At 53.6% G+C, this 67,638-nt stretch overlaps 5 protein-coding genes and 1 long non-coding RNA gene across 6 annotated transcripts in view; 3 read left to right on the top strand and 3 right to left on the bottom strand.

The window, feature by feature from the left end:
- GINS2 (GINS complex subunit 2) overlaps positions 1-423 on the bottom strand; it is a 4,118-nt gene extending 3,695 nt beyond the window's left edge. Inside the window, exon 1 of the mRNA XM_041458757.1 lies at positions 262-423. Coding sequence (XP_041314691.1) covers positions 262-351 — 90 coding nt within the window. The 5' untranslated portion in view covers positions 352-423. The remainder of the gene's footprint in view (positions 1-261) is intronic.
- A 1,421-nt stretch (positions 424-1,844) lies between these two features.
- LOC121348836 lies at positions 1,845-10,342 on the bottom strand. Its single transcript, XR_005954421.1, has 3 exons — positions 10,119-10,342; positions 3,571-3,659; positions 1,845-2,207 (listed from the first exon to the last, which is right to left on the bottom strand). It is a non-coding gene; the product is annotated as an uncharacterized LOC121348836 (long non-coding RNA).
- A 1,464-nt stretch (positions 10,343-11,806) lies between these two features.
- EMC8 (ER membrane protein complex subunit 8) lies at positions 11,807-19,369 on the bottom strand. The gene is made up of 5 exons (XM_041458992.1): positions 19,077-19,369; positions 15,264-15,340; positions 13,758-13,827; positions 13,195-13,289; positions 11,807-12,488 (listed from the first exon to the last, which is right to left on the bottom strand). The coding sequence occupies exons 1-5, from the start codon at positions 19,272-19,274 to the stop codon at positions 12,329-12,331; spliced, it is 600 nt and encodes a 199-aa protein (XP_041314926.1). The 5' UTR covers positions 19,275-19,369; the 3' UTR covers positions 11,807-12,328.
- Positions 19,370-21,527: 2,158 nt separating this feature from the next.
- Positions 21,528-25,390, top strand: LOC121348945. The gene is made up of 4 exons (XM_041458968.1): positions 21,528-21,566; positions 22,040-22,119; positions 24,167-24,324; positions 25,125-25,390. The coding sequence occupies exons 1-4, from the start codon at positions 21,528-21,530 to the stop codon at positions 25,259-25,261; spliced, it is 414 nt and encodes a 137-aa protein (XP_041314902.1). The 3' UTR covers positions 25,262-25,390.
- Positions 25,391-26,266: 876 nt separating this feature from the next.
- Positions 26,267-38,369, top strand: LOC121348946 (dual specificity protein phosphatase 22-A-like). Its single transcript, XM_041458969.1, has 8 exons — positions 26,267-26,304; positions 26,424-26,499; positions 27,814-27,847; positions 28,338-28,420; positions 30,176-30,225; positions 32,106-32,239; positions 33,107-33,291; positions 36,935-38,369. Exons 2-8 carry the CDS (start codon positions 26,479-26,481, stop codon positions 37,118-37,120), a joined length of 693 nt encoding a protein of 230 aa, XP_041314903.1. The 5' UTR covers positions 26,267-26,304; positions 26,424-26,478; the 3' UTR covers positions 37,121-38,369.
- Positions 38,370-42,838: 4,469 nt separating this feature from the next.
- On the top strand, positions 42,839-48,987 carry IRF8 (interferon regulatory factor 8). Its single transcript, XM_041458839.1, has 8 exons — positions 42,839-43,018; positions 44,101-44,284; positions 45,226-45,314; positions 45,714-45,825; positions 46,093-46,140; positions 46,818-47,204; positions 47,745-47,860; positions 48,754-48,987. The coding sequence occupies exons 1-8, from the start codon at positions 42,845-42,847 to the stop codon at positions 48,922-48,924; spliced, it is 1,281 nt and encodes a 426-aa protein (XP_041314773.1). The 5' UTR covers positions 42,839-42,844; the 3' UTR covers positions 48,925-48,987.
- Positions 48,988-67,638: the final 18,651 nt, after the last annotated feature.

The raw sequence follows: 67,638 nt of genomic DNA on the forward strand, positions 1-67,638 counted from the left end.
TGCCTTGTCATTCCCTCATCCCAAATCCATCTCCCATCTCCTCCCCTGCTCCCAAACACCCCAGACCCATCCCAACGCCCCCAGCTCCCGCACCTCAATCCCAATCCTTTAAACCCAATTCCCCAGACCTAATCCCTGCCCCCAACACCCCCGCAGCCCCTGCCCTGCCCCAGGCTCCTTCTCGGCCACCCCCGGCCGTGTCCCCAAGGCCTCAGGCCGGTCCCAGCCCCCTCAGCCCAGCCCGGCCCCGGCCCCGCCGACCCCGATGAGGTGAATCCGGTCGAGGCTGAAGTTGGGCACGATCGTCACCAGCTCCTTCTCGGCCAGGAACTCCACCTCGGTCGGCTCCATGGACCCGGGGCAGCCGAACCGGGATCGGGCCGGGATCGAACCGGGATCGGGCCGGGATCGAACCGGGACCGGGCCGGGATCGAACCGGGATTGAACCGGGGCCGCACCGGGGCCCAGCCCGCCCTCGCTCCCTATTGGCTGCGCAGCCGCCAGGCCCCGCCCACCGCTTCCCGCTCCGGCCGCCCGGCGCGTTTTCGCGGTCTTCAGGGGAGGCGGGGCCTGGCGCGGCGCGGCGCACGCTGATTGGCTGTCCCCTACTGTTGCCGTAGCGCACGCCTCTCTGATTGGGTGGCCTGCGCGCGGCGCGCTCGGGCCGCTGCCCCGCCGGGGGAGGTCCGGATGGGGGTACGGGGACCAATCGCGACGCTCCCCAAGGGCTCTCGGCCAATCAGCGCTCGCACTTGTTGCCGGGGCGCCGAGGGAGTGGCGGTGCCAGCTACTGCCGCCCCCTGGCGGCCGAGAGCGGCAGCGCCCTGCGGGAACGCGCGCGGGTCCCCGCGGCCCCCGGGCTGTGAGGGGTGACACCGACCGTGATGGGTGACACCGACCGTGATGGGTGACACTGGCTGTGATGGGTGACACCGACCGTGAGGGGTGACACGGAGTGTGTGTGTCCCTGTCCCTGGGCGGTGCCCAGGCCCCAGCAACCACCCTCCTGTGCACACACCAGCAGCAGTGTCCGTCTGTCTGTCTGTTCAGTGGCCCCTGTGCAGACACCCATGCTCAGGCAGCTGCCATCATGCACCTGTCCTTTTCCTCTGTTCCCCATCCATGCATCCATCATCCATCCCTCCGTCCATCCATCCATCCATCCGTCCATCCGTCCATCCGTCCATCCACCCATCATCTATCCTTTATCCATCCATTGATTTGGGAGTCTCCATGGAACGCTCCCCACCAGACAAATCCACCTCTCCCCAGTCCTTCTCCCAAACCACCTCGGGCTCAGCCCTGGGACCACCCACAGATCATCCACGACCCTTGGGATGAGCGTTACCCCCAGCCTGGGGTGGGAGCCAACCCTTGGGGACCCCCCACCCACCCCCACCACGGGTGGCACCAGGAGGGTCCCCGAGCCCCCGTTCCCGGAGCAGCCCCCGGTGCCGCCGGCGCGTGCTGGGCGCTCCAGGAGCGTCTCCCCCACGCTGCGCCTCCCCTCGCGTGTCTTTTGCCATCTGCTGCTGTCATTAAAAAATTAAATTTCCATCTGCTTTCACACTCCCGCCTCTCCCGCCGGCTCCGGGTGCCGCCGCTCCCCGGGAAGCATCGCCCCCGGCTCCCTGCCGGGATGCGGCCGATCCGGCGGGATGCAGGTGACGGCGCCGAGTTCATTTTCCCGCTGCTGTTTGCTGAAATGGATCCTTCAATCCCTCCTGGAGGGATGGGGATCCCACTTTTGGCGCCCCACAGGCACGGACGGGGTGATGCTGGCGTGTTTTGGGGTGCACAACCCACCCCCCTGTGCTGACACAGCCAAGTTTGGGGTGCAGAGCCCCAGGGTTTTATTCACCGTGGGGGGATCCCCTCCCCGGCGCTGTCAGGAAAAGGGACAAAATCCAATCCCTGGTGTCCAAACCCACCCGTGTGGGTGCCCCGCGTGTCCCTGGCAGCTGCAGCAGCGCCCTGGGGGCTGTGGCTCCATCCCGAGGGAGCAGGGACAGGTCCTGGCGGGCTGGGTGTCCCCCGTGTCCCCTCTCAGCACGGGCTGCAGGGCGAGGGGCTCTCCCCACGCCGGGACAGCGTGGTGCCCGTGGGCGTGGGAGGCGTGACGATGATGGAGGGCACGTGCAGGTGCTTCTGTCCCGGGGTCGGGGTCCCGTCGCTGCCGTTCCCGCTGCTCACACACATCTTCAAGCCTGGGGAAATTTGGGGGGATGAAAGGGGGATAAAAGGAGATCAGGCACAGGGCTGCAGCATCTCCCAGCTCCCCGCCCCTCCTCCGTGTCAACCCTTTGTGAGCCACCGGAGAATCCACAGCATCCTCACATCTCCTCCCCTGCATCCACCTTGGATTTTGGGGGGGTTTCAGAGGTGGATCCCCTCCTCCCTCGACCACCTGCCCAGCCCACCCCCCCTGAGGGGAGCAGATCGCTTTAATCTGCTTTTTTTAATCAGGAGAAAAGCCCCGTGCGACACAGGCGGCATCCAGGGAGGTTTCAGCTCTTCCCAAGCAAGAAAATGCCCGGAGGGGACAGACACTGATATTTTTAATCTCTTTTTAATTAAGGATAAAGCCCTGCCTTATGTAAGGGAGCTGGAAAAGGGGGAGGGTCTTTTGTTTTATTCCAGGCTCCAAGCTCATCAGAGGGGTCTGGAAGCATGGGGGAATATTTTGGGGCTTTGTCCTGGATTTGGGGCAGGATTGGGATTCCCTGGCTGCTTGCTTCCCCTCTTCAGTTATCCCTTGTTGGACAGGGGGGGTTGTGAGACCCCAAACCCCCCTGATCACTCCCTCCCAACATCCCTGACGTGGAGAGGAGGCAGAGCTCATTTTTGGGTGATGCATCCAACTCTGTACCCATCACAGTGAGAATCCCACAGAATCTGGGCTTGGGAAAAGCCAGGGAAGAGGCAGCCCTGCATCCTGCAGAGGGATCCTCATTAAGCCCCATCCCTAACGACCCCAAGGACGATTAGCAGGAGTCAGAGGGATGCAGAGCTAATGGGCAATGCCATATCCAGCCCTCGCCCTGCGAGGCCAGCAGCACTAAAAGCTTTGCCCCTGTGCAGACATCCCTGACGCCATTCCCAGCCTAAATCCATTAAGAAAATTCAAGTTGGGGAAGAAGCTCCTGGTTGGAGTATCCCTGGGGAGAGTGGAGCAGTGAGGGATGCTTGGGGCCAGCCTGGAGGCCGGGAGCTGGGAGCCAGGCTCTGGGCTGAGCCCTGCATCCCACCCACGTGTCCCTGAGCAGCCCTTTCCTGCCTCCGAGGAAACCCACCTGATTTATGGAGGGCTGCCCTTAACCCATGGATTCTCCAGAGCAAAGGGTGCAGGACAAGCACAGGACTGGGAAAATAAAGCTGGGAAAAATAAAGCTGGGAAAATCCTCTTTGGGGTGATCCAGGCGCAACAGGTCACCCGTGGGACTCCAGAAATCCCACCACATTCCCAAACTCCACCCAACCCGCCCACACCTAAACCTCCTCCCAGGGTACAACCATCCCTCAGGTGCCTTCAGGGAGCAGCAGCACCCCAAACCCCCACCCCAAGCTCACCTTTCAGGCAGGATAACTTGAGCCCCATGTTTTCATCCTCTCAGCGGGATCCAGCTCTCCAGCTCCGCCGCCGGCCCACGCCGCTGGCGCTGGGGAAGAGAGGAGAGGGCTGAGGGAAGCGATCCTGGGGGGAGGAAGGAGCAGGAGCTGAAAGCTCACATATCTCCCTGCGTGTCTGTGCCTACAGGAGCCACAGGAAACGCGGCTGCTCGCTCACAAAACCACCAGTGATGTCACGGCACTCGGGTGACTCAATCTGGCCCGGTGAGGTCCAGGAAGAACTTTTTGGGAGGGTGGAGAAGGAGCCTGGTGCTGGGTGCTGGTCCCATCCCAGCTTCTTCACCCCTGGGCTCTGGGCTGAAAATATTTCGGGATGAGAAGGTTGGGAGCAGGAGGAACTGGGTTGGTTTTAGGTTGGTTCTTGGAGAGAAAACCCCGAGCCCACCCAGGGGAAACAGAGGGATGATCCCAGAGCTGCCTCCCTCGGCTGAGCCAGAGCAGCTGCTGGGATGCACTGCTGGAATTCACATCATCCTGCTCCTCTTGGGCACCCCTGATGTCCCCAGTGCTTTTGGATGGATAATTCCCACTGTGGGACACCATTTTTTTTCAAGATGCTGACAATTTTTCTGCAAAAAAGTCCTTTTATTGGGAAATTCTCCCCCTCCTCCCACAGCTGCTGGGAAAAGCTTATTGGGATGAGGGTCAGTGACTCATTTTGGCTCTTCCAAGCTCTGGGCCACACAGAGAGCCAAGGAGAGCCTCTGCCCCCCCTGCCTGACCTCTGCCTTTCCAAGAAGCCCTGAGGTGGGTCGGCAGCAGCCAGCAAGAGGAAGTGAAAATTTGCTATCTCTGCTTTTAATTTTGTATTTTTATCAGTTCCCCAGGTGCAGCCTGAGCTGTGACCTCACCCAGGGCTGGGGAGTGGAGTCCTCCCCAGGACCTCGCTTTGCAGCTCTCCTGGAGGCTGCCCAAATATCAAGAAATCTGTTTTGAGGCAAATCCTGTGGGTTTTGGCACCTGCTCGTGGCTCACACCACTCAGGGACAGAGCAGGGTCATGCTGGGGACGCCCAGCTCTGGGCACAGGGGTCTCCTCTGGGATCTGATCCTCTGGGATCTCATCCTCTGGAATTTCATCCTCTGGGATCTGATCCTCTGGAATCTCATCTTCTGGCATCTCCCCCTGTGGCCAAACCCTTGCAGAGGACACAGCAGCCCCCTCCCCATGGATAAGGGTCTTATTCCAGCTGAATTTGGCTGAATTCCCCCTGCCAGCATTCCAGCGCGATTCCTGCTGCTGGGGCTCCAACTTCGCTCCCGTGTGCCAGCAGCAGGCCAAAGAAATGTTCGCATCCCGACGAGTTCACGCTCCAAAAAGCCTCAGACACTCATGGCAGGCGTCACTGGAGCTGCCCGGCCAGGGGGGACACTCAGAGGCTGCACTGGGAAGGGGCAAAAGGGACAAAGCCGGGGCGCCGAGGGGGTGGCACTTACCCGGTGCCCGGAGGGGCGATGCCCGCCGTCGCATCCCACCCTCCCCGCGCCGCCGGCCGCTCCCGGGTGCCGGAGGCTGGCACGGGCGATCCCTCAGGAGGAGGGCGGCAGGAGGTGGCAGCCGGCCGGCTTTGGGTTTGGCGGGGTTGGTTGGGAACCTGGTTAATGAGGTGAGCGGCTCCTCCCATCCAGCCCCCGCTCCGAGCCCGTCCGTGCCCGGCAAAGCCCGCGGGTGATGAGGAAAAGCTGCTTTACTCTCGCCCCGCTGCACAAGGCGGTCCAGAGCCCAGAGAGAGGGAGAGGAAGGAGTGCCCTGGGCTGCCGGCAAAGCCCCCGGGCATCCAACATCCCCACAAGCAGCCTGAGGGCTACCAAGTGCCCCAAAGGGCCAGTGAGTGCCCACACCCAGCCGCCGGCATCCCTGAGGTCCTGATGTCAACAGACACCGACCTCTGGGAGCAGCTCCAGCTTGCAGGAAGGATCTTTTCCCCTTCCCAGCCCCACAGGCAGCCTGGCAGCGGGAAGGGCACCAGCGGCTTCCTCACCGTTCCCAGGATGAGCGCTCCGGCTCGGCTCCCACCCCGCCGGGAGGATGCCCGGGAGGAGGCTGTGCCTCCGGAGCAGCCGCTTTCTCCTGCATTAGCAGCAGCAGGAGGCTTTTCCATGTTCCCCCTCCTCCGCAATTAAGAGGCGAGGCCCCTTTCAGGCTCCTTTTCAGGCTCGGTGAAAAGCAGCGGCTCAAACGCGGGGCGCCGGCCGCACATTAAACACCCCCGGCTGCGGGAGGCAGGGGGGAAGGGAAGGGAAGCTTGGAACTTCACCCCGGGATCAGCAGAGAGCCGATGCCAGCGCTTTGGGAGGGCTCCGGTGGGATCAGAGCCCGGCTGGGATGGGCACGAAGGGCAGCAGGGAGAGCAAACGGGTGGGTTTGCTCCGCTTTCTGCTGGTTTGGTCCTGCCATGTCTGATGAAAATCAGAAACCTGGGAAGAGCTGATTTCCTTCCCGATCTGACTCCTCTGATTTGTCAAATAACTGAGTTATGCAGAGCTCCAGGAGTGGGGAGGGTGGCACACGGGCAAGGCTGCAGCTCCAGCTGCGGGCACAGTCCTGAGCAGAAACGTTTGCAACCCACAGCTCTCTTTATTCCCCCAGAAAACTGACAAATTAATCGGTTTATGTGGATTTTTTCCCTGTTCAGCTGCAAAGTCTAAGACTTAGAGACAAGTCCTGAAGCAGAGCCTGGCAAACCTGATCTTTCAAGATCCCATCCCAAACTCAGAGCAGCAGCATCCCATGGAGCCAGGGGTTGCTCCCTGGCAGCACAAATCCAGTCAGAGCAGCACAAATCCCACCTCCACATTGAGCTGTTTTACTGCCTGTCTCCAAAACTACCTGTTTGCTGCTGCTGGGTGAGAACAAACAGCCCCAAACCCACGAGGGCTGGAATTAGCCTGGCCTGGAGCAGCAGTTGTTGCTACAACAGTGACAAAAAGCGATTGTCTTGCTGCAGCAGGGATGGGAAACATAAACACCAGGCTGCTGAAATACCTGTGGTTAGTTCTGCGGGTGCAGCACAGCTCCAGCTGCTCTGCTGACACCTGATAGGCACAAACACAGCGTCAAACACCCCTTCCTGTCCTCCCCAGGGCTGGTGAACAAAGCAAAAACCTTTGTGAAGGTTTAAAAAGCGGGGGTTGTCACCTTGAGGTGACTGGGAATGGCCTGGAGCCCCTCTGGCGTGGGGCCCTGGTCACTGCTGGGTGAGCTGAGTGCCAGGAGCAGGAGCAGCCCAGTGGGCTCAACACCCCCTTTCCAGGGTCACAGCCCTTCCAGGAGTTCCTGGCTCCTGTCACAAGGCTCTGGGCTGTGGCTTGCTGAGCATCTTGGTGGTCAAAGCCCACCAAGAGGCAGCTGGCCAGGGGAGGAAGAGGATGGGCTCAGGGGGTGGGTGAGTTTTGTCCTTGCAGAGCTGGCCAGAGCCCGGCTGTCCCCTGAGGTGGTCACTGGCTGGTTTCCAGTCCTGCCTGTGCCCCTTTGGTACTGGGCTGCTCCTCTCCTGCTGCTTCCCAACCCTCCTGCTCCATCCTGGCCTGGGGCTGAAGCCCTGCTGGGGGGTGAGGATGGAGGGCAGCCTCCCAGATTCCCTCTGGGGGAAGGGCAGGGAGAGCTGCTGCTTCCCAGGCGCCAGAGGAACCGCAGGGACAAGGGACGCGTTGTGCAAACACTGGCCACAAGAAAAGCTTTGGCTGGAGAGCCCGGAGCAGCTCTGCTGGCTGCCTTCAGGAGCTGCTCCTGCAAACACCAGCTGGGCTCCCCTTTCAGCAGGGAGGGGGAGGAAGCAGCTTTCTGGGTCACAGAGTGCCAGGGTCTGCTAACGCAGGTGACACGTCACCCTGGCTCCGTGCTAACTGAGCAACGAGGCCACCTGTCCCCTCCTGCCCCCGGCCCTTCTGGCCCGAGCAGGGGAAAGGGCTGCTCCCAGCCTGGCTCTGGAGCTGCCCCAGAAAGGGGCTTGCTGGAGCTGGAAGTGGCAACCAGTGCTGGGAGCGGAGAAGAAACTCCCTCCCGGAGATCCAGAGTCACCAGGGCTGGCGAGCGGCACCCGGAGGGGATGCCAGGCATGGGGAGGGAGGGAGGGAGGAGGATGTCACGAGGAGGCAGCTGAAGATGCAGGCTCCGGGGGAACTGGAGCAGCTCCAGCATTCCCCAAATACGGGCTCTTGGCAGGAGCGGCAGAGCGAGACAGCGGCAGGAACCGCGTGGGCTGGAAGCACCCCCGGAGAAAATCCAGCGGGATGGGGCAGGAGCTGCTGCAGAGGGGTCGGGAGGGAAGCGGGGAGCGAGCACGTACCTGAGGCACAGAGCTCCCGAGGCACAGAGCTCCTGCATCCAGAACAAGGCACCTCTCCCACGGCATGGATTCAGCCGGGAGGCCACGGCCGGGAATTGGCTCAGGGACCTGGCCACGGCCGCCGCGCTTCCCGGCTCGCTGAGCTCCAGGTTAATCTGGGCCCAGCTTTCCCTTTTATCCCCTGCTGCTACAACCTCGATAGAGTTTTTCAATTAGGTCCATCTTTTAAGCTCCAGGGTGCATTTCTAGGAAGGGCGGCGGCGTTTCGCGCGGCCTTGGCGGGCTGGGCTGGCTGTGCGCAGAGCGGGCCATGGCTGGCACGGATCCTGCCCGCATCCCGCCGGAGTGCTGCAGCCAGAGCAGCCTGGAAGCACTCCTGGAGTGAGCCCTGACCCCCAGCACACCTACCGGGTGTTCTTAAGAGCAGAATTCCCTGCTTCCCTCATCCCAGCTCCGGCAGGCTGGAAGTGCCACACGCAGGAGTGCTGTCCCCCCTGCCAGCCCCCCGTGTGCGTCCTCTCCGAATCTGCCTCTGGAAACCAAGAGGAAGGGATGCAGCTGGGGTGGACTTTCGAAGGAGAAGGCTGGGTGAAAATGTGGTCTAAAAGCGACAGTGAAAAAAATAAAAAAGGGAAATCGATAAAGCCCTCAGCGGCTCCTTGGGCACACAGAAAGCGCTGCCGGCTGCGGGAGGGCTGGCTCAGGGTGCACAGAAAGTGAGGAGGGGGTTGTGCTGCTGGACTGGGATGTGTGGAGGTGTTCGAGCCCAGCTGGGAATAGCACAGCCCAGGCAGGATGGGAGGGGAGCAGCCCAATAGGGACCAGCTCGTGTGGGTGCCCCAGCTCGGCTCCAGCAGATGAATTCCTCCCAAACGAGAAGCAGAGCTCACAGACCGAGCACATTTCCCCTCGAGGCCATTTTCCAGGCTGCACTCAGCCGCAAGCCCACCCCACTAACAGCCTCCTCCATTAGCATCGGCCCAGCTCCCCCTGGCAGTGCCCTCCTCCTCCGGCATCTCCAGCTCGGAGTGCAGCGATTAGGCCGGGAGCCAGGGAGCAGAGAGACCGGGCACTGCTTCCTGCATCTGTCACTGTCACCTCTCCTCCTCTGCCACTCGCTGGAGGAATTCTTGGGGGCAGGGGGCCGCCCCTCACGGCTGGGGTGGGCTCTGCACATCTGTCTGCTCCTGGCTCCAGCTGTGCCAGGTGATCTCTGAACCGCTCACCTGCTCCCGCGTCAGCTCCAAGAGCTGGAGCTGGTACATCTCTGCTCGCTTTCCTCGGGGAGGGAACATCCCAGGAGCAGATGGGAAGAGGGAAAATGTCAGCAGCAGGCTGCTTTGCTTGTTGGATGGGGAAAAAACTTCCCCAAATCCTCGTATGGACACACAGAGTGAGGAGCTCAGGGAGAATGTGGGAGCTGGCATTCCCTGGGAGCAGGGATCTCACTTGTGAGTGCCCCAGGAACAGCTGGTCAGGGATTCCGTGGCTCCTGTCACCCATCTGCTTGTGGGGATGTTTGTCACTGTTCTGGAAAATCGGGTTGAACGGGGAAAAGATAATCCCACAGGCTGGGAGAGCTGGGGGTGCTCACCTGGAGAGGAGAGGGCTACAGAGAGAGCTCAGAGCCCTTCCAGGACCTGAAGGGGCTCCAGGAGAGCTGGAGAGGGACTGGGGACAAGGGATGGAGGGACAGGACACAGGGAATGGCTTCCACTGCTAGGGAGGAGATTTAGATGGGATTTTGGGAAGGAATTGTTCCCTGTGAGGGTGCTAATGCCCTGGCACAGGTGCCCAGAGAAGCTGTGGCTGCTTCTGGATCCCTGGAAGTGTCCAAGGCCAGGCTGGATGGGGTTTGGAGCAACCTGGGATAGTGGAAGGTGTCCCTGTCCATGGCAGAGGGTGCAATGGGATGATTTTAAGATCTTTTCCCACCCAAACCATTCAGGGAGTCTTTCTTCCAAATGCTTCAGGTTGTGTGGATGAGGTAAAAAGTTGGGAGTGAAAAAAACATCTGGGCAGGCAAATGCCAAATCTCCAAATTTTGGTGGATAGGGAGAAAAAAGTTAATCCTGGAAGTCATTAATTGCTAACAAACCGAAAAAGAGTAGGACACACATTCCCAGTGCTGCCTTCCCAGCTCTCAGCAAGAGATGCCTTCCCCAAGATTTCCTCCCCCTGACATTTTAAAAGGAATTACCTGGAATTCCTGCCCTGAATCCAGTAGATCAACCAGCCAGGAAAGCAGCATTTGCTCGGGGCACATCAGCAGGAAAGGGAACGCAGCCTTCCCTGAGCCCTGCAGCTTCCTCATTCTTCCAGGAGAGCCTGGATTTATGGAATTGCTGCTTTTGTCCAGCCTTCAATGCAAATAGGCCAGGGGAGATAAGATCTGCAGGTTTGTCCTCTTTGCTCAAAGCCAGCCTGAGCTTCTGCTGGTGGCAAAAAATCCCCATTTGAAAGCAAAGAGAAGAGTAAAAAAGGGGAAGACAAAGCACTAAAAGCTGCTCCCCTTCCAGCAGTGTGTCCCAGGTTAGTCACAGGGAATATTCCAGCAGGTTACACACTGAGGAGACAAACTGCCTAACAGGGGGAGCAGGATTAGCCTGAATTTGCATATTTATGATCAAAGCTTGATTAGGAGAAGCTGTTACAAAGAACAAGAAACACATTTCCTGTGGCTCAGGAGACTCAGCAGCTCCCTCTGACAACCCCAGAAGGGGAATCTGGCTAAGATAACGATCTGCCTCTGGAACAATACCTTGGATTTCACTGGGTGTTTGTACAAAGTCCTCTTCCTGCAGCCTGGGTGCTTTGCATTCTGCTCCGGGGATATCTTTTCCTACAGATATGGAGTGGAGCAGCCACTGGAATGTGTTATCTGGCTGGTTTGGGGAGCTAAATACATGTTTTCAGTCAACAAGTGAAAACATTTCCCTCTCCTGCAAGGCTGACTCAGCCTAGGGAAGGTTCTTGACTCGGTGCCAACCTCTTTGGTAATCACACCTCACCCGTGCACAGCAGGGAGATAAAAAACAAAGTGCCCAAAGCTTCCTCTCCTCCCTCCCACCTCACCCCGTGGAATCTCACCTGGAGGGAACTCCACGGCCTGGGGGCATCCAGGGTCTATTCCCTGCTGCAAATGGGATTTTAGCCTTGCCCCATCCCTCTCCAAGACCAGGAGTAAAACTTGGGCTTACTGACTCAAAATCGAGAGGTTCTGATAATTCCATTTTGAAATAAGCCCGGGTTGGATGGGGCTTGGAGCAACCTGGTCTTGGGGAGGGTGTCACTGCCCATGGAATGAGATGATCTCTAAGACCTTCCAACCCAAATTTTGCTATGATTTTAACACTGAGATTGGAGACAGGCAGACGTTTTGTGGAGATTTGGATCTTCCTTGTAACAACATTTCTGGACAGGAAGAGAAGGAAATCTGGAGGAATTGTTGCAGGCTGAGGCTGTGTTTAACTACAGTTAGGAGAGAGGCAACAAAGAGCTCTTCTAGGCTGGTATAAAGCTGCATTGTCCAGGAAACTTCTCCTTGGAAATAAATATTAATGGGAAATGAACTAGGCTGTTCCCAGACTCCCTGATTCCATGTACCTGGATCACGAGGAAAATGAGATCTGCTGATTAATACCCCCAAAAATGCACGAAATTAATACAGTATTTCACTACTGTAGACTCCATCTGCAGATTCAAACTCAGTAGTGTTCTTTCAGTCCTTTTTATAAATCATTTACTTTGGGTTTAACACATTCAAGCAGTAACTGTGCTTGCCAAGCCCACAGAGAGCAGGAATCACCAGATTATTTGGGAATACTGCTTTAAAACTCTCTGTCATGCTAAAGCACTGCAAAACAGGTGACACATGAGCATGGAACATCCTCAGCAGCTTGCATTTTACTGTGCCAAGAGAGTTACAATTGCAACCCAGGCCAGAAGAAACCATTCACCTCCCATTTGATCTATTTGCCCTTAAAATCTCTCACCTGAGGACAGGATTGATTTTTTTTTTTTTTTTTTTGGAAAGGTATTTCCAGAAATCATTAAAAAGTAACCTCTCTAAAGATTAGAAAAGCTGAAGTCAAAACTTTGGAATAGGAACAGTGAGGGCCAAGCAGAAGCAGTTCTGGTTTCCAAGGAATAGCAACATTCACTACAAGTGGGATGGCGTCCACGAGGACAGCTGGAAGTGACAGCTGGCAGCTCTTCCAGGGAATGTCACCACCAACATTCCGTGGCTTTACGGACACAGCACCGCGCCACAGGAGAGGCCACTCCTCTTTAATCAGTCAGCTTTCCACACAAGGTACTGAATATGAATTCTATTTACATTCAAAAATAGCATTTTTCTCTCTTCAGTACAGAGTGGGAATGCCCGTGGATTAGTCAGGAGGATCCCTCCTAGCACAGGTGCAGCACAGCTTTGTTGATCTCCGGGTTTGTCCAGTCGTTGCGGATGTCATCCAGGTGATTATCAAAATCCACCAGTGTCTCGTAGGACTTGCTGTCCAGCAGGGAGGCAGCGATTCGCTGGGCTTCCGTCCAGTCTTCACAGAAGTCACTAGGATGGAAAAGAGCCAGGAATCAGTTGGAATCTGCTGGAATCCTGGATGCTGAGAATTTTAAACTTTCTGTGCCGAAAGGCACAGACCCACAAGAGAATGCTGCAATGGACCTGAGGCCGTGGAACAGGATTCCAAAATTAATTGATAGTACTGGGATTACGGGTGTGGAGTTGGTAGAAAACTTAAAGTTTGGGATTTTAGAATATAAAAATAAATATGAAGAAAGATGGAGGTTTTAGGGTTTCTTCTTCTTTACCTTCTTCCTTCTTCTCCGTGGGTTTGGGTGATGTTTTGTAATTGGACAGGAAAGTCCACATTGTGGGCCCTTTGGGATCAGTTATTGGGTTAAAAGGGAAAATAATCTAGGTGTCCTTTCTTAATTGGATAGTTTAGTCTTAAAAGACCTTGTAACAAGAGATAGTTGGCCATTTTGTGGCTTCTAATGAAAGGCTGCTGAACTCATGGTTGTGAGACTGTTTCACTGATAAGAAATAATAAACTCCTGAGTCCAAATGTGAACTACTGTCTCAAGTGCCTCCAATCCAGACCCAGAGAAACTGACAGGAATCACCACAGAAAAACTTTAAATGAAGCCAGGCTGCAGAGACCTCACAAGGACAGCCTGGTTTTCCCCAAAGCCCATGGAGTTCCAAGAACAGCCTGTTTTTCCCCAAATTCCCGTGGAATTCCTGGTTCACTCACACGTGGGGGTCCTTGCACCTCCACTTGTTCTCGTGCAGCTCGTACACGTGGATGGCAGGCTCCACACACTCCATGGTGAACTTGGTGTTGTCAACCTGGGGTGGGACATAAACACCACCTCAGTCTCCTCCTCAGCATCCCAAGAGAAGAAATAAATCCCAAATCAGTTTGTAGAAACAGGGTATTCTACACCCACCCACTGTTTTACCCTCAAACTGACACATGTAAGCTGCCAGTGTCCTTTGTCACAGCAGTGAGGAGGCAAAGCCCAGTTTGTGACATTAAATATAAGAATTTAAGTTGCAGGAGGTGGGCTGGAGCAAGAAATTGCTGCCTGAACATGCAGAGAAAGCCCCCAGTTCTTCTGAGGTGGCAGAGAGCTCACCACAGTCTCTCTGTGAATTTACACAGTATTTCACTGCTTGTTTCATCTCCTCCCCAGAGCATTTAGGAGGGGAAGAGAAACTGAACTCCTCACGAAAGCAGCCAGAGAACAGCATTTCCCTGGTCCAGCAGCAGGCTCAGAACACACAGGGGGGTGTGAGGGGAAGGAAGTTCTTTACCATGATGAGCGCAGTGTCCGTGAAACCCTCGGCAATCCGGGAGGCCACTTTCTCTGCAACCTGGTTTGGGCTGGAGCAGAAAGGAAAAGGAACTGAGTGATGGGAGCCACAAGTTTCAGCTGAAAGCAGCAGGAAATGAGCTCAGAGAGATGTGAGAGTGACTCTGCGTGCTTGCAAACAGGAACAAGATAAAGGAGCTGATGCCACAGCTGATAGAAGGCTCTGCAGCACCTGAACTGGAGCTCAGCTGGGTTTAGGAATGGCTTTGGAATGACATGGAATCAACATTTGGTGGCCTCCTGTCTTCTTCCCCCAGATCAAAGACTCTGCCCTGGCAGGCATTTAAAAAAGAAATTGAGTTTTCTCCCCAGCCTGCACTGAAAACTTGTCCAAAATCAGATAACCTGTGACAACCTTTACCACGTTTCAAAGGTGACAATCTCTATGTGGTGCCACTTAATGTGGTGCCATTGACAATCTCTGTGTGGTGCCAGTTATCTTCAGAACTCAAACTGAACTTTCAAAAAACCATCAAGCCTGTGATATTCTTTCAAACCTCAAAGAGAAAAAACTGTAACTTCTCCTTAAAAATGTGTTCAGCAGATTTATAAGGAAAGGACAAATAATGCTTTTATCCTTAGAAGTCACAAGTGTTCCTTAAAAAACCTAATTGAGTCTGAATAGACATTAACAAATAACTGGAATCAGAGCATTGTGGAATGGTTTGGGTTGGGAGAGACCTTAAAGATCCTCTCATCCCATCCCCTGCCATGGGTGGGACACCTTCCACTACCCCAGGTTGCTCCAAGCCTCATCCAGCCTTGGACACTTCCAGGGATGGGGCATAACACTTTAAACAAGTTGCTCTTATTCTAATTAGTCCCAGTCCTGGATTTGTCCAACAGATAGAGGGGAAAACATGGAATACACAGATCTAAAATTAAAATGTGGCTCCACAGGAAGGTTCCTTATTGTTTAGTGAGTAATCTGAGTCAGCCAGCAGGGAAAAAAATGACTAATCCTGAGGAAGAGAAGTGATAAATAAGAGATATCACTGCCTGACTGACATCATCTTCCACTTCTTCACCACGTAAAAAACTGCTCTGAAAAAACTCAGTGACAATGAGGAAATTTAGAAAGAATCAGGTCACTCCTGACTTTCCATAAGATCCTGGGAGTCGCCAGACTTTCCAAGATCCATACTGCACGAGCAAACACTCTGCAGATTTTGGCTTTTTCCCTGACAACTGCAATTCAAGAAGCTGGCACTGGTTCAAAGAGTGGCCTTTTATAGCAGCCACGGGAGGAGAGCAGGGATTCTGCAAAGCCAGGACTTTCTGCACCTGACCAAAGGCCACATCCCGCAGCCCCACGGAGACAATGTGGAAGCAGCTGACAGTTGTCAGAGGGAATCACACACGCCTGATTTATGGGGATGATTGCTGCTGGCAGAGTCCAAGGTACGAGATAAAAGAGCAAACAGAAGGAAATATTGGCCCAACACACCTGGCATCTTTCACGCGTTCGTTCGCCTGGTAATATCCAGCTATCACGTAGCTGTTCTCCTTGCACCAGGAATCAATCTGGAAAAGCAATGGGAACAATAAATCCTAGGGGAAAAACCCACCAGGATCAAGAAAAAAAAAATAAAACAAGCCAGGATGAAGGAAATCTCATGGCTGTCCTGTAAATAAAGCGGTTGCTCCATTGCTGCCACGGGGTTCTTGAAATAAATCCATATTTCTGTCTGGTTGTGGGAGTGCTCGCAGTTGGGCTGATTGAGCTGGGATGGAGAAACCCAGCAGAGCATTTGGAGGATGATGGGAAGCATTAACCAAATGGAGCAAAAGAGCAAGGAGCTGTCTCAGTCAAAGCCTGGCCTAAATCCCAGTGACAGGACAATTCAACTCAGCCTGGAGAGGGGTTGGGTCTCACCCACCAATGCCCGGGACAATTTTCTGTCAGTGCTTACCTGCCAAGGCACTTCAGAGAATGCTGCCCTGTCCTTGCAGCAAGGTTTTACTGCTAATGTCCCATTTCTAGGGGAAAATGCCACCATTTGGGGCCTTCTTTAGAAAATAAAAGCTTGAGGTGAAAGGTGAATGTGAGGCAGAAGTTTGTCCCACTTAGCAGCTTCTCAACTGAGATAAAATTGTTTTCATTTGAGAGTTCTTCCTTATTTAACATCTCCGTGTAAATGCTTTACCAGATATACTTTTGGCATATAATTTACAAATTTTTGATTTGAACTTAGGTAGTTTTGTTGGTTGCTGCTTTTTAATTAAATGAATTGAAACACTGCTGCTCTTGCTGCTTTAAACTGGAGCTGAATTCCTCCTGCTGAGTCTGACTTTGAAAATATCTATCTATATATATACATGGTATCTATATATATATATATGATGTTTTTTATTAGAATTGAGGATATCCAGTCAGCAAAACACAAAGACAGAAGGGGAGGAAGCAGCTCGAATTTTCCTTTGCAGTCCCTAGAGAGCACGGCCTCAAAAAACCTTCCCCAGCTCTATTAAAAAGGCCTCCAAAAATACATCTGGTGCTGACCTGTGGCATCCTGGGAGTCAAATCAATCTCATTTTCAGCAATAATTATTGTATTAGACTGCAGAACCAACCAAACAAAGCAGCCATGTGAATAATCCAAGGGATGACAAGGATTTAAGTGATAAAAAAAAAAAGCTGTGCAGCCCTGCAAGAGCTGCTGTTTCAATTCCAAACCCATTTTGAGGGCTTAGGACTCTGGTTTTAATTGTTAGTGGTTTGAAAGCTTGGCATTAGAGCCAGCAGCCCAGGCAGTAAAATTAATAATAATTATTAAAAAAATCCCCAACTCCATCCATTTAAAAATTAAAAACCGCAGTCCTAAATCCATTTTTGTTCCCTACCAAAAATTGTCTTGAAAAGATTGAAGAGAATGATTTTAAGTTCTCACTTTCCTAACTGGTAATTAAAAATTGCTTCTGCATAAAACAAAGGGTGGAAAAAAATCCCATTTTGGAACGAAAGCTGTTTCCAGCTGTAATTTCCAAGCTCAGCACTGTTCCCACAGGTATCCTACAGCAATTAGCTCCTGTTAGAAATATCAGAAATATTTTTAATGTTAGAAATATTTTTAATGGTAGAAATATTCTCAATGTTAGAAATATTTTTAGCATTAGAAATATTTCTAATGGTAGAAATATTTTTAATATTAGAAATATTTTTAGTCACATCCAGTCCTGCCAAGGAAAAATCCAAAGTGGCTTTGGTTTGCTGCAGCCACCAGGGCTGGAAAACCCTGGGAGGAGGAGGAGGAGGAGGAGGAAAAGGAGGAGGAGGAGCCGTTCCAGGAGAGGGAAGTGCTCCTCGGTTTCTCCTTTTTGGAGCTGTGGTTGTAAAACCACATCAATTAGCAGAGAAATTCAGAGGCTCGAGTGCAACTTAATTCACTTTTTCTTCATGACTCTGGCTTGGGGAAGGATTTCAGAGTGCAAATTAAACACAGGAGCTGCTGCTCTGCCCTCTGGAGCTGCCAGCCTCGGGAAATCAGAGGGTCCTGGAATGTCCTGAGCTGGGAGGGACCCTCAATCCAACACCCCAAAATCCCTCCCCGTGCCTGGCAGCGCTGTCCAAACGCTCCTGGAGCTCTGGGACTTTAGGAATGTGAACATTCCCTGGGGAATTCAGTGCCCAACCACCCTCCGGAGGTGCTGTTTGGGGTATCTTGGGTTTTTTCATTCCTTGTACTCCCTAAAAGTTTTAGGAGGCAAAGCCACAAAGTCTGGAAGTCCCTCCTCCATTTTGTACCTTTTTGCTGCCATCCCATTCTGGGATGACTCAGGGCAGGGAAGAGGAGGTGGAACTTGGGGGGTTGGCTCCAAAACCCCTCCCACAGGGCCACCTCCACCAAGAATCAGCAATAATTGAGCTTGGGAAGGAGCAGATCCCACTAAATCCTGACACAGCTGTGAAACCCTTCAGGAATGGAGCTGCTTTGCTACAAAAATGGAGTTTAAGCACCCTGATCTCCCTGATTTATTCTGGATCCACACTCCAGCTCGTACAGAAGATGCGGGATCACCTCCTTCCAACCTTTTCCGTGAGAAAATCCAATTTTCACAGCTGCTCTGACAGGATTTACTGACACCTTTGCCTTTGTTTAAACCCAGAACAGCAGCAAAAGGCCCTGGGCTCTTGTAAAATTCTGGTTTTTAAAGGGTCACAGCAGTGGCTCTGAACCACACAGAGCCCTAATTATTGTGGGAAACACCAGGAGTTTCCAATCTTTACCTTTCTGTACCAAAACCTGGGAGTAAATAAGTAAAGTCCTGCCATTGCTTTGGCTCTGGGAAAATTTTCTTGCTGCAGATGTTGCAAGAAACAGGATTTATTTCCTAATAATCTGATCCTGCTGCAAGAGTTGCACTAAAAAGCTGCACTGAAGGCCTAAATTACCAAAATTCAGTGTCACAAACCCTGTGGAAAGACATTTAATTCTGATTTAATGAAAACACTGTGCTCAGTGCTACTCCCACACTGGTGTAAATATATTTAAAATGATACATTTGGGGTGTTTAATGGTAAAAGTAACTGGTCAGGGCTCAGGCTCAGCTCCTGTCCTGTGCCTCTGGCTGCATTTCATCATTTTAGGCTCCACAAAGATGTCAACATTGCCATGGCATCATCTCAGCTGCAGAAAACTGGAATTCATTTAGGAGTAACTGGAATTTGTTTCCAAATAAAATCTTTACTGGGATGAAAAACACTGAGGGAAACATTAAAGACGAGTCTGGAGGAACCAGAAATTTGTTCTTTTTAATGGCATCAAGAAGGGATGGATCTTGTTTTGCTCACAGTCATGTAATAATGGGATGGTTTGGGTTGGAGGGGCTCATCCCGTTCCATCTTCCACCATCCCAGGCTGCTCCAAACCCCATCCAGCCTGGCCTTGGGCACTGCCAGGGATCCAGGGGCAGCCACAGCTGCTCTGGGCACTCTGTGCCAGGGCCTCATCACCCTCCAGGGAATAATTCCTTCCCAAAATCCCACCTTAGTCATCCTCTGGCAGTGGGAAGCCATTCCCCGTGTCCTGTCCCTCCATCCCTTGTCCCCAGTCTCTCTCCAGCTCTCCTGGAGCCCCTCCAGGCCGTGGCAGGGCTCTGAGCTCTCCCTGGATCCTTCTCCTCCCCATGTGAGCATCCCCACCTCTCCCACCAGAATTCCCCCAGTTTTTGGAGCATTTCCACACCGCGCCCTCCCCGGGCACCCCCAGCACGGCCCCAACACCTCCCTGGACCCCCGCACCCCTGCGGGAACGCCTCACCAGGGTCAGGGCCACCTCCAGCATGGGGGCGAGCGCCAGCGTGCCGTGGAAGAGCGGGATGCAATCCACGAACAGCGCGGGCTGCGGCGGCCGCGGGGCCGGCGGCCGCTCGGCCACCAGCAGCCCGTTGACGGCGCAGTGCGGGTACTTGGCGCCGTGCAGCACCATCTTGCAGTAAGCCTGCGTGGTCAGCTTCATGGTGCCGAGCCCCGGCCGCGGTCCGGCCCGGTCCGGCCCGGTGCGGCCCCGCTCCCCGCCCAGCGCCGCTCCCCGCCCGCCGCCGAGCGCCGCCGGCTGTCGGGAAGCGCCGCCAAGCGCGGCCGGCTTTGCGACAGCGATTTGGGGTGGATTTGGGGTGGATTTGGGGTGGATTTGGGGTGTGGGAGGATCCCGAAAGTGCGGGAGGATCCCGAAAATCTGTGGGGTGGGGGTGCGGGGTGAGCGGGGAGGGCTGGGGGAGTTCGGAACCACAGGGGGGAAAAAGCTCTGGGATGGTGGGGTGGGAAATGATGTCTGGGATAATCGTGTGGGAAAAACCTGTGGGAAAAGATCTCTGGGAAAAGATCTCTGGGATCCTGAGGTGGGAAGTGATGTCTGGGATAATCGTGTGGGAAAAGAGCTCTGGGAAAAGATCTCTGGGAGCATGGGGTGGGAAAAACTCTGGGAAACAATGTCTGGGAAAAGATCTCTGGGATCTTAATGTGGGAAAAACATCTGGGATAATGGGGTTGGAAAAGATCTCTAGGAAAAGATCTCTGGGACCATTGTGTGGGAAAAACCTCTGGGATCATGGGGTTGGAAAAGATCTCTGGGATCATCGTGTGGGAAAAACCTCTGGGATAATGGGGTTGGAAAAGATCTCTAGGAAAAGATCTCTGGGACCATTGTGTGGGAAAAACCTCTGGGATCATGGGGTTGGAAAAGATCTCTGGGATCATCGTGTGGGAAAAACCTCTGGGATAATGGGGTTGGAAAAGATCTCTAGGAAAAGATCTCTGGGATCTTAATGTGGGAAAAACATCTGGGATAATGGGGTTGGAAAAGATCTCTGGGAAAAGATCTCTGGGATCATCGTGTGGGAAAAATCTTCTGGGATTGTCAGGTTGGAAAAGATCTTTGGGATCATTGTGTGGGAAAAACCTCTGAGATCATTGGATTGGAAATGATCTCTGGGATCATCGTGTGGGAAAAACCTCTGAGATCGTTGGATTGGAAATGATCTCTGGGATTGTCGGGTTGGAAATGATCTCTGGGATCATCGTGTGGGAAAAATCTTCTGGGATTGTCAGGTTGGAAAAGATCTTTGGGATCATTGTGTGGGAAAAACCTGTGGCATCATCGTGCGGGAAAAGATTTCTGGGATCATCAGGTTGGGAAGGATCTCCGGGATCGTTGGGTTGGAAAGGATCTCCGGGATCATTGGGTTGGGAAGGATCTCCGGGATCATCGGGTTGGGAAGGATCTCCGGGATCGTTGGGTTGGGAAGGATCTCCGGGATCGTTGGGTTGGGAAGGATCTCCGGGATCGTTGGGTTGGGAAGGATCTCCGGGATCGTTGGGTTGGAAAGGATCTCTGGGATCATCGGGTTGGAAAGGATCTCTGGGATCGTCGGGTTGGAAAGGATCTCCGGGATGCTGCCGTCCAGCCTGCGGCCCGTCCCCTCCGTGTCCCTGTGAATCGCAGATGGCTCGGCTTGGAAAGGCCCTAAAGATCCTCCATTCCCACCCCTGACACCTTTCCCTGGCCCAGGCCGCTCCGAGCCTGCCCCTGGGCACTTCCAGGGATGCGGCATCCCAAACAATAAAGGAAAAAGGGTTTTTGAATAAAGTGAGTCCGGTGACGCCTCGGCCGCGTTTGCCCCGGCTGGCGCTGGTGTTTTCCATCCCCTCGGTGTTTTCCATCCTGCTCTGGCCGCTCTGGGCTCCAGACCTGGAACCTCCGGGCCCTCACAGGACACTGAGGGGCTGGAGCGTGGCCAGGGAAGGGAACGGGGCTGGGAATGGGCTGGGGAAAGGTGGGGATGGGGCACAGGTGGGACTCGATGATCCCGGAGCTCTTTCCCACCCTCAGACATCCCGGGATTTTGGGAATGCGGGATAAACCTCCAGCGGCGGTCCGCCCGCATCCCATCAGCCCCCGCGCGGGGCCGCTCCGGCCCGGCCCGCTCGCTGCCCCGCGCTCCCGGCGTGCCCCGCGCTTCCGGCCGCGGCTCCTTCCGGTCCCGCCAGCCGTAGAGGACGGTCGCCAGGTCGTGGGGCCGGGCCGGGCCCGGAGGAGCCCGGGGCCGGGCTGGGAGGGGGCTGGGAGGGGGCTGGGAGGGAGAACGGAGCCCCCCCGCCATCCCTATCCACGGCCGGGCTGGCGCGGCAGCGCGGGTTGGGGGTTGCGGGGAGGGCTGTGATGGGGCAGCGCTGCGACCCCTCCCGCGGGGTCTGTCAGCGGTGTCGCGACATGTCGGGCGGGACTGAGGTGACAGGCAGGGAGGGCAAGGTCAGGGGCAGACAGAGGGTCCTGGCGGGAGCTTGCGCGGCTTTGGGCCGGGCTGGGGTCAGCGGAGGATCCGGGATCCCGTGTGGGTGGGAATCCCTTGTCGGGATCCCGCCCTTCCCGGGGATGCTCCCTGCTCGGGGGTCGCTGCAGTGACCCTGGGATGTGCTTGGTGCTCCAGGAACGGTTTATTTTGGAATTTCAGCGTCCTAGAAGGGTGGTTTAAATAAGCCAATGTCCTTTGCCTCCAGTGCAGGAGGCTCGGGTTAAAAACAGGGAGAGAAAGGCTCATCCAGATCGGTTTAGTGGGAGAACATCCTCCTAAATCTCCTCTCCAGCATGGAGTGGTGTGCTGCCCCCTGGAGAAGGAGCAGGAAATCTTTAGGCTGTATTTTTTTTTTTTTTTAATATATAAACTCGTGGGGAAATGTTCTTATTTCACCCCGGGCCCTGACTGTTGCTGCCTGCCCCTGCAGGATGTTGGCTTCCAGAGTGTTCAGCCTGGTCGGGAGGAGATCCATCTCCACCTCCCTGTGCCTCAGGGCACATGGACACGGTGGGTCGGGGGGAGTAAAACACAGCCTGGAGGGGGGAGTTCAGAAATCTGCCCTGGGTGGGCTGTGGGTGAGGGCAGGGTTGGGATGGAGGGAGGTGGCAGGAATGACAGCCATGGGATCATCCAGGTGGGAGGAAGCTGCAAGGTCACCAAGTCCCAGCTGTGCCCAATCCCCACCTTGTCCCCAGCCCAGAGCTCTGAGTGCCACCTCAGGAATTCCTGGGACACCTCCAGGGATGGGCACTCCAAACTTCAATCCCTGAGCCCCCCTTTCCACGGGGAAATTCCTGCTGCTGTCCACCCTGAGCCTGTCCTGGCCCAGCCTGAGGCCGTTCCCTCTGCTCCTGTCCCTGTTCCCTCCTGGCAGGAGCTGTGCAGAGCCAGCAGGGCCCCCCTGAGCTCCTTTTGTCCCCCCAGCTGCCCCTGGATCCCTGGGAGAGTGGGAGGTGTCCCTCCATGGGATGGGATGATCTTTAAGGCCCTTCCCAATCCATCCCAAACCCTTCTGCAATTCCATTTTCATGCTGGCAGCGCAGCATTTCTCCTGAGCCCTTCCACCCCTTCCTGCAGTGCTGCACCTTTGCACTGCTGGCTTCTGGCTTGGGACCAGGCAGAGCTCTGTGTAACCACTGTCCCTGTGTCCCTGTGTGTCACTATCCCTGTCCCTGTATGTGTGTGTGTCCCTGTGTCTGTCCCTTTGTCTGTCCCTGCATCTGTCCATGTGTGTCCCCCCCGTGTCTGTTCCCGTGTCCCCATATGTGTCTCCCTCTGTGTGTCCCTGTGTGTGTCCCTGCATCTGTCTCTGTGTGTGTCCCCGTGTCTGTCCCTGTGTCCCTGCATCTGTCCCTGTGCGTGTCCCTGCGTCTGTCCCTGTGTCTGTCCCCATGTCTATCCCCATGCATGTCCCTGTGTCTGTCCCTGCATCTGTCTCTGTGTGTGTCCCCGTTCCACCAGCCCCTGTCCAGCCTGGCCCTGGGCACTGCCAGGGATCCAGGGCACCTGTGCCAGGGCCTGCCCACCCTCACAGGGAGCAACTCCTTCCCAAAATCCCACCTAAACCCACTCAGCTCAAAGCCATTCCCTTTGTTTTGGCACTCCACGCCCTTGTCAGAAGTCTTGACAGATTTTTGTTGCAGGCCATGCTTGGAACAGCTCTTAATCCTTGTTTTTCCCTCTGTCTGTGAGCAGAGCTGATCCATGTAGGAATGTTCTTAATTATGATGGAGCTCTTTGTGTGCACACATGTGGACATCCATGATTTTTATTCCCAAGATCTTGGGTGCTGTTACAAAGCATGCAGGGCCCTGCTGCGGCTTCTGTTCCATATCTGAGGTCACATTCAGCCATTCCTTCCTCTTCCAGAAACCAAGTAATAATAATAATAATAATTAATAATCAGATTTATTTCTTGATTCCCATCTGCTTTCAGCCAGCCAGGAAAAAAAAAAAAATCTCTTCAGTACAACACCGTGCCATTGTCAGTCCTGCTGGGTGAAGTGAGCCCCAAACACAAACGTGGATCTGAATGTTAATAACCACTGACCTTGGCATGAACCAAATTCCACCCTGTGAAGGCTCCCTGTGGGTGTTTTGACTTGCAAATAAAATTGCCTCATCTTTTCTAACTGCTGTTATGTTATGAAGGGAGAACCTGATCTGGGAAAGGTTTAAAACAGGAATTGTTCCAAATTTTCTGTTGCTTTGGATTTTGAATTCCTGCGGATTTCAGTGGCAGCTGAGCTCGAAACATTCCTGTTGGAATTATTTGTGCTATGAAGCTTTGGGGTCAATAACCACACTGGGAATTGGAGGGGAGGAAGGAGAACTCCCAGTTTTCCTTCTTTCAGGTCTATACTGTAATCTGTGCCCAATTTAGGATAATCTGTAAAATGGAGACTAAAATTGATGTGGGGGTGAAACAACTGATTGGCTTTGGTGTGTGCCACACCTAATTTAACATCCATCCCCTTTTGGGCAGCCTCAGGCTTTGTTCACCTCCCTCTGCAGACTTCTGGTCACCTGAAAATCCCAGGAAAAGATAAAAGAGGGGATTTGATACTTTTTTTTCCCCAGTGTATCGGATAAAATTCAACGAGACCTACGCAGAGATGAAAAAAGGGACAAACGAGTGGAAAACCATCCTGGGGGGAGTTCTGTTCTTCCTTGGTCTCACTGGACTCGTCCTCATCTGGCAGAAGCACTTCAGTAAGTAACTCTTCCATGGAGAGTGGGATCAGGAGATGCCTGATGGGAATTCTGTGGGGCCAGGATGGTTTATGGAACAGCCAGAACAGGGGATTCCATTGTCTGTTAGTCCCTGAAAACTCCATCCTGGAGCTGTAACTCGTGGGGATGTAGCAGAAATACTCAGGAAGCTGACTCAGAGAAATTTGGGAGGACAGGAAATGGAAGGGAATGAGTGGTGAGATTCCTGATCCCAGAGCTTCCCCTCTTTTGCTGCCTTGGGTAGTGAACATTTGGGTTTCTGCCACGTTTGGCTGCCTTCCCAGCTAAGGATTCAGCCTCCAGGGAGCCTCCAGCTGCCGGGAGGCAGAGCAGCAGTTAAAGGAGCTGCTCCCTGCCTTGAGGCTCCCAAAAATAGGAAAGCAGGAAGCTGTGATCTTGGTGATGGAGGAAACCACTGGAGAATCCATGTGGGAGTGTGGTTTGAGCTGGATGCTGCAGATGCTGCGTGCAGGGAGTGGAGATTGGAACAGATGACAGAATCACGGGCTGGTTTGGGTTGGAAGGGATCTTGAAGATGATCCCATTCCACCTCCATCCATGGCCAGGGACACTTCCCACTGTCCCAGGTTTCTCCAAACCCCATCCAGCCTTGCCTTGGACACTTGTAGGGGCAGCCACAGCTTCTCTGGGGCAACCTGCTCCATTGGGATAACTTCAGCGGGGGGAAAATCCCTTTTATTAGCAAAACTTAGCCCAAAATTCCCAACTTGCTGAGGTGGCATGAGGACATAATTCCCTAATTCCCTCCCATCCTGCAGTGTACGGCCCTGTCCCGCACACCTTCTCCGACGAGTGGCTGTCAGCTCAGACCAAGAGGATGTTGGACATGAGGGTTAACCCCGTGCAGGGCATCACAGCCCAGTGGGATTTTGACAAGAACGAATGGAAGAAATAAAGCAACTCAGTGGAACCTGCTCTGCTTGAATATGAAATGATTCCATCACCCGTGTGTGACCTCGTTGCTTGTTGTACTGGAACACCCTCTGCACCTCCAGAAATGCTAATAAATGTCTGGTTAACTTGAGAGCTGCCTGTTGCTGGTCTCTGGGTGGGTTTCTTGGGGTGGAACGTTGGGTACCTGATCAAGATTTGCTGCCTGCCTTAATGTTTTCAGGGCTAAGAAAGCTGCTGCCAAATTTCTCCCTTAGCTGAGCTGGTGTCTCCTGGACCCTGCAGGTTTTTAACAGCTCTTACTCCCTGTTTTTCCCAGTGTCTGTGAGCAGAGCTGATCCCCGAAGGAATTTTCTGAATTATGATGGAGCTCCTTGTGTGCCCACACATGGGCATCCATGATTTTTATTCCCAAGATCTTTGGTCCCTCTGATCCCTGCCCCTCTAAAGCCTAAACCAAGTTTGGACTTAAGTTTGCCTGATGGGACAGGAAACCATCAGGAAATGGATGTTGTGGTTTAGGAGCTGTGGTGGGCTGTTGCTGGCCCCTTTCCCTTCCACTCAAAAAATTTGGGAAGGTTTATAAGGTGAGGTAATCTGGTGGGAATTAAGCAGTGAGCTCCCCTTCCTACAGCTGAAAAATCCCTTCAGTGGTAAATCTATCTTGGGTGCTGAGGAGGATGAGGGTGACAATCCCAGCCTGGTGGTGATGGCTGGAATTCTGCTTTTCCCTGCTTTTTGCACAGCTCCTGCCTCTGGCAGCCTGGTGGCACCGACCTGGGTGAGGGACACAGATGCCAGGGGATTGTGCCTGGAAAATCGATTTGTTTTGGAGCAAATGCTGGAATTTCAGTGCTTCTGGGATAAGTGAGTTGTTCCTCCCAGGACTGTCCTTCCAAAAAGCTGTGGAACCCCAGGGAGGCCAGGACAGAAACCTGAGCCTTGCCGTGATCCCAGATCCTTATTTCATCCTCCCCTTCCTGGCACCAGCCACTCTCTGCTCCTTTCCCTCCGGAGCAGCAGCGGGACCTGCTGGAGCAGCCTCAGGTGAGCTGAGTTTGCCAGGGCTCTGCTTGCTCCCCTCCTGGTGTGTTTCCCTTCCTCCTGCCCTGGGAAGGGGTCAGAGCTCACCATCCTCCCTGGGAATTTGGGATGTTTGTTTGCAGGTAGCCTTGGAGACTGAGAAACCACCCGAATCCTGATCCTGGGGAGAGAAAATCCATGGGGACTGGAATGAGCAAGGTACAGGGGGACAGTGGGATGGTGGCCAGCACATTCTCTTCTTCTGCAGCTCATGGACGCACTTCCCAGGTCCCTAAACACAGCTATCTGCACCTTCCCCTTTCCCACAGCCCTTTGGAATTCCAAGCACTTCAAGAGAATTAGGAAAACAAACACGGATTTAAATCCAAGCTTTATATCCACGTGAAGAGCTCGGTGTCTGCAGGTGTCAGAAAAGTGACAGCTGGCATTAAGTGCTCATCCCCGGGGTGGTAAAACCTTGGCATTTTCATCCTCAGGGATAACAGGGGTCCCTGCAGGGAAATTCCCCCCTTCCCACCCTCAGGGCGTGCCCCAGCAATGGGGGAAGTGTGGTTTCAGTGCTGCTCTTTCCTCCAGGGCTGGAGGAGGGGATCAATTTCTGTTGGTGTCCTTAAATAACCACTTGGAATGTGAGTCCTCCAGTTTAAAATTAGACTCTAGGACAACAACAGAGAGATGAGATCAGGGCAAACTCCCTCTGCATGGCTCTGATGTGGTTTAACACCGGGGATTCACCCCCTGTGAACTCAGCCTGACAGGCACAGTGCCTTTTACAGCCCCCGTGCCACCAAACCCTTTTGGGGAGCCCAGGCTGTTGTTGCCCAGGGCTGGATTGGTGCAGACCCTTTTGTAGGATCCAGTTTTGCACTCCATAAGATGCAGGGCTCTGCATTTCCCTTCACAGTTCATGCTGTGCTGAATCCAGGTGTTTGCACCCAGGAATGGGCTGGGGTTCAGCTGGATGTGACCCCGTGCTGTTGAAAACCCTAAAACTCCTCAAACCAGGGCTCTTCTGCCAGATGGGCACAGCAAGTCCAGCTGATGATCAGCTCTTGTCTTTCTGTGCCTCTGGAAATGCTCTGGCAGGTTCTCACACCCCTTAAACACCCTCAGCTGTCCCTTTTCTCCTTCATAACCCTGCAGCAGCGAGTTGGAGACCAAATTTGCAGCCTTGACATCTCTTAACTGCAATAAATATAAATCCTGCTATAAATAGCATCCATCCATCCATCCCCAGCTGGCAGATGCAACCTTTGAAACTCCAGAGGATCACATCCAAACTCCTCCCATTTCTGTGCTGAGCTGTTCCTGAGCTCTGCTCTCCTGAGGGGTTTGGGCTCAGCTTTCCTGGCTGTTTGTGAAGATGATCCATGGATTTGGGTGCTTGGTTTGGCATGGCCTGGGGAGTTTGGTGCCAGGTGTCCTGGTCCTGCTGGAGCTCATTCCCACCACATCAGATGTACCTTGTTCCTGGTGCCATCTGAATTCTCTCTCCTTTTTGTCACCTCCCAGATTGTCACCGGCCTCTACCTGGGGAATATTCATGGTGAGTGTCTTTCCCTGCCCCTCCGTGGTGCTGTGGGATCCTTGGGCAGCTGGCAGGGCTGGAGGATTCCTCTCCTTGGCAACTCCATGTGCCCCCAACTGGGAATCTCAGCATCTCCCAGAGCTGGCCCAAATCCCCTTCCCAATTTCCAGTGATCCCAGTCCAGCCCAGGAAAGGGATGTCCACTGGGAGCTGTGCTCACCAGCCATGCTGGAACCCCAGGAAATTCACAGCACATCTGGAAACCTCCCCACCAGCAAGGACACAACAGCCTTGTCTGAGTTCTCAGGGTAATTTCTGATGTTGGGATGGCTTTAGGAACCTGCTGAGCACCCAGGGCATCCCAGGGGGGTTTTGCCTGGAAGGAGGTGTCCAATCTCCTCCCTGCACCGTGTGGGATGAGAGGCAGGGCTGGAATGGGGGTCAGGGGGAGGGGGTGGCCGGTGGGTCCCAGCAGGGCAGGTAATTCCCACGTGGCTCCCATTTCCAGACTCTGAGGACCATGAGAACCTGCTGAGCAAGGGGGTGACCCACATCCTGTCCGTGCACAACCGCGCCAAGCCCGTGCTGGAGGTGTGTGCCTGGCTGGGGGGGCTGGGGACCACCCGGGGCAGCAGGACCAGGGAGGGGACACCCAGGAGCTTCTCCTGGCCTGGGGAGAAGCAATGCTGGATTTGCACCGATTTGCACCGATTTGCACCAATTTACACCGATTTGCACCAATTGGCACCAGGCGATGCTGCCCAGAGGGGCTCGGTGATGGATTTGGGGAGGGGGCAGCGGGGTGCTTGGGTGGTTTTTGGGGGGCAGGCGGGACCCGCAGCGCTGCCGGGGGGTCCCCACGAGAGGGCGGCGGCGCCCCGCGAATGGAGCCCCGGCGGGGAGGGGACACGGCGGGACCGCAACCGGGGCTGGCACCGCCTGCTCGGTGTCCCCGCTCCCCCGGCCTCGCTGATCCCCGGAGCGCTGCGGGACCCTGGCTGGGGAAACTGAGGCAGGAGGGAGCTGCCCCTGGGGTGGCGGCAGAGGGGTGCGACAGGTCGCTGGGGCACAAATCCTGCCCGGATGGACCAAGCTGCAGGTTCAGCTCCTGGGATGTGCCAGGAGCAAAGGGCACGGCCGTGGGGTGCTGGGACCTGCTGGGGGACAGGGACACCTTCCACCATCCCTGGCTGCTCCAAGCCCCAATGTCCAGCCTGGCTCCAGAGCAGAGTTTTCCCAGCTTTTGGAGCATTTCCCCAGCTCCTTTGGACTCTCTCCAGTGGCTCCACGTCCTCCTGGTGCTGGGGGTGCTTCACCCCAATGCTGAGGTGCTGCAGAAAGGGAATGTGACCACCAGGACCCCTCATCCTTTTGGGGCCACCATGGGGGGGAACCCCAATAAAACTCCAGCTGGGGCTGCTGAGGCGCTGAGAACCGGGAGTGGGACAGAGCCACAGGAAAGGACAGAGCCACAGGGAGGGACAGAGCCACAGGGAGGGACAGACGGGCCGGGGCCGGGGCCAGGGCAGCAGCCTTGGCTGGGCCAGACGGGGAGCAAAGCGCACGGAGCGCTTACAACGGGGAGCAAAGTGCTCAGAGCACTGACACCACAGAGCAAAGCACACACAGCACTTACACCATGGAGCAAAGTGCCTGCAGCACTTACACCATGGAACAAAGCACATGGAGCGCTTACACCACGGAGCAAAGCGCTCAGAATGCTTACACCATGGAGCAAAGCGCACGCAGCGCTTACACCATGGAGCAAAGCACACACAGCACTTACACCATGGAGCAAAGCGCACGCAAGGCTTACACCATGGAGCAAAGCACACACAGCACTTACACCATGGAGCAAAGCGCACGCAACGCTTACACCACGGAGCACAGCCCGCAGAGGGGAAGCGGAAGGGCCCGGGGGGTTTTGCAATGTGTCAATCACGGCCCCAGCGGTGACCGCAAACCCCAGCGCCGCTGCCTTGGTGGCCCCGGGATGGGGACACCCGGCCCCGTGAGGAGCTGCTGGGCTCATCCCGGGCTGGGGGGTGGGTCGGGCTTTGGGGTGGGTCAGGGTCATTTTGGCTTCTCCATGGTGGGTTTGGTAACTCTTTCCAGCTTGGGAGATTTTGGGATGGCACCAGGCATGGAGCTGTGGGTGAGGTGATGCACGGAAAGCCTGTGGGTCATCCCAGCACAGAATTATCCCTGTGCCCACCCTGAACAGTTTGGCTTTTGTCCCCCCCAAAAGTAAACTGAGAAAAAAAAAAAAAAAAAAAAAAAAAGAGAGAAATTGAGGATTTTGTGATTCTTGGTGGTATTTTGTGACTGTTTTATTTTGTATTGCAGGACATGACCTATCTGTGTATCTCGGCCTCGGATTCATCCAGTCAAAACCTGTAAGTGATTTCCCATCCTTTTTCCTGTTGGCAGCTGTTGGTCAATAAAAGCTCAGGTTCTGTGGGATGAAGCTTTAGTCTATTCATGTTGTGAAATTTCACATAATCCCTGAGCTTCCCAGAAGCTGGGGTTCATTTTTGTGTGGTAAATAACATTTTAGGCCTTAAAATCTATTTTTAATGTGTGTTTGCAGTCAGGAAATGTGATTTTTTTGGTCAAGTTTCAGAGTTATTCCACTGGCAGGATTGAAAATTGGAGTGTTAGAAAGATGATTTGTGTCAGTCTTCAAGGCTTTTTTTTTTTTTTTAAGAGAAATTTATTAAAATATAATTTTTTTTTGCCATATAAAGCACTGATGCTCATAACTCTTGGAATGCTGTTTTTGGAGATGAAGCTGCTGAGAGGAGCTGGGAGGAATTCCCAGGATTTTGTGGGATGCTGCTGCTTTGGGTGATGAGCACCCATAAATCATCAATTTACACCAGCAAATTGGCAAATCCACGGGATTTTTCCCTCCAATCAAACCCTAAAAAGCATCAAAAATTAATTTCCGAGTCCCTGCCTGTGGAGCTGCTGGCTTTTCCAGCATCCTTGGGAGCAGCCATGCCCAGGGGTGGAATCCTGCTTGCTCATGTTCTGGCTGAGCGGAAAGAGAAGCTTTACAAGAAAACCCTGCCTCAGCAAGAACTGGGATTTTTGGTTGTTATTTTTTGCCCCTTCGCTCATTTCTTTGCGCTTGTGGCGTGTAAAAAAAAAAGAAGATAAGGCTGCCTGCAGGAAGGAAGAGTTATTCAAGAAACTATTTTCTGCTTGTCAGTTTATGCCTTGGATTTCACAATCCTGGTGAACTTTGTGTCCTGCTTGTGATTTTGGAGCTTAGTGCTAATTCCACTCCCCGATCCCACGCTTGGAGGCTGGAAAAGCACAGGCAGAGCTTTCCCTGTGGGGAAAACACCCGTGGGTGAGGATGGATGGGGAGCCAAATTCCTTTGGGAGGTTGGGACAGGGATGCAGGCTGGAGGCATGAGCGTTGTGTCCTTGCAAGCAGAGAACATTCCTGCTGGTCCTGCCGAGGGGCTGAAGGGCAGGACTGGGATCTGCAGAGTTTGGAGCTGTGTGGGCAGCACCTGCAGGCCCTGGGGGGATGTTGTGTGCTCTGTGAAGATCAGCAGGATAAGCAGGGAAATCCTCTGGGACCAGCTTTGGATGACTTGGGAAGGCTGGACAGAGCTAAAGAATAAAGCAGGAAATTATTAAAAGGATCTCCTCAGTGGATCCACCTTGGGCAGCACAAGAGCCCAGCCAGGGCTGCACCCAAGATGAACCAAAATGGTCCCAAAATGAACCTAGGTTGAACCCAAATGGTCCCAAAATGCACGAGCGCTCACGGGGTCTCTCCCTGGGATCAGCTCTGCTCCATGTGCACATTGCAGTTCAGTGTCCAATTCCAGCTCAGCCCCTGCACTCCCATCCTGCTTGTTTTTCTCTCTCCAGCCCACGGGGTTTGTGCTCTTGGGCTGAGATTTGGATCATTTGTCCTTGGTGCCCAGCTGGAGCAGGAATTGTTTTGTGTCCCTGCTCTGTGCAGATAGTTCACCATCCCCTGATGTGAAGCTCAGACCCACACACTAAAGCAGCACAGAATCTGAAAAATATAAAAGCTAAACCTGAGGCATCACTTTGGGCAGGGAAAATCCTCCCAAATGGTGATGCTCCATTTGCTGGAGGATCCTTGGATTGACATCTCCTTCTAGGAATGAGAGGCTCAGTATTTTTAGCCTGCTCATGATGTGAGAACCTCCCTCGTCTCTCCTCCTGTTCCTGGGAAGCAGAACGCCCTGCAATTCCTGAATAAATTCATCTTTGGCTCCTCTGACAGCGCCGAGCCCAGCACTCCAGGGCAGGGTGAAGAACAAACACCCTTCTCCATGGGCCAGGAGGAGCTTCTGGAGAGTTCCCAGAGGGAGAGCAGCTCCCTTGGCAATGGGAATGACTGCGGGAGGTCAAGCCTTGGCTTCTGAGAAATCAGGAAGGCAGCGTGGGCTCACGCCCACCCCGTCACGCGGAGCAGAGGAAGTCCGGCGCCGCAGCAGAAGTTATATAAAATTTGGATCATTTATCCTTGGTCCCCAGCTAGAGAAGGAATTGTTTTGTGTCCCTGCTCTGTGCGGAGAGCTCACCATCCCCTGATATGAAGCTCAAACCCACACGCTAAAGCAGCCCAGAATGTGAAAAGTATGAAACCACCTTGGGCAGCACAAGAGCCCAGCCAGGGCTGCACCCAGGATGAACCCAAATGGTCCCAAAATGCACGAGCGCTCCCGGGGTCTCTCCCTGGGATCAGCTCTGCTCCATGTGCACATTGCAGTTCAGTGTCCAATTCCAGCTCAGCCCCTGCACTCCCATCCTGCTTGTTTTTCTCTCTCCAGCCCACGGGGTTTGTGCTCTTGGGCTGAGATTTGGATCATTTGTCCTTGGTGCCCAGCTGGAGCAGGAATTGTTTTGTGTCCCTGCTCTGTGCACAGAGCTCACCATCCCCTGACGTGAAGCTCAGACCCACACACTAAAGCAGCACAGAATGTGAAAAATATAAAATATAAACCCTGAGGCATCAGGCATGGGCCCCAAAAAGAGTCCTTGGTGTTGACCGTCCCTGGGGAGGGGGGAGGAAGGCGAGGAGGAGGAGGAGGCGCAGAACAGCAAGGGATGTGTGCTCCCTGCACTGACCACCTGAGCATCCAAGACGTGGGACGGGCTTGAGGAGGGGACAGGGAGGTGACAACAGCACTGAGGGTGTGAGAGCGCTCCTCATCCCCTCCAGCCCACGAGGGGCTCTGCACCCCAGGGTGATTCCTGCGGGATCCCCTCCCTGACTGGCTCCTCGGCCGCCCAGCCTGGCCGGGGTGTCCCGCAGCAGCACGGTGCTGGTGGCATACCTGATGACAGTGACAGAGCTGGGCTGGCAGAGCTGCCTGGCTGCCACCAGGGCCGTGCGTTCCTACGCCAGCCCCAACCCCGGCTTCCAGCAGCAGCTGCAGGAGTACGAGAGCACCCTGCTCCACGAGGTAAGCCCTCCTTGCGTGCATTTTTGGGGGGGTTGCAACCAGGCACGGCTCCTTTGCATGCAGATGTGTGCTCCAGCTGGATTTGGGAATGTCATTTATCACCTAAGGATTTGGGGGTTTGCGTGCATAAACAAAAAGAAATTAAAAAAAAAAAATTGCCTTGATGTTGTGTGAGTGCACTTTAAAAAACTCTTAAAAACCCTAAAGCCTAAACTTGTTTTCTGGAGTTGGGATGCAGCGGGAAGGATGGGAGAGCAGTTTGTCCCTTGGGAACCTCAGGAAGGAGCTGGGCCAGTTCCCGGGAATGCAGAGTGGAGAGGGGGAGTGCAGAGGGAGGAAGGCTCTGGTGAGGATGTCTGGGCACGCTGGGGTCTGCCAGGGCTCCCTCTGCCAGCAAGTGCCCTGCTCCCAGGGGCAGGTGGCAGGCAGGAGTGGAGAAATCTCCTATTTCCTCCCCAAAACGAGGTGGGGCAGCAGGTCTGGGAGAGCAGGAGCTGAGGCTGGCCGGGTGCAGGGGAGGGAGGATGGAGCAGAGCCCAGCTGCATTCCAGGGAGAGCACTTAGTGCAGAGGTCAGAGCTGCACTTTTGACCTGGAAAGCCTTCGAAAGCAGAGGGACAGGCCTTGAAAGGCAAAGGGAAAGACCTTAAAAAGCAAAGGGAAAAAAACCTTAAAAAGCAAAGGGAAAAAAAAACCTTAAAAAGCCAATGAAAAGGCTTTTAAAAGCACAGCTCCCACCTGGCTCTCCAGCTGCCTCCCACTCTGGACTCTGCCCCTTCCCCCATCCCTGGGGTCCCAAACTTCCCATGGGACACAGACACCTCTGCAAGGAAAGGGAGACTCTGGAAAAGATGTGTGCAAGGGATGTCACAGCTCCTGTCACCCCTGGAGGCAGAGGGCACTGCAGCCACCGTGCAATGGCCCCGTGGCAAACAGGGGTCCCTGTGCTCCCTCTGAGCCCTTGGGGGGATTCCTGTGCTGGCAGGAGGGAGCAGGGACAGCCCGTGACACTGTCCCCAAGGCCAGCACTGTCCCCAAGGCCAAGTTCCTTTCCCCGGTGCTGTCACACAGGGATGCGGCCCTGCCCCGTTAGCACCAGCTGGCAGGAACGCCCCTGCAGGAGGGTGGAAAATGTTCCTGGGGATTACAAAACACCCGCGGGGCTGGAGATTCCCTGGGGGCTTCCCCTGGCTGGGCCAGCTCTCCCCAGCCCTTCCCACAGACCCTGGTGTGGGCTTTGCTGTGCCCTCCCTCTCTCCATCCCAGTAATTCCCCTGCTCCCCAAATCCCTGCACACAGCCTGGTGTGGGCTTTGCTGTGCCCTCCCTCCATCCCAGTTATTCCTCCTGCTCCCAAAATCCCTTCCCACAGATCCTGGTGTGGGCTTTGCTGTGCCCTCCCTCCATCCCAGTTATTCCTCCTGCTCCCAAAAATCCACACTGGGCTCAATGGACACCACAACTTCCTCCTTTTCCCTTCAAATCTGCTTTTTCCATCAGCTCACGGTTCTGCCAGTGGCTTTGCAACCCTTTCCCTGAAACAGCCAAGGCACAGCTGGGGGTGGAGGTGCTGGGATGTGTTTTCCTGTCCGTGGGATTTAGCAAGAGCTGCCTTTTCCTTGAAACTCCCACCCGTGTTCCCTGTGATGTCAGCCCTGGGCAGGGAATGGCTCTCGTGGGTGGGAAACCTCAATCCTTGCTGGTTCAAACCTCTGAGGAACAGCTTGGACCTCCTGGAGCTGTGGTGACTCAGTTTCCTTCACCTCAGGGAGCTCAGATGGGAGGAAGGGATGGGGAAGATGCTCCAGCCTCGTGCTGGAGTGTGCAGCTGTGGTTTCAAGCTGGCAAATGGGGCTTCTCCAGGCTGGAGGGATGAAGAAGGAAGGAAAGGACCAAGAGCAGCAGCAGGATGATGGCTAGGGTTAGAAAAGGAAGCCAGTGTGGATGTCACAGAGGGCACAGATGGGCATTCTGGTGACAGACCTGTCCCCCGTGGTGCTGGCACAGCGTGGCCAGGCTGTCTTTTCCCCCAGATGGGCTGGCTGCTCCTGGCCTAGGAGGAGGGGAGGAAGAGGAGGAGGAGGAGGAGGAGGGCAGTGGCTTGGTGCTGAGCACTGCAGGAAATGGGCTGGAACCACTTCTTGCTCTGGCTTTAAGAGGAAATGCCTGGCAGCTTCCCCCATCTCCCTCCCACTCCCTCCCTCCTCCCTGGAGGGTGGGAGGCAGCCCCCAGCCTGGCTGTGAGCCCTGCTGGGTGCCAGGCAGCCCTTCCCACAGAGCTCCAAACCTCTGGATGGTTGGCACAGAGGGGATGTGCCCCCCATGAGATCCTGGCGTGGGTCTTGCCCCAGATCCTGCCCCAAACCCTCTGGTCTCCCTTCCCAGGGGGTGTTTTCTCTCAAGGAACACAGGTCTGGCTCTCAGGGCCACCCGGGGCAGGGATGTCCCTGCTTGCAGGTGGCAATTGTGTGACAGCCCTGGTGAGTCCTGCTGTGGGAGGGAGTGGATTTGGGAAATCCAGACATTCCCAGTGGAAATCCCCCCTGCCCCAGCTGATTTTCCCTGGCTGCAGGAGAGGGGGATACCACCAGGGTCACTCTAAAACTTTTTTTTCCCTTGTGGCTGGTGCAGTGCTGAGCTGCCAGTCCTGCTGCCCTGCCTCCCAACCTTTTTCTGGGAACTTGGTGGCTCCTGCCCATTCAGGATCCCAAATCCACAGCGAGGGCACCTCACCCTGGGGGTGCCAAGGCTGGGCAGCTCACGGCAGCTGCTTCCCTCTCCCCCTGGCTCCCCTGGCTGCATCCCATCCCTGTCCCTGTCCCCATCCCAGGGCTCCAATGCTTGGTCCCTCTCTGCACCCTTTGCACCTACAGGCTCCCTCCATCCTTTCCTCGAGGTGTTTGGTGTTGCTGGGTGTGCTCCTACCACTAATTCCTTGCTGGAGCAGCTGGATCTCTCCTCAGGGGGATGGCAGAGCCCCAGTGAGCCCTGGAGTGGTGAATCCTGGCAGAGCTGCCCCTTCCTGCCCACGCTCCTGCGTGCTGCAGTTTGGGGCTGTCTGGCTGTTTCCTCATCCCAGCACTAACGGGAACAGTTTCTCTGGATCATCCCTTGCTTCCAGGCCTCAGCCTGCTGCCAGCTGGCCACCAGGATGCTCCTGCCTCTGGAATAATCAGGATCAGTGGGGTGAGAGGCTCCCCACAACCTCCTGAGGTGCTCTGACATCAAACCTGCCCCACCTTGCAAGGACCAACTCGACCCTGCTGCCTGTGGAAAAAATAAAAAAAAAACCCCAAAAAACCTTTGGGAAGCATTCCTTACGGGAATTCAGGCACACGAGGAAGCAGCAGCTTCTTGGCAAGGAGGAATAAATAAAGCTGCTGTCCCAGCTGCAGGCAGTGTGGGAAGCTGGGGGTGCTGCCAGCTCTGTGCTGGGGATGTGGGGATCCCCTGCATCTCTGGGGTGCTGGGGGTGAGCTCCTGTGGGACTGGCACCTTCCTGCGTGCTGGCTGTGCTGGGCATGCAGCAGGGATGGCTTTGCTCGCTGCTTTCCCCCGGATCTACCGCAGCCCTGCTCTGTCTCTGCGCTCTCTCAGCTTTTCAGGTCACCCTGACAACCTCTCCTGCCTTTTTTTTCCTGCCAGTACCGCGCTTGGATCCGCCGGGAATACGGCAGGAACCCCTTCCAGGACCAGGAGGAGCTGCAGCGCCTGCTGGAGCAGCAGCAGGGCAGCAGGGATTGCTCCTGGCCCCGCTCCCCGGCTCCCTCCTTGTCCCCTCCCTGCCACACCGCTGGCACCGCCGCTGGCAGCAGATGCACGAGCAGATAAGCAGCCAGGCTGTCCCCGGGCTTGGAAAACTCAGTTTTCCCTTTGCCAAGCACCTCCAGGGATTCGTGGCTAGGGCACAAAGCTGCCAGCACCAGCCTGGGCTCCAGGGGGGACAGGAGCCACAGATCCCCGTGGCAGCTGCCAGCTCCAGGGAAAGGGTGACAGTGCCCTGCTCTGTCCCATGCCCCATTCCCAATGGATTACAGCCCCCTCTCCACCCTCAGAGCAGCAGCCAGCCCCGTCCCTCTCTCCTCATGACAATATCTGGGCTGGCAGGGCATGGGAAAGGTGGTGCAGGCCTTGGGAATGAATCCAAGGTGGGCGGAGATGGAGAGGGGCCACCTTGTCCTCTGCTTCCCTGAGGAAGGAGGGGTGAATCCTGGGATGTGGGGATGCTCTGAGCCTCAGCTGGCAGCCAGTGGGGTGGGGAGGGGGGCTGGAGGTGTTTTGGGGCTGCCCCTCGCTGTGCATGTCCCTGGCAGGTGAATATCAGCCCCAGGGATAAGGGGAAAGGTAAACCCAAATTTACCTTTTATCTGGAGTTTTCCTTATCCCAGCTCCAGGGATAATGGGAAAAGTAAACCCAGATTTACCTTTTATCTGGTATTTTCCTTATCCCAGCCCCAGGGAGGGGGGAAATCCAGCAGTGCCTGTCCCACTGCCTCCATCCCTGGAGCCAGAGTGGGTTTGGGATTTCCCTGAGCCCCATCCGAATGTCCCTGCTTGCCAAAGAAACCAAAAGCTTGGTTGGATTCACTCAACCCATGGACCAATTTAACTCTGTCCTTCTCCAAAAGCCTTTTTAATTCCTAAACCCCGTGGCCGTGTCCAGTTTTTCATCCCAAGCTCGGATTGTGCTTTTCCAGAGCTTTCTTTGGCAGGAATCCCCCTTACAAGGGGGGTCCCATCCCATGGATTCAGCCCTTCCACATGGAAACCTTCAACCCTTCCGTGCCATCTCGGCCTTTTACTATAATTACCCTGTTTGTCCACTCAAAAAATGTCTGTTCTGCAATTCCTTCTAAGAAAAAATGGGATTCAAAACATTTCTAGGAATTCTCTTGATGAAGATTTTTGGGTACTCATCATGTGACAGCACCAGGGGTGACTCACCCAGCTCCTAATAAAGAAAAAAGTGATTAAATCCTGAGGGTGGCTGGACTTGATTTGTGGTGTTCCTGGTGGGAATACAGAGATGGACTGAAATGACCACCCTGCTTCCCATTTTCCTGGTGAGAACCACCAGCAAAATGAAAAGTTTTAAATATTCCGCGTATAGCCATGATGTATAGAATTCCAGGGGAAAAAAATGTGTTTTTTCCTCATTTATTTAGGTGGAGAAAAGGGCCCCTGTGGCTGGTATTCCACATGGGAGTAATGGGAAAGCAATGAATGAGGTGGAGGCTGTTGATGGAGTGGGCTGAAGGGAGGCTGAGCAATCAGCTCAGGGATCAATACTGGATTTAAAGCCTCTGTTTTCATTTTAGGAAGCAGAAAAATGGAACTTGCAGGCAGGAAGAGAAAGGAGAAGAAAGTGGGAGTTAATAGGAAGTCGTTGGAGATGGGTGATAAGCAGAGATTAGATGTGCAGGAGGTGTGATAAGCTCCACAGCCCGGGGTTCAAACATTCCCAGGGAACCACAGCACCACAGAAAAAGCTGGGAAAATCCCCCAGATTTGGGGAATCACAGCAGCACCCTCCGTGCCTGACATCACCGCCACAACCATGCCCCAAAAACCTCCTCCTAACCCAAATTTCCCTGGATTTGAGAGCTATCAAATATCTATTTTTTTATGTGAATATATCTATTTTTTCCACTCTGTCCTCCATCAGCGGGACCTGAGGTGGATTCAGGAATTCTGGGAGCTGGGAGGCAAACCCTGGACAGGTAAAACTGGGCTGATTTCCACTTTTTGCCTGAAACCCTATTTTAATGGGGTTAATTTTTTATCCTCCCCACAGGGACCCTCTTCACCCCAGGGAATTTGGTTTTACCTTTCCATCTTACCTTTCCTATGAAGCTGCAGAGCCAAAATGAAGGTGGGAATGATGAAGTGGCCTCTCCCCATTGGAAATTCACAATGAATTTCCACGTTTTTGGTCTCCAGAGGAGATGGAGAGTTTGGTTGTGTGCAGACTCTTCAAAACACCACAATTTTCCAAGAATTTTAACAAAACAAAGAGGTTTTTACAGGAGGGTCTCTATCTAGCAGGAGGATGCAAAACCCCTGCAAAGCTTAAAATTGTATTTTTTGGTCAAAAAAAAAAAAAAAAAAAAAAAAAAGAAAATGAATCCTCCTGACTATCTGATTGCAGAAGATGGGTTTTGGCTCGCCCCAAATCTCCTGGGGGGGATCCAATGAGGATCAGTGGGGTGTTTAAAAACAAGGGCCACACAGCCATCCTTTATTAGAAATGACAGGAAAGGTTGTGCACCTCAGAGCGTTATTTTTATTAAACCATCTGTGCAGCTCCATACATTTCCCATTTCTCTGTATTACCCACGTGGGAGTAATTATGGTTTTCTTCCAAGAAATGTGTGTGTAATCTGGTAATCCCAAAAAACCCCCTCTGAAGTCAGGCTGCAGATGGTCCTTTATGCTCTGGTGGGTCTGGCTGGGTTTGGCCGGGATGGGGCACGGTCAGGACACCAAATCCAGACTGGGAACAGTGGGAACTGCTGGGGCAGGCAGGGAGGGAATGATCCAGGACTGATCCCAGAAAGGAACTGGGAGCTGCCTGGACTAAACTGGGACTGGGGATGGACCAGTCTGGGACTGGGGAAAGTGGCCTGGGAGTGGGAATGGACTGGGCTGGGACTGGGGACACTGGGCTGGGACTGGGGACACTGGTCTGGGAATGGGGAAACTGGTCTGGGACTGAGGATGGACCAGTCTGGAAAGTGGTCTGGGAGTGGGAATGGGCTGGGCTGAGACTGGGGACACTGCTCTGGGACTGGGAAAGGTGATTTGGGGTTGGGGATAGAATGACCTGGGACTGGAGAGTGACCAGTCTGGGACTGGGGAAACTGATCTGGGACTGGGGAAATGGATCTGGGATTGGTGAAACTGATCTGGGATTGGGGAAACTGATCTGGGAATGGGGAAACTGATCTGGGAATGGGGAAACTGGTCTGGGAATGGGGAAACTGATCTGGGATTGGGGAAACTGATCTGGGACTGGGGAAATGGATCTGGGATTGGTGAAACTGATCTAGGATTGGGGAAACTGGTATGGGATTGGTGAAACTGATCTGGGACTGGGGAGACTGGTCTGGAATTGGGGAGGTTTATTTGGCGATGTACGGATCATGGGCTGGGGATGGATTGGTCTTGGACTGGGGAAACTGGTCTGAGACTGGGAATGGAGTGGGCTGGGACTGGGATATCGGTCTGAGACTGGGGATGGACTGGGCTGGGACTGGGATATCGGTGTGAGACTGGGAATGGACTGGGCTGGGACTGGGATATTGGTGTCAGACTGGGAATGGACTGGGCTGGGACTGGTAACGGAGCAGTCTGGCTCTGGGAAGACTGCTCTGGGACTGGGGAAGCTGGGTTGGAACTGAGAATGGATTAATTTGGGACTAGGAATGACGGGACCGAACCGACTCGGGACAGACCCGGGACAGGGGCGGGCTAACCACGCCCCCTCCCCATTTGGCCCCGCCCCCTCCGCTCAGGCCCCGCCCCTCCCGGTCAGCTGATTTCGGGGAAAGCCGCGCTTTAAGAGAAACTGCGGCGCGCGCCCCGCCGGGACGCTCCTCATTGGTCAGCCCCGCACGGCCCCGCCTCCTTTTTGGGTAGGGCGGGAGCAAGGAGGAGTCAGTGATAGGCGGGGCGTGGAGGAGGCGTGGCGGTGGGCGTGGCCGCATAATCTCCGTGGTATAAATAATGAGCTCGGGGAATCCGCGGGCGCGGCACCGGCAGCGCAGAAACGGGAGCGGCACCGGTACCGGCACCGGCTGGGGGACAGGTACCGGCATCCCGACACCAGCATCCCCCGTGCGAGGGCAGGGTGGGGCCGGCCGGGGGACCGATACCGGCATCTGGGAGGGGAGGGACCGGCCGGGGGACAGGGACCAGCATACCCATGGATGGGCAGGGACCGGCACCGGCATCCCGCGTAGGGGGGCAGGGACCGGCCGGGGGACCGATACCGGCATCCTGTGGGTGGGCAGGGACCGGCTGGGGAACAGGACCGGCATCCCCGTGGGTCGGCAGAGACAGGCACCGGCATCCCCGTGGGAGGGCAGGGACCTGCCTCACGATCGCGTCCCGTACCGGCACCCTCTGTGGGCGGACACCGGGAAGGCAGGGGCAGGTCCCGAGCCCTGCCCCGGTTTCCCGCACGCCTGCGGGGCTGCCGAGAAGCGCAGGGGGTTTGCGGGGTCGCACGGATGCGGGATGTCCCCATCTCGTGGTTCCCTGCGCCAGGAGCGAGCCCGGGATGGGCGGGCTGGAGCCGGGGGCTGCCGCTGCCCGCCCGGTGCAGGGGGCTCCTCGATGTTGTCCCGAGCTGTGACTCCCTCTCGGGGAGGGAGACGGAGCCCCGGCCTCCGGCAGCGATGGGAAGAAGCTTTCTAGAAAAAAGAAGTGTCCCATTTCTGTGGGATTTCTCGGGTTCTTCCCTTTTGGCATGACTCAGGGTGGGTGCTGGAGCCCCCAGAGAAGCTGCCCCCATTCCTCCAGGGACGAGCTGTGGCATGTCCTTTGGGGCATCCAGAGCTGTGCCCTCCGTGATGTTTTGGCTGGTGGTGTTGGTGCTCACCATCCCTAAAAACCAGGGGCTGTGCTCTGAGGAGCCAGGGCCATCTAGAAGGGATGGAATTGGTGACACTGAGCTGGTGGGAGCCCATGGCAAAGCAGGGACCATGGCTCTCGGGCTGTGCTGGGAGCATCCTTGTTTTCTCCCCAAAAATCTTCCAGTGGGGCAGTAAAGAACAAATAAACAAGGGAGAGGCACTCCTGTAAAATGTAGAGCCCAAAATGCCTGGGAAGTTGATTTGGGGGCTGCTGATCACTTCTGCCAGGCCACCAGCTCCTGTCATGGCGTGGAGGTGACAGGGAGGGTTGAACCTGGCACTTTGCTTCCAGCAGCTGTGTGTTCCTTATCCCTGTGAGGATTTGGGATGCCGTTTGGAGCTGGCAGCTGCTCCCCAAATAGTGCTTGGTGAGAGGAGCTGCTGCCCCCTCCGGGACAAATCCTTGTGCCAAGGCCAGCCAGGGACAGCTCTGGCACCCCAGCCTGGCCTGCCCAGTGTCACTTGCTCAGGTGACAGCACAGCTGGGGGCTTTAATCCCCATCCATCTGCTTCCTCTGTGATTTATCCTGCAGCAGAATAGGAATAAGCAGAGCACCGAGTCAGCCGCTTCTGGGAGCGGAACTTTGGTAGAGCTGGAGGAAGAATTTGTAGTAACTCAGAAGGAAATTGCCTTTTTTTTTTTTTTAATTTTAAAAGAAGAGTTTTTAGAAGAAGAGGATGGGGTGGGGGTGTGGGCTGGGGGTGTTTTAATCTCAGAATCACAGAACTGTGGCATCCCAGCAGGGTTTGGGCTGGAAAGGACTTTAAAGCGGGCAGACTTTGGCATGAGGGGCTTCCAAAAGCCGCAGGAGGTGCCGCTGCCAGCTGAGCGGGGGGCAGAGGGGCCAAGCACCCCAATGCCTGTGCCGGGATGGAGCCGCAGAGCTGAGAGGGCCCGTGGGTGTCCCGTCCCCGCAGGATGTGTGACAGGAACGGCGGGCGGCGGCTGCGGCAGTGGCTGATCGAGCAGATCGACAGCGAGCTCTACGCCGGCCTCATCTGGGAGAACGAGGAGAAATCCATGTTCCGCATCCCCTGGAAGCACGCCGGCAAGCAGGACTACAACCAGGAGGTGGACGCTTCTATTTTCAAGGTAGGGAATGCTTTTTCTTGCTGGTTCCTGGGCTCTGTGCTGCTGGTTTTGTGCCTTGGTGGGACGTGGCCACGCTGTCTCTGGGTTTTACATCTTTAACCCTTGCAGGAGATGCTGCAGTTGGTCTCCTGGGTTTTTTTTTTTTTTTTTTTTTTTTTTTTTTTTGGGATGATTTATTCCTTTTCATCAAAATTTACGACCAGTTTTAAGTCTGATTTCAGCATGTTTGAATCCATGTGTGACACAAGAAGCAGCTTTTGACCTGCTCTAAACTTCTCAGCAGCTTCTCTTGATAAAATGCTGGGTTTATATTAAAAAAAAAAAAAACAAACCTAAAAAGACTTTGTAGGTGGGAAGGAAGGATTTCACTGAAGCAGGGGGTTTCCAGTTTTGGAAAATATGGGAAAATTCCATCCAGAAGCAAAAAGTTCAGGTCTTTCCCAGGAATTCCCTTCCCTCTGACCCCACTTCCAAGTATCTGTACTGGTGAAGAAGTTCAATTTCAGTTTAATTTCAACTGGTTTGGGAGCACTGAGTTATGAGGATAGCCTTGAACTCAGCCCTCTGAAAATATAGAAATATCTATAAAAGAAATCAATATGAATTAAAAAAAATATGTAATGTTTTTCATTTTTCCTTCAATGGTAAAAATATGTTCTCCTACCAAAAGCACAAATTAAGTTCTGATCTTAGGGAAACCAGTTCATTTATTTGTCAGGAGCTGACAAATGAGGTTTATCCTGATTTTTAATTGAGCAGCGATTCCTCGTGCTCCCAGCAGCTCCTGACCCGCAGGTGCAGAAGTGAACCCACACGTGATTTTAACCTCTGCTTTTTGAAAAGCTGGGTTTTACGAGCCTTTTCTGCATTTCTGAGGCAGGCAGTGCTGCTCTGCACCCCAAACCCCCCCGGGTGTGCTGCAGGCTGTGCAGTCTAGGAGCGAAACAGCAAATCCCCAAGAGATGCTCGACAGGGTGCAAGATGCAAAATGCTCTCTGCAAGCCCAGCTCTTCCTCCCTGAGAGGCTTTGTAGGGCTCACAGGGAGGATTTTCATAGTTTTTTTTCTCATTCTTTGCTTTAGGCCTGGGCTGTTTTCAAAGGCAAGTTCAAGGAGGGCGACAAAGCCGAGCCGGCCACGTGGAAGACGCGGCTCCGCTGTGCCCTGAACAAGAGCCCTGACTTTGAGGAGGTGACAGACAGGTCCCAGCTGGACATCTCCGAGCCCTACAAGGTCTACAGGATCGTGCCAGAGGAGGAGCAGAAGTGTGAGTTCCCCAGGAGGGGACTGAGCCCTGCTGTGGGTGCATCCTGTGAGCACCTGAGCTCGGCTCCCTGCCAGCCCCTGCTCTTGTCCCGCTCTGCTGTGTCCCCCTGCCGTGACAGGGAGGGGAGGACAAAGGCCAGGCTTGGGTTTTTTTAACCCCTTAAACCCTTAGGAAATGTGGGACAGCTGCATCTTTGTGGGACCTCCCATCCCCTGAGGATGTTGTAGGGGCAGATTCCACCTTCCCTGCCTGGTGGAGGGACACGAGCCTCAAACTTTTTTTTCCTCCCAAGCCCTGCCCTATGAGGATGGTGGGGAGCTGCAATAAATCCCTTTTCTTGCTGGAGGAGCAACGATTTTGCAGACAGCTGCTCTGATGTCCGGTGTGGCTCAGCTCACACTAACTATAACTCTATTTGTGGTTAGGGGAGCCTGTGTGCTTTGTCCTTTAAGTTAAAAACTTGCAAAAAAAACCCCCATGATTTTGCAGTCAGGAAATCTCCCTTTAGCATGTCTGTCCCCTCCAGCCCGTTCACACAGGGGCTGTGCTGCCACTATGCAAATGGCACTGCAGGTTCCCACCAGCAGCACCCCTGCACTGGGGTGGCTGGTGGAAAAAAGAGAAGCAGCAGCCCCAGCCCCAGTCTCTGGGGTGCTCAAAAAAAACCAAAACCCTCTGCCCTGCTCCAGCTCTGTCTCTGTCACCAGCCAGGCTTTTGATTTTTCTTGCTGCTGGTCCCTGTGCAGGGGGGAAATGAGTTGTAAAGCGATTTTTTTGGCCCCAAAAAGCAGCTCTGGAGGGGCTGTGAGCCTGCCCACACGGCTCTGCTGTGGTTCCTGCTCTCATCACTTTCACCGGGTGAAAGGTTCCCAAAACCCCTCAAGATGAGCTGTGCCTGGCCAGTGTGGGTGTTCTCACTGCAGCCCCACCTCTCCTTCCAGGCAAAGCAGGGGTGGCCAGCGGGAGCAGCCTGAATGATGTCACCGAGATGGACTGCAGCTCCTCTGCCATCGACGAGCTCATCAAGGAGGTGAGGCCTCACCCTGGCTGCAGGTGCAGGGCTTGGGTCAAGCTGTCCGGCTTGGGAAAGCCCTGCCCTCCCCGAATTCCCTCTGCAGAGCGGCAGGGTTGGCTTTGCAGCTCCTTCACACGGTTCTGATGTGGGCTCCTGCTTTCCTTGTGCGTCCAGCTGGGAGAGACCTTCACTGGGGAGGAGTCTGCCACAGCTCTGGGCCCCTCCTTGGCCTTGTCACACCTCTCTGTAGCTCTTGAGGGTCTTGTTCAGATGTACAACCTGGGCAATGCCAGATTTGATCTTTCCAACCCCCAAAAATTGGCTGGTGCTGCCATTTGGGCCCTCCCTGAGCGTTTCAGGTGCCTTGCTGGAGGCACCAAACCCGCTCTGATCCCGGTGTCTGCTGTCCCACAGCCCTCCTGTGTGGATGAGTACCTGGGCATCATCAAGAGGAGCCCCTCACCCCCCCAGGAGACCTGCAGGAACCCCCCAATACCCGACTGGTGGGTGCAGCAGCCCAGCCCTGGTAAGCAGCCAACAGCTGGTGTGGTGTTCGGGAGATTTTTGGGGCAGGAAAAATCTTCCTGTGTGGGGATACACAACGGAGAGCAGTTTATTTTATCTTCCTTATTAAGAGTGTTTGAAGTACTCATTAAGAAATCCAGCTGGGAGCTTTTTGCTGGCATTTCCCATGTGGGAGCTGGGAAACCTGGGGCAGAAAATGAGGGGGAACTGAGGGATTGGGATTTGGGATTTGGGAATGCAGGCTCAGCTTGGCTTTCTGTGCCCACAGCGTTGCCCCTGATGAATGGATACTCCAGCTATGAGCAGTATCACTCAGGTAAGGCACCTCACCTGGCCAGCAGGTGCCCCTCTCTGTTCGTGGTGGCAGGAGGTGGCTCTGACTCTGTCCCCCACCTTCAGAGAGGCTTTGCTTTGGGTTTGGGAGGTGATTATCCACATTTCCACGCTGGGGTGAATCCTGCCTGGTGGCGTGGGGGCAGAGAGCAGCTGCTTGGGGTGCTGGGGCCAGGCAGCCTTTGGAATGGGGGGATCTGCCCGTGGCATGGGGAGAGTGAGGAGCAAAGGCAGGAGGAAGAGGCTCAATGCATTTCATGGCCTTGAACTGAACCACCAGAAGTTCCACCTCAACATGAGGAAAAACTTCCCATGGAGGGTGTCAGTGTTGGAACAGCTGCCCAGGGAGCTGTGGAATTTCCCTTTCTGGAGACCTTCAGAGAGGAATTCATGGAACAAACCCCACCTGGATTTGTTCCTGTGTCACCTGCTCCAGGTGACCCTGCCTGGGCAGGGGCCTGGACTGGGTGGTCCAGAGGTCCCTTCCAACACCAGCCACTCCATGATCCTCTAATACTGGGAGCTCTCACTTGCTGGTCAGCCCTGGAGATGTCTCTCCACCAGGAGACAGCCACTCCCAGGAGATTTGGGGTTTGGGCATGGCAGCGAGGAGCAGCTTTGTCCCTTCCTGATGAGACGCGCGCGTCCCTCGCCTGCCAGGTTATTCCCAGATGGTGATCAGCTTCTACTACAGCGGGAGGCTGGTGGGCCACGTCAGCACCTCGTGCTCTGAGGGCTGCAGGATCTCCCTGGGGCAGCCCTCGGGCCACGGGGAGAAGCTCTACGCCCCCGATGCCCTGGAGCACGTCCGGTTCCCCTCGGCCGACGCCATCCAGAACGACCGCCAGAAGCAGATCACCAGGAAGCTCTTTGGGCACCTGGAGAGGGGTGTCCTCCTGCACAGCAACAAGCAGGGCATCTTCATCAAGAGGCTGTGCCAGGGCAGGGTCTTCTGGAGTGGCAACACCATGGCCTACAAGGACAGGCCCAACAAACTGGACCGGGAGGACGTGGTGAAGATCTTTGACACCAACTTGTTCTTCCGAGGTTTGTGGGAGCCTCCTGCTGGTTTTGGTGTTAGGATTTCTGCTCTTTCCTGTGGGGAACGAATCCCTGCATTGGTTGGTTTAGGATGGTCAGCCAGCAGATGTGGTGGGCAACCCTGGGTGGCAGCAGTTTGGGGTGGGGGAACCTTCAGGGGAGAGTGGAGGAGAACAGGGATATGACTCTGGCCAGAAACTCCCTGGAACAGCTGAGGTAATTCTGGGATCCCAAAGCCTTGGGACGATGCACAAATGGTTTGTGGAGCTTGACCTGGCATGAGACCCCCTTGGGCCCTGTGGTGGGGTTGAAAGGGTGGAGCCCTTTTTCCTTGCACACTTTGAATCCCTCACTGCTGGGTTCCCAAGGATGAGCAGGTGACACTGCCACACCGATGGAAGGATAATCTGGTGTTTGGGGTCCTGTGGCAAATTCCAAACTGGAGCCTTTGCTTGAGCCCACAGCTTCCTTGCGGGGTGTTTGATCCCAGGGATGTGTCACAAAGCCTCTGGAGGGCAAATCCCAAGTTTTCCTGTGTCCTTGCAGAGCTGCAGCAGTACTACAACAACCAGGGCCGCTTCCCAGACAGCAGGGTCATGCTGTGCTTCGGGGAGGAGTTCCCAGATGCCGTGCCCCTGAGGTGTAAACTCATCCTTGTCCAGGTACGGGGGGCTGGGAGGAAAAGGGACCCAGGCAAGGTGGGAATTCTGCCAGCAGAGCTCCACCCCTGCAGCCACGGGGCATTTGGGTGGATTGGGGTGGAAGTGTGGTGCTTTCCCAGAGCCTCCTGAGAGGTGCTTGGGCTGCTGGCTATCAAATTCCTGCAGCTGGGTTTGCAAATGAAGCTCCCTAGTGGCACAAGTTTTGTGAACTGCAGGGAAATCTTTCCTCTTCCTCCTGATCCTGCTTTGGCACTGGGACTTTTCCTGTGGGAAATGGGGAAGTAAATGCCTGGACTGATTTAAGATCAGTCAGTGATATGCTCAACAGCTGTGATTGGCAGCAGGGGGGTTGGGAAACCTTAGGAGGGTGAAGAAGGGGATGGGATGTGGGGTCAGCCCTCGTGGCTCTGGTCAGAAACTTCCCCTTGGAGAAGCTGCAGCAGTTGTAGGGTTGAAAAGGCTCAGGACAGCGGGTTTCTGTCCTGAAACCCAGGCCCAGCCAGGCTGTGACAGCAGGGATGTGACAGGGAGGGCACAGGGAGGGTGTGGCATCCCCTCTTGAGCAAGCAGAGACCCACCAGGTCTGTGGGGCCCTGGGGGGATTTTACAAGATCAGAGACTGGTCCTGTGCCTCCTGCACCGCTCCTGACCTCGTCACCTCTTGCTGTCCTGGATGTCTGCCCCAGGGGATCACTCTGGACATCCCCAGCCTGTCCTTGCACCTCAGTATCCCTGCTGGCAGAGCTCCTGGGGCTGCTCCTTTATCCCTGGAGCCAGCACTGCTGTCCTGGCAGGAGCTGTGCTCTGCTGTGTGTCCCCCATGCAAGGAGCAGCAGGAGATGCCCCAAGAGGACGCTCCCCACTCAATCCCTGCCCTTTTTCCTTTGTCCCAGGTGGAGCAGCTGTACCTGAGGCAGGTGGTGGACGAGGCTGGGAAGAGCTGCAGCTCCAGCCCCATGCTGCCCATGGCAGAGGAGCCCCAGCACGACCAGGGCTACCGGATCTTCCAGGACATCTGCACCACGCGGCCGCTCTTCCGAGAGAACCAGCAGATTGCAGTCTGAGCCTGCTGGGCTGGCCTCATCCACAGCCACGTCAGTCCCACCTAAGTGCCTAAGTGTACTAAAAAAGTGACTCTAAAAAAGTGTCCTTATTTTTTTTCCTTATTTTTTTACCTTATTTTTTTCCTTAATTTTTTTCCTTTTTTTTTCCTTATTTTTTTCCTTATTTATTTTTTTACCTTATTTTTTTCCTTAATTTTTTTTCCCTTTTTTTTCCCTTATTTTTTCCCATTTTTTTCCCATTTTTTTTCTTTTTAAAATTTTCTTTGCTGTTTCCAGTCCAGGGTCTGTATAAATCCAGTGGTGAAAACGTGCCGTGAGCAAACAGCTTGGATGTTCAGTGTTTGTCCTGTCAACAATTTATGATAAAAGTGACTTTTCTAGCCCCAGGACTGTCTGTAGCACATGGCTGGGGCACGAGGGAGCATCCAAGCTGTGCAGGAAGGTCAAGGCTGGCTTTGCTTTTTGTTGCCTTTGTTAATGGCCATTCAGGCAGAACCAAAAACCAACAGCTGTAACCACCTGCCCCAACAACCTGCAACTCAGACCTTGCTGAGAGCAGCAATTCGATAGGAGGTGACTCTTGGAAAAGCCTTAGAATGCTCAAATTTAGGAAATGATATCCAGGAATCAGCTCTCCCCCTTCAAAGAGTCCTGCTGGTGACTCCTAAGCACTCCTGGGTGTGCCTCCCAAAGGGAACTCCTGAAATTCCTCTTTATTTTTTGCTGTGAGATTTATGTGTTTCTTTTTCACGCCAAAGTGGATTAGAATTTGGCAAGCCATGCAGAGATTCTATATGTAAATATTGAACATGAAGACTTGGGAATCTTAATTTTTCCTGACCAGAGCCAGAGTTTATATAAATATATAGAGTTTTAATTTTTCAAGATTGCAGCGTAGTGTGAATAGCTTGGCTTCACCCTCCCAAACACACGTGTGGGGCTCTCCCAAGCGTGTCCAGGCAGCGCCATCCATGTGGAAATCCTCATTTTCACAGCCTCTGTGTGTGCCCCCAGCTCTGGGGAGCTGCTGGTGCCTCCCAAAGAAGGACTGCACATGTGTGCGTGCCACCAAAGCTGCCTATTTATTGTATGCCTGAGGTTTATTAATTTTTTGGGGTAAATTTTTATATCTCCCTGCAATTAAAGTGCTATATTTTGTATTTCTCTTGCGATGTGGTTTTTGGGTGCAGTGGGTGGGGTCTCAGAGCTGCTGGGGGGAGTCTGGGATCTCTGACTTGCCCCTGATTTGGTTTTACCTGTGGTGGGGTCTGTGTTAAGGCTGTGTCACCTCCTCCCTCTTCCTGGATTCATCTCCAGGCAGAAAGAAATGAGTCAAAATGCTGTAATGCAATGGAGGGAGGGAAATGTGATCACTTGGAGAGCCTTCATTCCAGGGAGGAGGAAGATGTGTCCCTGCTCATCTGCCACAGCACTGAGCTGGGTGTGACGCTTCAAGGTCACGAGGTGGGGACAATTTTTTATGGTTGTGTCCAAAAACTTCCTCTTTTCCCTTTCCCATGGGAAATGGGAGCGTTTCCCCACTGTCCTGTGGTGGTGTAATCCCAGTTGACAGGCAGGTGCCTCCCTCATTCCCTGGTACCCCTTCAGAGGGGAGGGGAATTGGAAAGAAAAGCCTTGTGGATTGAGAACAATTTAATATTCGGAAGAAATTCTTTACTTTGGGGAAGAATTCTTCCCTGTGAGGGAGGTGAGGCCCTGGCACAGGGTGCCCAGAAAAGCTGTGGCTGCCCCTGCATCCCTGGAAATACTCAAGGCAAGGTTTGGTGGTGCTTGGAGCAATCTGGGACAGTGGAAGATGTCCTGCCCATGGCAGGGGGTGGAATGAGTTGAATTTTAAGGTCCCTTCCAACACAAACCATTCAGGGATTCTAATTACAAAAATATCAAGTATAGTAATTGAAATGAAAGGCAGAGAAGAGTAAAAGTGAAGGGAAGCAGGTGATGCAATTGCTCATCCCTACTGAGAAGAAAATGAGCACCATCCCAGCAGAAACCAGGACACTTCTCTGTTGTATTGCACTGAATAGTTATTTAGTTGTTTTAAGTAACTATTTAGTGCAATAAAACACTTCTCCATCCAAATTTCTCAGGTTCCACTCTAGGGGGGTGCCCTGAGGTGGGAGAACCAGCTTGAACTTTGAGATCAAACATGAGGATTGAGGGAATTCCTCCATCCTTGCCCCAGCCCTGTTGGTGGGATGCTCGTGGTCCTGCCTGTGCCCTTGTGCACCTCCTCTGCAGGCATTGCAGCATCTGCATTTGGTGCCTGTGAGAAGAACTGGCTGCACACCGAGGTGTTTTAGGATGCACCAGGATCCTAAAGGGCAAAGGAGACCCCAACTCCTGTAAGCTGCTATGGGGTGCTGTGCCACTGGGGTGGGGATGGTACCTGTAGGGGCACAGTGAGCACTGCTCAGCCTTTCTCTGCTCTTCCTGAGCATCCCACGGGCTTGACTCCTGCTCCAGCCCTCGCTGCTCCCCCAGAGGGTCAGGGAGCCTCACCTCCTGGGATGCCTTGGGAAGGCTGAGCTAGAGCAGAGGCTGGACAGAGCTAAGGAATAAAGCAGGGATTTATTCAAAGGATCTCCTCAATGGATCCACCTTGGGCAGCACAAGAGCCCAGCCAGGGCTGCACCCAGGATGAACCAAAGTGGTCCCAAAATGAGCCCAAGAAAGGATCTCCTCCATGGCTCCACCTTGGGCAGCACAAGAGCCCAGCCAGGGCTGCACCCAGGATGAACCCAAATGGTCCCAAAATGCACGAGCGCTCCCGGGGTCTCTCCCTGGGATCAGCTCTGCTCCATGTGCACATTGCAGTTCAGTGTCCAATTCCAGCTCAGCCCCTGCACTCCCATCCTGCTTGTTTTTCTCTCTCCAGCCCACGGGGTTTGTGCTCTTGGGCTGAGATTTGGATCATTTGTCCTTGGTGCCCAGCTGGAGCAGGAATTGTTTTGTGTCCCTGCTCTGTGCACAGAGCTCACCATCCCCTGATGTGAAGCTCAGACCTGCACACTAAAGCAGCACAGAATGTGAAAAATATAAGATAAAAAGCCTGAGGCACCAGGCATGGGCTCCCAAAAAGAGTCCTTGGTGTTGAACATTGCAGGGTGGAGGTGGGACCGAGGCACCCTCTGTGGGCTGTGCTGGAGCAGCTCATGATGGATCGGAGCCTGGGACACCAGAAACCCCACTCGTGGTTTCCCCAGAGGTGCAGGGCCACGTCCTTCCCCAGAAACCACCACCTTGTGCCTGCCTGGAGCCACCTGCTCCTGCCCAGGGCTCTTTCAATTTCCACCCCAGACCGCGGCAGGGCCGTGGGGAGCTGAGGTCCCTTGTGCTGCACTGGTTATTTTTGGTGCTGTCAGCGTGTCTCAGAGCCCACAGCTCGGTTTGGGACCTTCACCAGCACCATGGCTTCCATCCCACAGCGATTCCACAAGGAGATGCCTGGTGGGTGGGGAGGGAGTGGGAAGGAGCCAGTGGATGCAGGAAGGGTAACGGGGTGGGCACATGGTTGTGGGCAGGGGTCCTGTTTGAGCTCAGCTAGGGCTCACAGAAATGTTAGCTTAGGTTTAATGCCTGGGTTTATCTTGGGTTTAGGCCTAGCCTGGGTTTCCCATCCTGCAATCCATCATGAGGAAGCCTCCAAGGCTGACGTTCCAGCACAGATTTCCAGGTCAGTGCATTGATTTCACACAGGGGTGCTCTGGCCCAGAGTCACCGTGCCTTTTGTGACATTCCAGAAGGAATTCCTGCACGTCTCTCACTTTTCCTGCGGGCCAGGCAGGAATGGCACTGCCATCCCCAGCTGGGAGGATGGTGGGGTCTGGAAAAGCTCCAATCCAGAGGCAGTGCCTGCATCCTGGCACCCATCCCTGCACCTTTCTGGGCCCTGGGCAGCTCCAGGGAGCTGCTGCTGCAGCTGTGCCCTGCCTTGGTGGTTTTGGGCGACTGGTGACTCAAATACTTTCGTTGGTTTCTGTTCACTTGGGTTCCTCTCTGTCACCTCCCCGAAGTGAAACCTCAGTGCCAGGGTTGGCTCCTCTCTGCCAGCGCCTTGTCTGCTGGCAAGTCCCAAAAGTGGCCCAAGGTTTTGGCTGAGGACCCTGTCCCCAAACCCTGGGAGTGATCTGTCCCCTGCGTCCCCTTCACAGAGTGATCCTCCTGGTGCAGCAGGATAATGGAGCACAAATGAGATACTCGCACTGCCCTTCCCCAAAATTCTTGCTGCTTTTTTTGGTGGTTTCCCACACTTGGAGTCAGAGCAGCAGCGCCATCAAATTCCTTCTTGATGTCAAGGTATCTCCTAGTGTCCCAGGAAGGCCTGTGGGAATGGGAAGAGAATTTCTGGGGGTTACCAGGCTGAACTCCTGCCTTCAGGAGCAAAAGGTTCCACATGGGAAGGAGAGTGGAGCTTGGTTTCCATGAAGGAAACCTTAACTTGCAGGACATACAGAGTTCCCTCAAGAATATTTGGCAAGGAGCCATGTGCTTACCAAATCCTCCTGACATCTGGCAGGGAAGGGTGGACCAGGGCAAGAAATCTGGGGAAATTTTCTAAGATTTTCCAGCCTAAAGATGTCTACTCCGTGGTAGAGGAACATTTTGATTTCTGGGTGCTGCAAAGGATGTGATCCACACTGCAGCCCCTTGATGTTTTGTTCACTGACTCAGGGATGTAATTTGGGGTCCAAAGCCAACCTTTCTCCTGAGATTTGTGGCTGGAAGGCAGGTGGACCTCTGGGAAGCATTTTCCTTGGGAGAAAGTGAGCTGGGTTATATCCTGGGTTGTATTGATCTTGTTCATCACGTGTTTCTGGAGTTTGGTGAGGGGCATGCAGGACAAACGCCAAAAACACCACGGAAGGTGGCTTCAGGAGAAGAATTCAGCAACCATGAGGACAACAAGTGTCTACCCACCCCTCCCACATGCCTAAAACCCAGTGTGAGGAGTTACCCAGTGCCAAATTCGTGTAAAGAGCAAGTTTGGTGGACTGGCGAGGAGAAAGGCAAGGTTTGTCCAGCTAAATCCTGAGATTTACCCCAAATCAACCTGGAGAAAGAGGAAAAGCTCTGCAGGCGTCTCCATCCAGCGCTCTGCAACCACAAGTCAGTGGCAGGTCCCAGCTCACAGTTGAACTGCTCGGGAATCCCAGACCCACCAGCTCCAGCTGCTTCCTCCAAGCTGCCCCCGCTCGGCACCGGCCCCCCCAGGCGCCTCTCCAGGCGTTAGAAAACAAACAGTCACTTTTTATTTCGAGACACCAGGCTCCCCAACTGGTCTGATTGCTCAATGCCCCCGTTTCAGCACAGCAGCCTGTCCAGAGCCAGCTGCTCCGGGCTCTTCCTGGCAGCGTGTTGTAATCCGGGAGCAGCCCCCTCCTCGTGGGCAGCAGGATGTGTCCTTGGGAAGGCAGGAAAGACGCATGGAGGCTCCCACCTCCTTTTCCAAAGGGATTTATACACTTTTGGGTGGTTTTGTGGACAAGGATGATGATTTGCAATGGAAACCTGTTGTAATCTGGGAGCAGCCCCCTCCTCGTGGGCTCTGGCAGCAGGATGTGTCCTTGGGAAGGCTGGAAAACTGCTGCGTGGAGGCTCCCACCTCCTTTTCCAAAGGGATTTATACCCCCTAGGGTGGTTTTATGGCCAAGGATCTGGAAAACTGCTGCGTGGAGGCTCCCACCTCCTTTTCCAAAGGGATTTATACACTTTTGGGTGGTTTTATGGCCAAGGACGATGATTTGTGATGGAAACCTGGCAGGAAAACCCATGCAGAGTTGACTTTGGTGGATCTCAAGGGCTCTGCCCCATTTTGTGGCCGTTTTTTTGACACGGTTTCACGTGACTCTTTTCAGTTGTCTTTTGGTTTGGGTGGATGGTGGGACTTGGTTCAAGGGCCAAACCATGAGGTCAGAGCTGTGGGGGCAACACAAGGGTCAGCCAAAGGCACCTCCTCAGATCCATCAAAAGAAGGAAGAGGAGGTGGTGGGAAGAGCTGAGGGTGAGGAGGATGAAGCTGCAGGAATTCCTCAAGCTGGACTTGGCTGAAGGAAAGTCTCGTGCAGAGGACAGGAGATCCCAAACCCAGGAAATGTGACAGCCACTCAATTTGCAGAATCAGCTTCTGACAGGTGCCCTCTCCCTCTGCAGGTATTTGCCTGAACACCAGGTGCTGAGAACAGGCTCCACCGAGCCACAGCAGCAGAGCCAGGACGAGGAGAAACACCGTGATATTTGTGCAGAATTTGGGCTTGTTATGAGACCCAGTCCAGGCTGAAATCCCCTCCCTTTCCCCTCAGTCTGCATGTGCTTAGGGGCTGTGTCCTGCTCTGACATATTTTTATTGTGGGTGATTTGTTTGTAATAACGAAACACCCGGATGCACAGAGGAGCCATAAAAACCAGTCTGAGATTTTTGTGTGGCTCTGGGTGACCCAGAGCCACCAGGTAACCTGGGTCTCTGCTGCCCTTCCTTAGAAGGGTTTGGTCTCAAACCTAAAATGGAAATGGGAAGAAGAAAAAGGGCATTTCAGGCCATTGCACAAGGAGATCTTTGCAATGTGATGGTTAAAAAATACTTCAAGCTGGAGAATTATTCCTTTTCCTTCTTTTTCACCCCAATGTGTGAATTAGTTGGGTGTTCAGAAGAGTTGCTCCAGCTTTTGCTGAGAGAATAATTCACATGGGTTATGTAAAACCTCCTTACTCTGTGCTGGGTGTTTTTCAGAGAGATGCAAATCACAGAAACATGGAAGGATTGGGGTTGGAAGGGACCTTAAAGTTCATCTCATTCCAGCCTCTCCCCAGAGGCTGGAATACCTTCCACCGGACCAAGCTGCTCAAAACTCCAAAAGAATACCAAGATTTTTAGTTTTTGAAGCAATTAATTTCAATAATATCAATTTCCAGCATCCCATGGTTCCTGCTTTTTTCTTCTGTTGGGCTTCAGAGGGAGGACTGAGGGATGTGGAAGCAACAGTGGTTTGAAACAAGAGATTCCCTGCCTGTGTCTTTCTGTTCTGTATTTGAGGAGTAACCACTTCTCCCTGAGGTAAATCTGGCTCGTGGACAGGTCTGCAGGGTGCAGAAGGCAGGTTGTTCTTCCCAGGGATCACAGCTAGAAAATAGCAAGAGGGATAATATTGGGGAATGTTTTTACACCGAGGAATACAGTCTGGTTTTGTTTTGGAGGAGGGTCTGGACACCTCTTTCATAAAAATATTTCAAATTTGCTGATTTGCTTCGCTGCTCCAACCCAAGTTTTCTCTGTTTACTCCTAAATGCTCATGACCAATGTGACCTCCAGTCATTCCTTGGGCAGACAGTGAGGTCTGGAGGAGACCTGGTCCAAGGAGAGATGGGAAGAGCCTCTTTTCCAGGTGGAGAAGGGAAGGGACCGCTTTCTCGCATTTAAGGCGAGGAAGGGAGGGAAACATTCACTTGTGGTGTCAGCAGCAAGGGCAAGGAGGGCCTGCAGGAAGGAGGCTCGTGGTTGGGAAGGTGGTGAAGGTGGTCTGTGGGGCTCACCACCGAGCAGGAGATGGAAAAGGTGGGGGAAAGTGAGAGATGGTGGTGGTTGGAGGGAGGTTCATTGCTGATGCAGCTCAGGAGAAGGGTGAACACCTGCCCTGCCCAATGTCCAGCCCTGGTCCTACACAGCATCATCCAACAGATCCCTGGGAGGGGAAGGAGCAAGCGTGGCTGAACAAAACCAGGGGCTGAGGGACTGCTGGACCATGGGTTGTGGCTGCAGCATGGAGGGTCAGATCCCCCAGCACAGCCCTGCTCCATGGACATCTTTAATGCCCTCAACCCTCTCGTGGCTGTGGGGACCAACCCCTGTGGAGTGATGGCCAAGAAAGAGCTGGGTTATGTGGGGATGGGATCAGAAAGGAGAGAGGGGTTCCACCCCGCTGGGCAGGACACAGCAGCGGTGTCTCCTGGAAGAGGGGGAGGCTCCTGGGTTCCTCCCGAGGAGCATCTCTGGTGCACGGTGTCTGCTCGATTCCTCTTTTCTGCCCACAGCCAGTGACGGGGCTGGGTCTCCTTCTGTGGGCTGAGATCAGGCAGCAGACCAAGACGAGGCTGAAAGGTGGGGACACAGACCCCCTGTGCCCACCCTGGGTGGCTCTGCCCTTGGCGTGGATGTGGGGAGCTCTCGGTCTCGACAAGAGTCTGGAAATTCTGGGGTAATTTTAACCTTGCCGTGGGTTGTGAGAAACCGAGGGGTTTTACAGCTTTGCTGTGCTGGGCACTCCAAGTCATGGGGTGCAACTCTCCCAGGAGAAACAGCGAGTCGCAGCTGGAGCAGGGCAGGATCAGTGAGAGCCCTCAGGGTTGGGATCCCCAGGAATGCCCTTTCCCACCTGCTCAGGCTGAGGGCTGTGCCCTCTGATGAAATACAGGGCAGTGATGGCCCAGGGGCAGTTGGTTCTCAAGGAGGGCAGTGCTTTGGGGTGTTTAGAAAAGTCACAGTTTTTAATTTTCCCCCATCAGATTTTCTGGGTGAAGCTTCTTGCTGTAAGGATGAGTCATGAAGGCAAGAGGTGTCAGGAGGGTTTTGGGTACCAGGGAGGATTTTGTGTGGCAGGCAGGTGTCTGGCCAGGCTGGTTGGCCAGCACCCATCCCATTTGGATGGCCTTTGGGCCATCTAGTTGGGACTAGATGACCTTTAATTGTCCCTTCTGTCCCAAATTATTTTACCTGTCCTGGAACTCTTCCTGCTGTGAGTTTGAAACTACAGAGGTCTCGATGTGAAAGCAAAACCTGGCCTTGGTTTTGTCTTGTTGAGAAATTATTCTGTGTTTCTGGTAAAGTGACATCATCTTTTCGAGCTGCTGCAGGAAAACGTGCCACTGTGTCATTTCTGGTCCTGTCTCCTGATTTTGGTTTTTTTCTTACAGAATCCCAGAAAAGTTTGGGTTGGAAGGCATTTTAAAGCTCATCCTGTCCCACCCTCTGAGGGACCAGGGACACTTTCCACCATCCCAGGTTGCTCCAAGCCCTGTCTAACCTGGCCTTGGACACTTCCAGGGATGGGGCAGCCACATTTTAAAGACTTTAAACACTTTGAAGAGTTTAAACACTTAAGCATAACAGTGGAAAACTGGGGATTTCACTGTAATTTTAATGAAACTGGTGGAGTTTGTAGCAGCCTCTTTCTAAAGTGAGTAATGAAAGGAAGGCAATAAACGATGCCTGGAGCCTCTGGAGCATTTTTGCACAGGAGCTCCAACCCCAGGTACAGGAAAATCCTTGCCTGCCCAAGAAGGTTCATTTTGCAAAGGCTGAATACCTTGAGACTGGTTTTCACCTTGCCCCATGGTGAATTTGTTCGTCTCCAAACAACCAGGATCTGTTCAGGAGGAGCTGATTCATCACAGCCCAGTCCTTGAGACATCCTGCTCCTTATCAGCCCCGCAGGGCTATCAGGAGAGGTGAGGCTGGAAAGCAGCCCAGAGAATTTAATAATTCACTCTTGATTTGTGTGGCCAGCACCAATGGACGCTGAGGTGCTGCCAGAGACAGGATCTGATTTCAGGGCAGGGCCAGATCTTAAAATAGGAGGATGGGAATGAATGGTAACGTTTGTTTTCCCTTTTATTGGCGTGCTGTAAAGGTTCACCTCCAGCCTGAGCTGTCAGTTGGGCACGATGTGGTAACCCCAGAGTTCCAGGAATCGTGTCTGAGGTGGCCCATGGACCTGTGACCCCAATATGAGCTGATATAGCACACCTCTGTTTTTTCCTGAGATAAGAAATAGTGGTGAGTTGATCATATCTCTCCTGTTCCTTTGTTTTCTGCTCTTTTAGCTATTTTATTAGGGTTTTTTGGTCACAAGTGGAGGCTGGCAGAGTCAGAGCTGCTGTCCTGTACATGCAATCAGCTTTTCTCAGGCTGGATTTGGGACAGAGCCAATTCTCCCCAAAACCAGAATCTTTCCATCACATGCTTCCACCTCAGAGTCTGCAGGTGTGACCATCTCATCTGCTTCTGAGGTAGCTCCACTGCCTAGAAAAGGCAAGTGCTTAAGCTTTGAAAATTCACAGAGCTGCAAAAAAAGTTCCCCAGCTCCTTTCCCCCAACACCAAGAGCTGCTCTCAGTTTTGTGCAGGTGAAACCTGGAGTTTCACTGAAATGAGCTGAAAAAAATGAGTCCTCCCCATCCTGTAACCCCTCTAATTTTCCAGATATTTATTACGTGCTTGTGTTACAGCCTCCTCCTGAATCTGGAATTTAAGAGGAATTCTGGCTTGAGACCAAATTTTCAAAAGCAAATAGAAAAAAAAATATAAACCAATGAGCTGCAGTGCACAAAACCCATGTGCAGAGAAAAACAAAATTCACAAAATAAATATTTATTTTATTCTTCTGAAGCTTCCTGAATAGTCAAGTAGGACTTTTCCTGCTGGAATGAGCCAGGATGAGATCCATTCCCTGTGACAAAACAAACCTTGAGTTCAGACTTTGGCCTCTGCCGAGAATTAATTAATTAAACAAATTAATCTGCAGAGCTCTACACTTAGCGAGATCTCAGCTCCTGGGTTTCCCACCGTGGGACACTGAGCCCGGGGGTGCCCCTGCTTTAAAAATCAGAATTTCCTTGCAGAAATTCTGGCAGAAAATGTCATGAGTGCAGGAGTGGCCTCGGGGCTCATTTACATTTATGGGTGAGAAGTGGGGCATGAGCTGCTTTCCTGTCAGCATCAGGCTTGGCCCTAAAACCCCCTGCTGGTTTGGTCTCTCAGGGCTCGAGCAAGGTCTTGAAGGGGGAAAAGCCCCGAGAGCTGCCAAACCTCTTTTCCTTGTGGGTGGATTGGCTGGTGTCCTGTAATGGGGTTGAGCCTCTCCTTTGTCACCTCTATTGATGATTGCCTTGGCTCGTTAAACGTCTGGGCTTGATGATCTTAGAGACCTTTTCTGACCTAAATGATTTTATTGTCATGTTTCCTCCTCCCAGGTGGCTTGCTCCATTCTTGGAAGTGTTAGATGGGGCTTGGAGCAAAAAAAATTCTCCAAGAAAAATTCCCCAAGGTGTTTTGTCCAAGTGCTCATCTTTGGACCTGAAGTGTTTTGTGGAGGGGAGCTGATGTTCCAGCCATGCTGGGAGATTGATTCCCTTGGGCTGACCCTGGAAAGCTGCAGGATCCCATGAGCCTGCAGCCCCAACTTGCTGGGCATAGGTGCAGGAGCTGAGCTTGGGGAAAGGGACATGTTTAACAGTGTCCTTAATGAAGGAGCTTTTTTTGGCATCCCAAACTTTCCTTAACCAATAAATGCTGTGTCAGACAAGCTGCAGGACTGGAGAGGAGTTGTTATTCTGCCATATTGAGTGTGCCAGGGAATGAGAGAAATCTATTTTTCCTGCTTTATTTCCTTTTTCCTGCTGTTATTGATAGACTCCTTGTCCCTTTTTTTCCCACTGTTTTTGGTGCAGGAGGTTGGAGGGTGGAATGGAACATTAATCCTTGTAGTCCTTCCATGTCCTTGTATCTACACTGAGGTGGAAGACAGAACTGAGCATCCCTTCAGGGCAAAAGGGCGTTTTACAGGAATAAACAACAAAAAAGAGAGAGAGAGCAAAGCAGGTCAGAGATGAATCCAGGCCTCGGGGGGGTTTGCAAAAGAGCTGGAAATCTCACAAGGCCTCATGAGATTTCTGATACTTCCCACTTCTGTCTGGGCCAGAAATACCACAAGAACAACGCTGCATCATCATTCTCAGCTCTGGCTCTGCTCTTCCCACAGTCCCAGCCGGGATCAGATCCCAAACCTCCTCCAGGCCGAGGATCCGCTGGCCCCGGCTGCGGAGCAGCGCCCGGCGCAGACGCCACCCGGCTCTTCCTTTCGGCCCCAAGCGTTGAGCAGGGAGATATTTTTGGTCGAGAAATCAAATGACTCATTTTGTGGATCCCAAGAACTATTTTTGGGGCCGGGGCGTGCGCCTCCCCCGGCTGATGCTGCCCGGGCATCTCCAGCCACCCGGGGCAGGTGGGTGCAGAGGGCACCGCACCCTCAGCCTCCAGATCCAGCTGGATGGCAGAGCCTGGAAGCTGCCCCTGGCCAGGGGTGTTGTGCAATCCCGCTGTTCACGTTTCAGCTCGGTCCTTACCCTTTCCGCACTCCAGGCCGGGTTTGTTATGCAGAGGAAGCTTCTAAGGAGCCCCGACAAACAGACAGGAAACCGAGTCTTTCACTGCGTGGACACATTGTCTGCCCGGGGCTAAATTTGAACATAAAAAGACCTTATTTATTTCTTTTATTTATAAATCCTGAGCCGTGTGCTTTGAAGACGAGCCTCGGTTGGGAAGGGTGAGGGGAAGGGCAGCCGGCACGGCGTGGACCAAAGTTCAGCTCTGGTGTGTGGGGTGGGATCAGGGCAGGCTTGGATGCTCCGTGCCATGACCTGGAGTGATGTCCAGGTGGAAATGGCCAGCTGAGATCATGGGGCTTGAGTGGGACAGCTCTGGGTGATCAGTTTTGGGGTGGAGACGCTGCTCAGGAGCTCATGGGCCTCTCCTGTGTGGATGATGGTGAAGGTGGTGCTGGGATCCAACCTGCATTGCCTGGCTGAGGCTGAAATCCTGCGTGGCTCAATGTCCCCACAGAGGCTGGGTGATGAGGGATTCATATCCAGGATTGGATTTCTGGAAGTGTTTAAAGCTAGGGACGGGGCTTGGAGCCATCTTGGATAATGGAAGCTTTCCCTGCTCATGACAGGGGTTGGAATTAGATGATCTTTAAGGTCCCTTCCAACCCAGACCATTCCAAGATTCCAAGGTCAAGTGACCACTCCATGTCCATACCTGGACTCACCACCACTGGCCTTGGCCACCACGTCTGGAGAAGCTGCTCATGTCCCCAGCAGCATCAGAGCTGCCTCCCATTAACCCACGGTCTCCTGGTCCCACCAGTGACCCTGGCGAGACCATCAGAGGAACCAGAGGCTCCTTTGGAGATATTTTTTTTTATTTTCCATGTCACAGTGGGTATTTCCAGGCAAAGGTAGTGTGGGAGAGGCAGGCAGATCTCGGTCACCGCAGCAGGCTTTAAAAAGTGAAAACACGAAGTCGAAAGCTGCCAAACCTGCAGCAACTTCCCAAATCCCACCTGAAATTTAGCAAAAGGCACAGGGAAAGTAAAAGTTTTGGCATTGCTTTTTTTGGGGCCGTGGTTTCTTTTTTAATGTTGTTGTTGTTGTTCTTGGAGAAACATCTCCCTTTATTCTGAGAAAAGGGAAGCACTGGGGCCGTGGCATCTGGGGAGTTATGGATCTGCCCCTCAGGAGAGCAAAACTGGGGTGAACTCCAGCACCCAGGGTTGCCCCAGGGCTTGGGCAATTCAACAGCGATGCTGAGGTCCCTGTGGCAGAGCCAGGAGCTGCAGGAGGAGATACAGGGGTGACAGAAGAGGAGAAACATCTTGTCCTCTCTCTCTGCCCCATCAGGAGCACGGATGGCTTTGGGCATGGAGCTGCTCCATCTCCCCCATCCTGAGGGTGAGGTCGGGCTCAGCTGCGCCAAAACCCACCAGTCCCAGCGACCTTTTTCTTTATTTAACCCTCCCTGAGCCCAGGATTGAGGAGCCACTTCCACATTTGCTGCTGGCCACGGCCAAAAAGCCCTTGGAGCCGTTTCTGCTCCTCCTGCCCGGCCTGCCTCGCTTGCAGATGCTCAAACCACACGTTCCTTCACCCAGCCTGGCCCAGCACAGATGGACACAGCTAAAAACACCCCAAAATAACGCCTGGCCACAGCAGTCCTGCGAGGGTCTCCCAGCCAGAGCAGCTGGGGCTGAGGGGACAGGCTAAAAATAGGGGTGTGGTGCAAGTTTCTGAAGATCCCAAAGCGTGAGGTGAAACTCGGTCTGGGTTAACTGAAAAGCTGAGGGTGCCTTTGGGGTTATTTCTGCTTGGGGGGGCTCAGCAGGAGGAATGGGGGAGCCCTCTTGGGCATGGGTTTAGGGGGGTCTCCCCATCACCTCTGGGCCTGTGTTTGCTTTGTGGGGTCACCACCCTCACAGGAAGCTGAATTCTGGGGCCCAAAGGTGCTAAAAGCTGTGCTGCACCCACAGATTTTGGGGGCTTTTCGGGAGAAATCTGCAGGTTTGGCACCTTTGCCTCATACAGAGGGTCCAGCCCAGCATCCCAGCTTAGCTGCACATTCCAGCTGAGCCCCATCCTGCCCAAACCCTCCATCCCTCCTCAAGGACAGCAGCTGGAGTATGAAAATCTCTCTCTGATATTTCCACCCACAACCCAGGAGCTGAGGACACACCTGGAATTTTGTGTGGGACCCCCTGAGCACACCAGGACCTTGGAATACTGGATGCAAAGATCTCAAGTGTTGAAAAAATTGGGAAATTTGTCAGGTTTAGTGACTCTCCAGGGTTTGAAATTTCACAAGATGATGTGCAGCTCACCGATATTTAGCAAAAAAATCAGCTTCCAGCTCCATTCAATCAAACCCTGGAGAGTCACTAAACCTGACAAATTTCCCAATTTTCTCAACACTTGAGCTCTTTGCATCCCATATTCCAAGCTTCTGGTGTGCTCAGGAGAAATCCATCAATTTTTTAATGTTTTTTTCTTGTTTTACAGAAGAAAAGGCTGTTTTTCCAGGCTGGCTGCAGACTGTGAGAGAGTCAGACAGATTTTAACCCACTCTGAGGAAATGACAATGCATTAACTCCCCTGCAAGACACTGAAATAATTTTCATTAAAGCAAATCTTTGCAAGGAATTGTTTTCCAAACCAAAAAAATAGAAAAAAAGGAAAAAAAGAGAAAGAAAAAAAAAATTTGCTCTCTCTTGGCCTTCCTGCTTTGCTAATCCATTTTGACATTTATTAGCAATTATTTATTTCCTTCCCTGTTGGCTGTTTATGGTGCAATTTTTCACCCAAATAGGCATTACTCAATAATAACCCCTGCAGAAAGGCAATTAGGAAACATGAAGGGGGTGGTTACAGAGATTGTGGGGCTTTTCCCAGCCCCAAAATCTCTTTTTTTTTTGGCCCAAACAGAGCTGGAGATGCCTCTCAGGACAGCAGAACCCTGCCAGGCCCTGGGATTGGAGCATCCCATCCTCATCCAGGCCTCTGTCCCTGCTGTCTGCAGCTTTTGCAGGGAGCCACGAGCTGCAAAGCCCAGATTTAGGAAGGCTCCACTTTCGTTGTCTCCTGGGTAATAATCTTCTTTCTTCCCTTTGGGTTTGGGTGATGAGGAAGGGCTGTAAAAAAACAGGATTCTTGTTCCTTAATGAAAATGCTCGGTGCCCAGAGACCAGTTCCCATGAAGCCGCGAGGTAGTGCAAAAATGAAAAGAAAATTAAAAAATCCTTCCAAAACCGGCTCCACCTTTGGGTGCAGCACCTCAGGAGCGTTTCCCCATTCCACCCCTCTGTGGGGACAGCTCAGGGCAGGTCACCCACCCTCCAAAATCCCCCCTGAGCCACGGCTTTCTCAAGAAAGCACTCCTTGCGTGCGAGAAGCCACAGTGGCGGCGGGGGGAGAAAAAAAACCCGAGATTTGAGTCGAAATTATGGAGCTTATAGGGAAATAAAGACTTTTTCTGGCTGTGCCTTGTGCTTGATCTTCCTGGGGGTGCTGAGGGGAGTCAGGGCACGGTGCTGGTGGGGTTTGGGCAGCTCCCTGGTGGCAGCCAGCTGGGGATGAGTGACAAAAGCCCCCCCGGGCAGGAACCACGCTAGAGAAGGGTGAGAGCACAGCAAGTGCTGCTCGAAGGTGGGGACGGCCCACTCCCGGTTCTGCTTGGCTGCAGCTGCCACCCAAAATAATCAAACCTCACCCCAGAGTTTCTGCTGCTGAGGGAAAGTTCATTTTCATTTTCCGACCGCTTTCCCGGCCGGGACGCGCGAGGCCTGCTGGGCTGGGGGGACGTGTGGCACCCGGGGCCGCTGAAATGCCACTTGGGCTGGCTCTGGGGTGGCTTTTGGCCAGGGAGGGGGGCCTGAGAGTGAGGTGGGGAGGGGATACAGCCGGAGCAGCGCCGGGAGTGGGATCATGAGCCATGGGTTGGTTTGGGATGGCAGGGATCTTAAATCTCATCCCATTCCAGCCCTGCCATGGCAGAGACACTTTCCACTGTCCCAGGCTGCTCCAAAGCCCATCCAGCCTGGCCTTGGGCACTGCCAGGGATCCAGGGGCAGCCACAGCTCCTCTGGGCACTCTGTGCCAGGGCCTCCCATCCTCACAGGGAAGAATTCCTTCCCAAAATCCCACCTAACCCTGCCCCCTCAGTGTGAGGCCATTCCCCCTCTCCTGTCAGTGCAGCTCTTGCCCAAAGTCCCTCTCCATCTTCCCTGTGGGCTCCCTTCAGGCCACACTGAACCCACCCTGAATCTTCCCCTTCCCAGGCTGAGCAATCCCAGCTCTCCCATCTTTTCCTCATGGCAGAGCTGCTCCATCCCTCTCGTGTGCCCCTGGACCCTCTCCAGCAGTTTGGGAACATGGTGCTGCTCCCAACAAACCACAGATCGGTTGGGAAGGTGTCCTTGCCCATTTCCAACCCAAACCATTCCATAAATGACACACTACCCCCCTTCCAGGCTGTGATAATCCTTAAATCTCCCCCCCTCTAACCCATAAAGCCTCCACAGGCACCACCCACTCCTCCAGACAAGATTAAGCTCAGCAATAACAAATCCAGAGGGTTTTCCCTCTATTTATGTGCATCATCAAGGCTTGTGGACAGCCTCTGGAGCATTCCTTGATGTCTGCCATGAATCCCACATTCCCTGCTGCACTTCCTCAGCCAAACCCCTCCCTCCACGTGTATTAAATATGTCCTTGGTACTTCCAGGGGCTAAAAACATTTCTCTGTGTGGTTTCCTTTAAATTCCACCCCCAAATCAACCCTCTGAATCACTGGAAGTGGAAATGTTTGTACTGAGGGTTTTACAGGGAACCTGGGAATTATTTTGCTGCTAACAAACTTTGCTCACGCCTTTACAAAATGCAAATATCCCAATTCCAGTGTTGCAAAAACACAGAGCTGAGATCACAGGAACTTGTTCAGGGTGTTGATTTCTTTTTTAGCTGCTTATTCTTGGTATTTGCTTGGAAAAAAAAAAAGTGGTTTTCTGTTTGTGATAAATAGAGCAGCGTGAAAAACATGGCTTCTAAGCAAATCTCTGAAATTAGGAGCTTCAAATCCTTCTGGATTTCCCCCTTCATGGGGGAAAAGATCTGGCTAGAAACAAGCAGCTCAGCCTGGGAAGTGAGCAGTGGGAATATTCTGTCTGAACAGGAAGAGTGCACAGAACCATTAGAGTCAGTGTTAATTAGGGCTGATTGACTGGGAACAGAGCCTGGCACGAGCCTGGCAGAGCTGCTGAGAGCAGTCACTGGGAAAACTACAGTTAGAGGGGGAAAAATATTAACAAAAAATATAAATACACGAGCAGGTGTGATTTTCCATGGTCCTGAGTGATGGAGGAACCTGGAACTGGGGATCAACCCCAACTACTGGAGATGGTGCCCCTGTTCTGCAGCTCCAGCCCCATCAGAGGGTGATGGGGAATCCTCTCCTGGAGATTCTGTGTCTCTGCCAGGACTGTGCATCCCAGGAATGTGAAGGAAATTGGCTCCAAGTTCCCAAAAGGTGGCAAAGAGGGAATGGAGAATTCAATCCTCCATCCCTCCACAGGCAGAGCTCCTGCCTGGATCCAGCCCTGCCTTAGGGAGCTCCTCTCTCCAGAGAAAGAGTTAGGGCTGTGGAAAATCACCCCCCCAAATCCTCACTGTTCTTTCCCCACTGGAAGGTCCTGCAAAAACCAGATGGGCACAAACCAGATGTGTTTCTGAGGGAAAATGTGGAGAAAGCAGAGAAAATCCCAGGGAGGGAGGGCTCTGGCAGCCTGGAAGCAGCTCCACAGAGCCTTTGGAATGTCCTTTCTGCAGCTCAGAGCATGGAAAGCCTCAGGGGCTCAGTGGAGAGGCCATTCCACTGGGAACCATCTCCCTGCTCCTTCCTCCAAACCCTGAAACTTCTGATTTCACCACTTTTCCACAATTTTCTTTTTGCTGCCATAAATTCACAGCTGTGACAACAGTGACAATCCCAGCTGGGGCTTCTGGTGCCTTCTGCAACACCAGGAGCAGATCTCCATCACCACCCCCCATAGATCGATTAGGGTTGATCCATTGAGGAGATCCTGTTAATAAATCCCTGCTTTATTCTTTAACTCCTCCAGCCTCTGTTCTAGCTCAGCGTTCCCAAGGCATAATTGGGAGATGGCAATAAAACCCCTCCACCACACCTTTGCTGTGGTTTTTTTTTTTTTTTTGCACCATTTGGGGCTGGTTTGGCTCTGTCCCTCCTCCCTGCACACCTTGATCCCCTTGCCCACGTGCTGCAGCCATAAATGTAACGGGCACGGTCAGAGTCTCACCATTATTGTTCATCCTCTTTTATGTAATAACCAAGTTGGCTCTTTTGACTCACCGACTGCTCCCTCCAGCAGGAATTGTGCTGAAAATCGATCCAGTTAATGCAGGAAGTGGTCACTGGCATGGAAAATTTCAAATATTTGATGGGATGGGCTGGTTTGCACCTGCTGGTTTGCAGGGCATGGATTTTGGTGGGATGCTCCACTGTTGCTCTGCTCTTTGGGGTTTTTTCCTCTATAAAAATAGATCTTTGTGCTAAAATCCACTCGGTGCTCCTGGG

The sequence above is a fragment of the Pyrgilauda ruficollis genome, unplaced genomic scaffold, assembly GCF_017590135.1.
Source record: "Pyrgilauda ruficollis isolate IOZ18807 unplaced genomic scaffold, ASM1759013v1 scaffold13, whole genome shotgun sequence".
Classification (NCBI taxonomy): Eukaryota; Metazoa; Chordata; class Aves; order Passeriformes; family Passeridae; genus Pyrgilauda; species Pyrgilauda ruficollis.

Excerpts from the sequence above, each read along its gene's own strand:
- LOC121348945 (XM_041458968.1), top strand. The coding sequence starts at position 21,528 with ATGTCGGGCGGGACTGAGGTGACAGGCAGGGAGGGCAAG. Across the intron at positions 21,567-22,039 it reads TGACAGGCAGGGAGGGCAAG|GATGTTGGCTTCCAGAGTGT; the intron begins GTCAGGGGCAGA and ends CTGCCCCTGCAG. Across the intron at positions 24,325-25,124 it reads CATCTGGCAGAAGCACTTCA|TGTACGGCCCTGTCCCGCAC; the intron begins GTAAGTAACTCT and ends CCCATCCTGCAG.
- LOC121348946 (XM_041458969.1), top strand. The coding sequence starts at position 26,479 with ATGGGGACTGGAATGAGCAAG. Across the intron at positions 28,421-30,175 it reads GCGCCAAGCCCGTGCTGGAG|GACATGACCTATCTGTGTAT; the intron begins GTGTGTGCCTGG and ends TTTGTATTGCAG. Across the intron at positions 32,240-33,106 it reads CTGCGGGAGGTCAAGCCTTG|CTCGGCCGCCCAGCCTGGCC; the intron begins GCTTCTGAGAAA and ends CCTGACTGGCTC.
- IRF8 (XM_041458839.1), top strand. The coding sequence starts at position 42,845 with ATGTGTGACAGGAACGGCGGGCGGCGGCTGCGGCAGTGGCTGATCGAG. Across the intron at positions 46,141-46,817 it reads CTATGAGCAGTATCACTCAG|GTTATTCCCAGATGGTGATC; the intron begins GTAAGGCACCTC and ends CTCGCCTGCCAG. Across the intron at positions 47,861-48,753 it reads GTAAACTCATCCTTGTCCAG|GTGGAGCAGCTGTACCTGAG; the intron begins GTACGGGGGGCT and ends CCTTTGTCCCAG.
- EMC8 (XM_041458992.1), bottom strand. The coding sequence starts at position 19,274 with ATGAAGCTGACCACGCAGGCTTACTGCAAGATGGTGCTGCACGGCGCC. Across the intron at positions 13,828-15,263 it reads GAACGCGTGAAAGATGCCAG|CCCAAACCAGGTTGCAGAGA; the intron begins GTGTGTTGGGCC and ends TTTCTGCTCCAG. Across the intron at positions 12,489-13,194 it reads AGGTGCAAGGACCCCCACGT|TGACTTCTGTGAAGACTGGA; the intron begins GTGAGTGAACCA and ends TTTCCATCCTAG.